The following is a 50,766-nucleotide window of genomic DNA, read 5'->3' as shown; positions in this document are numbered from 1 at the left end:
TTTTTTGGTCATGTATTAGAAATGGGTTATTAAGCTATAATTTATTTTTGTCAACTTCAATTTTTTTCTGATGGGCTATGGTAGCACGTAGATGACGATGTGGGGAGTGAAGGAGGCAATGCAACTGCAGATGAAATTGCAAAAGTGCAAGGATGCATGGCTGAGCCAAACATGGCACGCAATGCAGATTTTCTTCAATACTGGAGGAGCCAATGGACATCTTATCCAAACCTCTTTCAACTGGCTAAGAAATTCTTGTGCATGCTGGCATCGTTGGTTCCATGCGAGTGTGTGTTGTCCACAGCAGGTGAAATTGCTTGTTTAAAAAATAAATAAAAAGGAAACAACTCAATTTTAAACATTAAAAAAAAAAAGAAGATGTTTTTGAATAAAATTTTCTCAGAACAAAAAGTCCACAAGCATGGAATAATGCAAAATGAATGAATGCAAAGACTTAAATGATTTGATTTTACATGCTATGCCATCAATTCAGTGTCAGTCTGTCAAGTGAGTTGCCTGTAGGGTTTTTTTTATGTCCAGCAGGTGTCAGTATTCAATGACAAGGTATCCACACTGTGTCAACACAGTGTGTCACACGCTTCATGAGGTCTCACGGACCCATCACTAGACAAAACAGTCTTGTGCTAAATGGAATATGAAATAATAAAAATGCACTTATTCAGGACGACATGGCAAAATGACTGCATAATGGTCAAAACTGTCGACTTCACCTTTACTGTCGCACCTCCCGAACGATATTTTATGACACCTAAATCGGACTGACGTCATTTCCCTTCCCCGGCTTCGGAGAACGTGAACATACCAAGAGGCGTGAGAGCTAGCCAACACGCTAACCTGAACCGAGTGGCGTTTCAAAGTCTTCGAAGCGGATCATCACACATAACTAGCCCGGATCATTTGACATGACGACTGGGTTGTCGGTTGTCTTCGCCGATCGGCAAACCGCCCGGCGGAGAGCAATTTACAGCTCGTTCCCCTGCAGTTGTTGTGCAGCTAACGTGCAGCTAATGTCCATGAGGAGAGCTTTTTACATGCCTATCAATGATGAAACGTAAGTAGTCCTTTATTGAAAGAAAGTTTGTAGTGTTTACTTTGTAATCGCTCTATTCGCAGCTATTTTTAACACAAAGTTGCACAAATTTCTGATCGGGTGGAAAATTGGACAGAACATCGGGCACCCCAAGAGTGCAAAAGCCGAGTATAGTGCTCGCCCGGCGGGGGGATGTACGACAAGGAGCATGTCAGCCACAAAATGCAAGCCACCTCCGTATTAAAATGATCCCAGTATTTGACATAATACAAAACAAGATGTTTACTCACTTCCTCGTGTTGTATAGTGAAGAGAACTCCTTCTCCCGTACACATCACAGCGCCCTCTTTCTCAACTCGAAACAGTTGCAGGACGTCACTCATTTTCATGGCGCGGGATTAAAAAAAACTAAATAAATGTAGCGATCGCTTCCACACACATCCAAGCGGTCCATATCATTCAGGAGCATAAAATACTGCGTGTATTATGAGATAAACATGCTATTTCGTGTCACATGCACTTTAAGAGTAAATTGCTATTCGTTCCACTTAAGAGGAGCATAACAGTGAAAGCCAGATGTCGAAAGAAGCCAAATGTCCCCAAATGACCTGATATGACCAGGACGTGTCCCCCAAATGACCTGACATGACCAGGACGTGTCCCCTAAATGACCAGGACGTGTCCCTTAAATGACCTGATATGACCAGGACAGGCCCACCAAATGACCTGTTATGACCTGGACGTGTCCCCCAAATGACCTCAAGTGATCTGTTATGACCAGGCCACGCCCCCAAATGTCCTCAAGTGATCTGTTATGACCAGGCCACGCCCCCCAAATGACCTGATGTGACCAGGACACGCTCACCAAATGTCCCCATATGATCTGTTATGACCAGGACATGTCCCCCAAATGACCTGTTATGACCTGGACGTGTCCCCCAAATGACCTAATATGACCAGGCACGCTCCCAAGGGTCCCCAAATGACCTGACATGACCAGGACGTGTCCCTCAAACGATCTGTTATGACCTGGACGTGTCTCCCAAATGACCTAATATGACCAGGCACGCCCCCAAATGTCCTCAAATGATCTGTTATGACCAGGCCACGCCCCCAAAGGTCCCCAAATGACCAGGACACGCCCCCCAAATGACCAGATATGACCAGGATACGCCCACCAAATGTCCCCAAATGATCTGTTATGACCAGGACATGTCCCCAAATGACCTGTTATGACCTGGACGTGTACCCCAAATGTCTCTAAATGAACCGGAAGTGACCTGATGATGTGCGCCAACCAATCTGGGCGCAGCTACGATCTGTATTTCCACACAGGAAAGACCCGTAGTAATGTTATGAAGCATTTCATTTCTTTGATATGGGGTGGGAACTAAAGTTCACAGCCGCAAGTTGACAGTGGTCGCTATTAAGCGTGCAGACAACTCGTCGATACCTCTGCTTAAGGGCAACAAGAAAAAAGAGTGCTTGCATTGACGAATTGAAGCTGAACTCATTTCCTCTGGAGTAAAAGCGACCAATGAGGTAATTTAGTTTGTGTTATTTGACTTAGTAAATCAGTTAGTTTCTATTAGTTGCTGTAGTTACGTGGACATGTTGTGTTTTCTGTCTCTGTGTGAAAATGATTAGACTTTGTGCATATATTTATCTGTGTTGTTCAGTTGTTGTTCAGTTCTCACGGCAACTCCATCAAGTTGTGTGATTAAAGCCCATGATATAGCCTCTTGAAGTGGAACCTTCTCAATCTTTCTACTGCCGATTTCCTTCACTTGACCTCTTCGGCAAATAAATTGTCGAAGGCCACGAATACATGAATCGGTGTCCAGAGAATAGGCCACCTGCAGGTGGATGGCACGGCAGTTCAGGCACGTGAATAGGAACCCGATGCCTTTTTCAATTCACCGCGTCCTCTTTTCACTTTGATCGGCTCCAAGTAGTCCATCCCCACATGTGTGACAGGAGGCAGTTCTGGAGTGATGCATTCCAGGGGAAGGCCAGACATTATCTGCTTTTTTTTTTTTTTGTTAATTAAGTTTATTGTCCGCCTGAGGAGGGGAAACTTATCTTACAGCAGGTGAGCACACAGATACACAACAACAGATAACACATACACATAAAATAACGAAAACCACAATTTAAATGCTATGAACAGCTTCGCCTCTCAGTTAGGGCTGGGCGATATGGCCTTAAGTACGTATCACGATAAATTGAGCAGATTTACCTCGATAACGATAAATTTGCCCAAGCGGACTGTTATATAATTTGAAAATTTGAATCAAGGCATGGAATACAAATGAACCGTTTCTCGTTCAATTTCTTTAACCAGCTTTCAATTTAACAATTGCACATGCAGTCTAAACATTAAGTATTAAAAAAAATATTGTAAACAATAAGAAGTCTAATGTGGACATTTATAACAGCTTGTATGACTTGAAAAATGTACAACATTATAAAAAAAAAAAATCAATATGACGACTGTGCAAACATGTCATTCTAACACAAATGACTTGCAGCTTTAACAGTACATGTCAGACAACTTATTGGTAATGGCTGCTGTGAAATAATTATTCAACACAAGTGTTTACGTCAAGGTTTCAGGTTTTCCCCCCCCCCCGAAACATTTTCTAATACATGCACCCCCCACACGGACACAACCAGATTAAAGCTGTATTGCTCTGATGCCAATGAAACATTTAAGGTTTTATGATGTCAGAATAAAGCATATAGGCTTCACTGTTGGATTATACTTTACTACCACTCACACAGAGATGCCAAATAACTCGACATGATGATTGCTACATGAAGTCCGTGCCCAGTCCACTCATTAATTTCAGCCGTTTCGACAAGGTTAGAGCCGCTGTCCGACTTTCATGTTCATTTGTAGCCGTTGTTAGCCGCTAGCGTTAGCCTGTGGCTTGGCTACCAGAAGAAAGCGCTGAAAGCATCCTCTCCTGATATCGTGAGAACCAGGGAGGACAGCGGGTGAAAGCCCGTCTGGAACCCGCCAAGAGTTTACTTAATGTCGGGTGAAAGTTTGGCGAAGCTAACTCAAGCCCGACTCCATCCCGTTTACTTGTAGCGTTAGCCGCTAGCGTTAGCCTACAGGGCTTCTGTTTGATTGGCTTCCTGAAAACCACGTGACTCCATACGTACGCACACTGTCTGCTTTCTTAAAGGGGAATGAACATAGCCAAACAACACAGCGTCAAAGCGGGATAAAAAGACTATATTTTCTTGTTTTATTAAATTAACAAATTTACTGAAATGGTCAACATTACGTCAGTCATCGTGAAGAATTTTGGTCACGGTAAATTTTCGGTTTACCGCCCTGCTCTACTATCAGTGCAAGAATTGTGCAAATTTAGCTGCCTAAGCGCACTTGATAAAAAGGAGTTCTTTGTCCTATTGGACTTAAAACAAGGGGACTCTGAATCTCCTGCCTGAAGGGAGAACCTCAAATGAGCAATGAAGGGGGTGATCTGCACAGTCAAGTATGTCATTTGCCGTCCTCCTAACCTGCCTCTCGTAAATATCAGTTAAGTAGACCTGTGGACAACTTATTATCTTACTAGCCAGAAATGGAGAGCAGTTCGATGTCCGGAGTGCATAACGATTCCCTGACGGTGACGTTGCTGCACCATCTCTGGTTTATGTATACACCCACACCACCACCCTGAGATTTCCCTGTGATTTCTGCATCTCTGTCCAACCTGACATGCGCCCCAAAGCCGCTGATCGATATATCCACGTCCGTGTCTTTAGATGACAGCCATGTTTCCGTGAAGGCCATAATACAGGCATTCCTGTATGCCTGTAAATGGTTTGAATTTGCTTGAAGCTCGTCAATCTTATTCCTTAGCGACCGCGCGTTTGCGAGTATTATTGTAGGGAGAGGAATACGGGGAATTTTTTTGTCGCTTTGACCCAAGTCGAACGCCACCTCTCCTTCCTCGCTTCCTCTCCTTACGAGAGTTTTCGCGATCATTTTTGCAATCACTTCCAGGAGACCTGCGCGTGGAGATCTCTTCTAAAATATCCCCGGTTACAAGTGGATGGAAGTTTATATTTCCCAAACTCAGACTGTTCCATTTCATGAAACATTCCCGAGAGTATGTCCTTACCGGCTCACGTTGCTGCTGGCTACTTCCGCCTTGGACATGGTAGATCCATAAGATGATCACGTAATATATCTCCATGACTACTGCTTTAATGAACAGTCGGTCTAGTCCATTTTCAAAAAAGCAGGAAAACTTTGTCAGCAATTCTGACATACAACGCGCACACTTGCACACCTGCTGCTGGTCGCTACAGCATGAGTAGCGCCCTGCCTCACGAGAGTAGCAATGAGTGCTCCCCTATTTTACCACGCTGACTAAGACAAACGTGACATTGCTGAATTATGGCTCTCGCCAAAGAGTTGGCTTTCAGAATCCAATAGCGAAGTCGAAGCCCGGACAGCATGCGATTCCTCTCTAAGTGTCCGGTCAACGCATTGATGTAGGTGAATATGAGCTTAGACACATGTCCACTTTTGAGTAGGACTGCTGGATGCTTCACCTCGTCAGGCAATGCAGATCTGCTTAGTCTTCCTCCTATCCCTAGCACACCGTTAAAAAGCACAGGGTCAAGTCTCAATTCAGCTGCACTTTGACTGTTGTTCCTTTAAGGTCTGGGCCTATTTTGTCTGATTTTGCATGCCTTTGAAGTTGCCTTTATATTTCAAAGAAAGAATTGTTTACGATGGCCCGGTTTGGTCCCTTTTTTTGTGACACCTTGAACTTCATGTCCAAACTGTTGTTTCCTTCACTGACCAATTATAAATCATCATTTTGGGCCCCAAAAGACCATAAATTCCAAAATCGTTGTCAAAATTTTTAATATTGATGTCCAATTGACAACCAAACATGCGTAACGAACCGTTTTGAAACTTTGTAATATATATTCAACATGTTAGGATGAACATTCAACCAAAAAATTTTAGAATAGTATTTGACAATTCAACATAAACAACAGGTATAGCCATAGGCGTTTTTTGCCTTTATACATGCTCTAGTCAAAACAGGTTATATACAGCAGACCAAACAGTGAAGAACAGTGAAAAACATTTATACCATCTAACACAAAAAGTGTTTAGAGGCCATCTCTTTATGAGTTTAGGTACTGCGGCCCATCACCTGATGAAAACTATGTACACACAATCAAGCTTCTTGAACACACATTTATATACACAAATTGAGAAGACTGATTGTGGGAAAATATATCTATATATAACATTGGAAAAAAAAGTATTTTCAAAAATATTTACAATAAACAAGTTAATTTCTTTTCAGGCATGCCACTCCGAAAAGCAGTTTCATCCTGGAATTAGAGCCCACACTTCCATGGGGTGTCGGTCCTCTTTTCACCCTTCCATTTTCATTTCACTTTACTTTCATTGTCACTATAACTGTACATGAAAAGTCAGTATTTATGAAAATAATAAAGTATAAAATAAAAATATATACAGCAATAAATAATAATGGAAATCTATATGTATGACAATAGAAAGAATACCATAGCTGAATATGTGCTACATCCCTAATCTTCATATAGAAAGAAGAACACCACAAATTATAAATTCTTGCCTGGTATACACACAGTGCACGTACGACTTTGATCTGATATGCACATTTTATTATTATATACACAAACACACACTTATATTGCATGAAAATTAACTTTGTCTTGCAATATCAAAAGAAACTTTCAAAAGAAACTTTTTCAGCATAAAAAAAAAAAAAAAAAAAAGAGTTGGCGTACCTCTGCTCATCGATGGCGTCACCCACGTGTTCAAATCCGTCACTATCTTCACTCGAGGACTCTTCCGAAGACGATGATGACGAATTTGGACCATCCTCTTCCTCAAGTTGATCAAAAAGCACAATTGCTTGCCCTAAATTTAGTTTTCCGTTCATTCTCAAAGTCACACAGTCGCTCGCTCGATTCAAACAGCCGTCGTTTGCCACCTCGCTGCTTCAGAACACTCCTCCCTCTCGTTCGGTGGAACCTCGCACGGCAGTTATATTTATTAAAAAAAAAAAAAAAAACTTCGAAAGGGTTCGTTTGATTTGTGTTTTTTTCATGGAGCTTCCGTTTTGAAAAAGGACAAGAAATGATGGAAATATAGACATAAAGAAATGATCCATGCAGCGTTTTAATGTTTTTTTGAGAGGACAATAACACTATAAAACTTAAATGACAATATCTCACGTTTTAGTTGGTCGATTGACTTCAAATAATAACGAGAGTAAACCGCAACTTCCGCACTTTAAAACGAGACCAACCAACGGCATGTGGGTGACATAATTAAAACATGAGGGCGCTTCAAAGACGATGTGCGCTGAGGACGCGCTGTTCGACTCTCAAGGGTTATTTAATACCGTTATCTCATCAACAACAAAGCTGTAGATCTGTTCAAAGCGCACCACAGCTTGTTCTGCACGCTTTCCGTTGTGTTTTGTCACTATGAGCCACCTGTGCCCGAACTGACTTTTGCCCTCTGGCTATTTCTTGGCACAAGCGATCTTCCCAAATTCCTGCGTCAGACTAGGCCACTGTGCTTCTGGCTGGGAGATGAAGCCTGGCCATTATTTCTTTCTTTTGTGAATTGAAGCAGGCCAGCTGCTCCCTAGCCACGTGAAACATCATCTGCGGGATTGATGCTTTAGCTGATGTCCACTGTGACGACTTGGACATGTCCCTTAATGATGGTAACTGCGTGGGGCCACAAATGTTTGAAATCTTGCAAAGCTATTGTGATATACCTCAGAACAGTTGTACTGTCTGTCCAGAAGACTGAATCTTTGCAGATGAATGGTAGCTCTGGTCTCTGTATCCTGTCCACCTTGACTGCGAGAACTGCAGCAGCAAGTTCCAGTCTCGGTATTGTAATCTGTTGTAGAGGAACCATCCTAGCTTTTCTCAAAGTCGAGTGGACCTCATTGTTCTAGTATGACGGACGAAGCTAAGATACTGTTCCGTATCCAGTTTCACCAATGTCGCAGAAATGCTGTAGCTGTGCATTTTTTTATCTCGCCAAATCCGCTCGGTGTGAAACATCTATCAACAGGAAAGTTGTCCAGCTTCTGCAGCTCAGCCAACCAGTGTCGCTGCAGGTGGCGATTGCCTCTGGGACTTCCTCGTCCCAGTTCAGCTTGATCTTGCACAAGGTTTGCCAAATTCGCTTGCCAATTAGGATGACGGGTGCAAGGAATCTTAGCGGGTCCTACACAGAGTTGACAATTGAAAGTATGCCACGACTGGTTGTTTGCTGTGGCCGGATTGCTACGCTAACTGTAAAAGTGCCCCGTTCAATACTCCATTGAGCTCCAAGAGTTCGCTCCATTGGCGGATGTTCTCTGTCTAAGTCCAATGTTTTTACTCCTTTTGGCTTTTCTTCCTCAGGAATTGAGGCGAGGACGCTGCGCCGATTACTGCTGACCCGCTTGGTCAGCTTGAATCCACCCTTGCAAGGCACACACACCTCTGTATCAGTCAACGGCTCGCTCCTTGGTGTTCACAGCCTAGAGGGCGATCATCCACATTAAAATGATTTCTGATGGCGTCAATCACCTCTAATGTTTAGTGGATTTGATTATCATCGGCAGTTTTAAGCAGGGTGAATGTGCCGCAACTTGGTGAGGACACAGCTCCAAATGGTTAACTGTCAACACGGTGCTCTGTGACCTTTTGGCTGAGGTCCCCGTCTCCATTGAGCACCAAGAGTTTGCTCCATTGGCGGATGTTCTCGGTCCAAGTCCAATGTTTTTACTCCTTTTGGCTTTTCTTCCTCAAGAATTGAGGTGAGGACGCTGCGCAGATTACTGCCGACCCGCTTGGTCAGCTTGAATCCACCCTTGCAAGGCACACACCTCTGTATCGGTCGACAGCTTGCTCCTTGGTTTGATTATCATCTGCAGTTTTGAGCAGGGTGAATGTGACGCAACTTGGTGAGGACACAGCTCTAAAAAGGTGAACTGTCAACAAGGTGCTCTGTGACCTTTTGGCTGAGGTCCCCGTTAACCCGCCTGAGAAAGCGCGGAGTGTCGACATCCTCTTTTGCGGCTTTCACCTGGTGAAACATAGCTTTTTAGATCGGCCATCGGTGTGGTGGGGCCCTGGCGAAACCGCAGAAGAACAGCAAGCAATGTGTTGGTCAGGCTGGGCCCTTGCAGCAGCTCTTGGTTCAAAGATGTTCCACCAAACGTTGCTGCACAGTCAAACACAACACGACTTGTGTGCTTTCTTGGGTGATAAACACTGTGATGTGGTATGTACCACCACACTTTCCCTTTAACACACTCCAGCTGGTCATTGGGTACTTCTTCAGCATATCCTTTCTCTATCACATCATTCATGAACTCCTTGTATTCTTTGATGAATGCTTCGTTCTTTCTAAACTTTTGTTTCAAGAGGTGAGGTGCTCGCTCCTCTGCCACTTGTCAATTGTTAGGCATTTTCAGTTTAATGTGATGATGTCCATCTTTTAATGTTACAGGAGCAGATCAAATGTCAAAAAAATGTTTCTTTTTCACAGACACCTCCTTCTTTGCATCATAAGGCTACTCTGTAAATTCCCGGTTGGACTGCTGAACCAAAATCTCTTCCAAAGTTTGAGTAGAGATTCGATTGGCACTCACGTTCGGACGGCCATGCCTGTCCGTGCTGGTGGCTCTGTTACCGAGTGGACCATTAACCACCCGGCCAAGAAGAGTCTGCACTGCGTAAGATCAGTTGCCTTCGCTTTTTATGATTCGCCATGGTTCAAGTGCTTTTGGAGCATTGACTCTGATCAGCGGTTCCACATCTGCGTCGGTTTTGGTTGCTACAACATCGTTCAGATATGGCCATTTCCTGATTTCACGTTCCTATCTTAAGTTACAGGGATGCTGTTCTGGGTGTAAGTAACTGGCAGATCCAGGAATAGGCTGCTGTTGAGACCAGCAACCTCTTGTCCAAAAATCCCGTAACTGGTAACAGGCATTTCCAGACCCAAGGTTTTGAGTTTTTCCAATTTCTTTCCAGTTGCATTGTGCTTTTTCATCAGTGCTTGAGTGCAAAGGTAGCAGAGACGCCAGGGTCTGAGAAGGCATACGTTTGTATAGTACGGCTTCCTCTTGACAGCTTCACCTGCACAGGAACGACAGCAAGTGTGCACTCTTTGCTGCCGGCCCTGGTAGGTTTGTGCAGTCCTTGAGAAACCGAGGCGCTGCTTACAAAATGACTCGGTAGGAGTTGTACTCAATTAATAGTTTCATCTCCGGCTGAGCTTTCTTATCCAGTTCAATGTGTAAAATACCCAGGTAACTTTGACACTTTGGACGCGTCATACGCTTACGGCAGTCCTTACTCATAGGACCTTTCGACAGACATCCACAGCACAAGCCTCGGACTTTTGAGGAATTCAACTTTCTCCTTGTTGGCTATATGTTTAAACATGCCACATGATTCAATTGTATGATCCCCATTGCAATACAAGCAAGGTTTGTGAAATGCAAAAGATGTGATCCATTTTCAGACCTTTGATTGAGTTATTGGGAAAAGAAAATTCACTTAGCGAAGGGGTCACCGTGGTGGGAAAACTGCTACCTCTGCTGGTCTGTTGTGTTTGCCCATTGATTTCACCCTCCCGTGTCACCCACCTGATCCCCGTCGTCTCGTTACCCCTTGTCTGCGTGTCTATAAACTCCCCGGTTTTGCCGAGTCTTCGTCGCGACAAAGTCCATGTGCACGTCAGCAGCTATTCTCGTCCATTTTCTCCTTCCGAGCCCTCGTATTCCTCTCGTTAGGTTTTTGATTGCCAGCCTTTTGTTAGTAACATGAGTTTTGTTTGCTTCTGTGTTTTTTGGATCTTTATACAGTATTGGTTTGTACTTTGTTTTTTTGTTGGCCTTCATGAAATAATTTTGCACTGCCTGTCTGCCTCACTTCCCTTTCCCTGCATTTGGGTCCAAATCACCGCCCGCGCTCCCCGACAGAATGGCGCCGAGCCCGAAACCGCCTGTACCCACTATCGGGGAGCGTCACGGTCAACGCGACTCCGGACCTTCGCAGGTGAGTACAGATTCGGAGCAAGTGTTGCTTCCCCGATGCCAGCGGGAAGAGTTAACTGAGCTACCAGGACAAATCTGAGCTATGTTGAGCTCCATAATAGCCCAAATAGAACATGTGTTGACCGGGCATTGGGAACAAAAAACTTATCCTTCAGAAATGGGGAGAGAATGCATGGCAGTGTACCACAGTTTGCGTATATTGTATCTAGTAAACTTTCTGAAGAGAAATCCCACATCTCACCAATTGCCGACGACAAATTTGACTCGTCAATTGTTTCTACATCCGACGACGATCTATGACAGCACTGCAGTTTCTTTGTTTTCCCGCAATAAGGATGCACGGTTCCAACAATGTTAGGGCAGGTGGTGAAAAGAAAGGGAAAAAGGTGATGTGAACCGTTACCACCAGTGTTGTCACAGATTACTTATAAAAGCAATTTCATTACTGATTACACCTAAAAAAAAAGTAATCTAGCTACTTTACTGATGACTTTATTATCAAAGTAACTAAGTTACTTTAGAAGTAACTTCTCATTTACTTTTTACCAATTTTTCTCCTTTTGCTGCCTCAACATAAAAATAACAAAATGGCATCGCATGTAATTGAATTTTTCTCATAAGGCTTCATCTTGGAGTTAGCGGGGCTTTAATTAGTCGATGGAGTTGATTTCAAACACCATTGACTCGCGATAGCTTAGCCACTCCGGAGCCCTGAAATTAACAAATAAATGACAAACTGCACAGAATTTGTTCAATCAACTCCAATGACCAAAACCCCCCGCTAACTCCAAGATAAAGCCTAATGTCAAAAATTCTGAACTTCTCCCTTTAAAATAAAGACCTAGCTGTTAAAATATTGTCTGTAAAAGTTGTAAAGCAATAAAACAAACAACAAAAATGAATGAACAAGAATCCCACAACGTATTTCATAATGGGTCCAAATCATTTATCGAGCAGATCATGTGACTAGCACCAAAGAGACCGGCTTTTGCTTTGCTAGGCCCAAAACTGCACCTGTTGAGGAAAGATGGATGTTTAGAATTTCTGTAAACCTAAGCTTTCAAACGCAACCAACAACAACTGAGCTTGAAATATATATATACATACATATACAGTATTGGCCAAAAGTTGGGCAACACCTCAAAGGTGGATACTTCAAAGAATGTAGAATATAAAACCTGTTTTCAGTTATTTCACTTTTTTGCCATTCCACAAGTTCGTTCATAGTTTTGATGTATTCAGAGAGGATTTACAATAGTAGTATAAAATGCAAAAATGATGAGGTGTGTCCAAACATTTGACTTTTGTTTCAGTCATCAACATGCTTTGCCCCCAGCCCCACAACAGTAAAACTCCGCCTAGGGTTACAAACACTAACAATAAAATGTGCATAAAGGCTGGTTCCAAACTGTAGAAGTGCAGGCTGTCTTGGTACCTGTAGGCTTTTGTGGCGGGGCTCTTGCTCCCAAAAATGGCAACCAAAGCAGAATGATGGTTTTTAAGTGTTTTTATTAACGACGTTCCCAACAACTAAACAAGCAGTGTTCTGTGACAAAGTGCAAAAGTGATTATTTACAAAAGTTTAACCAAAATTCACCATACTTACAAAAACATTAATTGCATGACAAATAAAATTAAAAGGTCTGTTACCTGATCTGCACCACTGCGTGACTCCAAATGACTGAGGTAGGAAAGGTAGGTCTGTCCTTATATTTCTCCTGGCCCCTCCCCCTTCATCCAATTAACTCAAAAAGTTTAGTTTTAGTTTTGTTTAATATTAGCTTCACTATAAATGAAAGAAAAATACAATAAACAAAATACTGGTACTACTATACCGAAAAAACATTTCAGAAAGAAAAATAAATTTACGTTGGCCAAAACTCAAGCCGTACGGTGACGTCACATGCTGACGTCCCGGTCGCGACGTCATAAAACCAGGAAGTAAAGGCGCGCTCGGTTTTGACAGTTCAGCACGTGAATGCATGGGCCTAGGTTATTTTTGCTCAATTTCCATTATTGCTTGCTCAGAATAGTGTCAGCAATATAACCCCATACTATGAATGGAGGATGACTACATGTGGAAATGTTTGTTAAGAGTATGGCGTAAGGATGTTGTAGCGGCAGCCTAGTGTGCACCCTAGACCCCCGCGATGCCTAACAAGTTAACAGGTATGGTGTGAGTACGCGCGCACGTGAGTGTCAAATGAATAATATTGAAAACGCCAGGTTGGCCGTGTCTCATGCGTTATATTGAGGACGCAGTGTTTCCCCCGGGATCTGACGGGGCTACTCCGTCACAGCTTTGCTTGGAGTTTTGTTGCGTTGTGCTGTAATTCCAAGCGCTTCCTTGTTGAATTGGATGTCGAGTTTTTAGCGGAAGACCGTCTTTTTCAGCCAGCGCAAAGTTTGCAACGCACGGAGATATTTTTGTCATCTTTACTTGACAGAAATGTGAAGTAATGGCTGTATTTCCAGTGAGCAAAGGCAGCCATTTGCCTTTCACTGTTAGCATTCTGAGGAGCCAGCGAGGCTATGTTGTTAACCGCCGTGGCAGACAGCGCTCAAACAGCATGGTAATACACGTGACCCATTTTTTTTCCCCGATGAGAAAACGTGAGAGGTGATGTCACTCCCAAACTCAAGAGCAATATTTTCTATTCAAATGATCTTTGTACATGACTACATTATTCTTCATTCTACATACATTATGAGGCAAAAACAATATAGTAACGCACAGGCACTAAGAAAACTAACTTTACTCGGATTACTGGCTTGGAAAAATGAACACGTTAGATTGCTCGTTACTGAAAGAAAGTAATCAGATTACAGTAACACGTTACTTAGTTACTTAGTAACGCGTTACTGACAACACTGCTTACCGTTAATGCGACTTCTGATGCTTGATGGTTTTGCTGATGGCTTTGGAGTCTGGTTGATACTTGGTGGTGGTGGTGTGTGTGTGTGTGTGTGGGGGGGGGGGGGTAAGCTTACCTATGCGATTGATAGATAAATAGACACAACGACATGTACAGTGCTGCTCGAAAGTTTGTGAACCCCACAGCGATGGTCAGATTTTTTGTAAAAAAAACTAAAATAACCTTATTAAATGTTAAGTTATACCCAAATCCACAATACTGACATTCCAAATAATGGACTGAAACAAAAGAAATAGTTATATTGTCATTCTTTATTTAACAAAAGTGGTTGATTTAAGAAAAACTCAGATATCATGTGTGCAAAAGTATGTGAACCCCTTCAGTTAATAGGATATTGCGCCTCCTTTTGCAGAGATTACCTCAACCAAACGGTTTCTGTAGTGACTAATCAGCCTCTCACATCTACTTTGGGGGATTTTTGCCCATTCTTCCTTGCAGAACGCAGTCAGTTGAGAGAGGTTTGATGGGCGTCTGGCATGAACTGCTCGCTTCAGGTCCCGCCACAGCATTTCAATGGGATTTAGGTCAGGACTTTGACTGGGCCAGTCCAGAACACAAATCTTCTTCTTTTTCAGCCATTCCTTGGTTGTATTGCTGGAATGCTTTGGATCATTATCATGTTGCATGATCCACCTTCTGCCAAGCTTTAACTTCAAAACAGATGGCGTCAGGTTATGTTCTAGGATTTGACAATATCCCTCAGAATTCATGATTCCCTGGACTATGTGGAGTTGTCCAGGTCCTGAGGATGAAAAGCAAGCCCAGATCTTGACATTCCCACCTCCATGCTTCACTGTTGGGAGAAGGTTCTTTTGGTGGTATGCAGTGTTGACTTTTCGCCAGACATGGCGGTTTTGGTTGTGACCAAACAGTTCAATTTTGGACAATTTTGGAAAAAAACAAAAAAAAACTACTGAATTGATTAAGCTATACCTGTTATTTCATATAAAAAATAACAGTTCTGATTAAATTAGGAAATCAGGTTGAAATAATAGAAAATTCCAAAATGTTGAGGGGGTTCACAAACTTTTGAGCAGCACTGTATGTTTGTTTGTAATCAGATTACTGACAACACTGGTTACCACTGTCATGAAGATAGCTATGATAGAGAAATATGAGCGTTGGGTGCACATCCGTAATATAGCTCGCTCGACAATACAGCTGTAGACGGTCTATGACGATCCTCCTCCGTTTGTCAGTCTTTATAAGTTAAGGTGGCAATTTTTATTGTGGTAACATCGCCAGTTTTGTCAGGTTTCTAGTGGTTTATTCCATCGGCTTTTGCAACACAACACGCCTGGTGCCCCCCGCAGCAGCAAGTGAACAAAAGTGAAACTATAGTCAGCCACGCGGTGCGGTGTGTTCAAGTACAGCAAAAAAAGTCCGCTACATTAGAACCTGATTCGTTACATGATTACAGGTACAGTGATACCTCAGCCCACGAACATAATTGGTTCCCAGAAAGTGTGTGTAAGGCGAAAAGTTCGTCTTCCGAACATTTATTTCCCATAAGAAACCATTAAAATGAGAATAATCCGTTCCCAGGTCCCCATAATACATAATTTTCTACTAAATAAGCCTTAAAACTACACAAAAATATACCTTATTTTATGTATAATTAATGTGCTATTGTATTATAATTAAAGAAATCAACTGTACTGTAGAATAAAGTCGTTTTATTTACCTTTGTGATGGTAGTTGATGGCTTGATGGAATGGAGTGGGAGGAGGAAGGAGGGAGGGAGTTACTGTTTGGAAGGAGAGTGTTACCGGCAAAGTGCGCAGTTAGCATAGACTCCAGTGCTGTGTCCCACACATGCTTTTGGTTGTTAATGAAAGTGCCCACAAAAAGCCATCCGACGCCTCTGGGTGTTTGTATGCACGCCGGCCGCCACCTTTCTGGAGAGGAAATCGGGCGAACCGAAGGCAAGCGACGACAACGAGCCAACGTGACTCGCCGGTCCACTTCTCACTACGGCGGGAAGCTGAAAGCACCGCCAATTACCAGTCGAGGGCGAATTGGTAACACGAGTCACCTTCCATAATGACTGTAGGTAACTCTTTTTCGGTCCCATAATAGCAAAAGTACACTCAATATGGTCCAAAATGTCTATCAAACACAAACCACGTCCGCACTCAACGAAAGGGATGGGACGAACTGGGACGCCGTGAGCGTGCGTCAGCTTCTCGTGGCGCTGTTCGACCGCCTGGTTTGGTTCGTCCGCCAAAAACTCGTTCGTCAGCAGAGACTATATGCTCGCGAATTTAATGATCTTGAGGCGAAAAGTTCGTGAGCTTAAGCGTTCGTGAGCTGAGGTATCACTGTATTATTATCTGGGTCTTTGAAAAAAGACCTAGGTACCGTTCTTCTGTTTTGTTTGTTTTTTTGAATGGGATTTCTTCGGCGCGCCGCACAGCCCGAACCGTTTGACCGATCGCCACTGTTCGAACATCGAAACGACCGGCATTTTTCGAATGACCCTGAAAATTTTTCCGTTTGCCCTTAACCGCTGATTTTTCACTGATTTTTTTGAAAAAAACGAACAAATTTTGAACATGTACCTAGTCCTACAACTTTTCACATAATTTGGGCATCAAAAATTCCGGAACGATGTAGGGCATAAAAGTTGTATACAGAATTTGGGGGAAAAATTGCTGTTCCCCGGAGGTTTGCCAAAAACCTTCCCATTTACTTCCAATGGAATTTACATTAATTTGATGCCATTGATGGCCATGTATGTCAATTCTATTGATGCAAGTGTACTTGGATATCATTGACGCCTATGCAAGTTGATGCCATTGAAGGCCATGATCGTCCAAAAAATTTTCCCATTCATTTTCAATGGCAAAAATAAAAAAAAGTCCCCAAATCAACAGGAAATGACCAGATATTAATAGGATGTGTCCCCCAAAGACCTGATATGAGCAGGCCACGCCCCCCAAATGTCTCTAAATGACCTGATTTGACCAGGCCACCCCCCCAAATGACCTGTATGACCAGACCACGCCCCTTAATTGTCCCCAAATGACCTGTATGACCAGGGCACGCCCCACAAATGTCCCCAAATCAACAAGAAGTGACCTGATATTGTCCCCGAACTATCCCCAAACCATCCTGGGCGGGGCTAAGATCTATATCTCCACACAGCAAAGACCCAGAGTAATTTCTCCAGAAATTGCAGTTTCTAGTTATTATTGCTATTATTATTCTGATTTGTAATTCAGAATTTGTTTTGCTCTTTGCAATTGATATTTGCAATGGTAACATTATCTATTGAGAATTTTGTGTAGGTTTTGGGGCTGTGGAACGAATGAATGGAATTAATCATGTATTCTTATGGGGAAATCCTGCTCAACGTACGACCATTTCAACTTACAAACAAGGTCCTGGAACAAATTAACTTTGTATGTAGAGGTACCACTGTACTATTTCACCAGAGAACTCATTCAAATCACCGTCTGTGTAAGGTATTTCTACCAAGAATACGGTTATATTTAGGCCTGATATGAGGCCGGTGCTTTCTCTGCCGCTAGGAACCTGGTCCGATCGAGGCTGCTTGCACAGATAGTTTCCAAAGCATTGTCCTACTTGCTGCTAAGGAGATGGACAAGAGAATTGAGGACATGTTCAAGCGCGGTAAGTCCTGTAATTGTCCGGAAATGTCAATTTCCTGTAAGCTGTGTGTAGACTATAAACAGGGGTGCACATAAGTGGTCCGCATGCGTACTGGACGTAGACAAATGCGCTGGCCCTCAACGGCTTACATACGCTTTTGCGTACCGATGGCTGACCACTGTATTTGCGGCGGACACGAGAAAATAACTTCTCAAAATGTCGAAGAGGCAGGCCACACTGACTAATTACTTCCGTGTTCCCCCACCCCCGTCAAAAGACAGACAGACGACAGAGACGTCACCGGAGCTACCGAGGAAAAAAAAGGACTTTTGCTGAAAAGTGGCTACAGGAGGTACCATGACTAGAAGCAAATGATGCTCGCACGGAAGTGCGGTACAAAATGTGCCGTGAGAATCCCAATGTCGCCGATAAGAGCAGCGCATTTTATGTAGGGTCAAAGAATTTCAGCCATCCAAACTTTGAAAAGCACGAAAAAAACAGAGAGCATGTGGCAATTAAGCAAACTATCGATGTCAAACAGGACCCCACTCGCCCTATGGACAGGTGGCGGAATAAAGGTAATGAACAGCGACATGCACTGACAAACGTGTTTTTGCTTGCATTTTACAAAGCTAAACATACACGTTCAATGAGGTCTTATGAGGAGGATATCCCACTTTTAAAAAGGCTTGGAGTTAATGTGGGAGCCGCATAATGCCCTTTATTTTGAATTGGTGCTTCTTATTTCTTTACATTTCACTTCAAAGTAATGGCAATTTTGTTGTGCCAGTTGATGTTAATCAAGCATTAATGAATTAAAGTTAATTGGCTCTAAGTAAAGCTTGTCATAAATTTATCGCATCAGGCGGGTCGGCTCTCAAGCTCAATGAGGACCAAGTCACATCTCCAGGTCTTCCTCTGAGAACCTGGGCAAAAAAATTATGTGCACCCCTGACTATAAACCTTTCTGCTTTCTGTTACTTTTCCCCCTCGGAAATACATGTCTGTGTGTATTTTACGTTTATAATAACATATGAATACGCAGTATATACTGTAAATACATCTGTGGAGTAAAGTTGTATGTACAAATTGGGACCAGTGGGCCAAGTATTAGCGAGGTTCCACTTTTGCAGAGGCAGGCAGAACCAACTCAAATAGCTTGAAAAAGACGGACTTTCTTGCAAAATGGGCGTTTCTATTATATTTTCTATTTTCTTGTATTCGATCATATGATGAATACATTGGCGTTGTTGTCACTTTCTTTTCAGGCAAACAAGATGACAGCCAACCATTTTTTGGACCCATGTGTCAGCTGGAGAGTGGCATCAGGCCTAAGATCGAGGCTGAAGTCAGACGTCTGATCCACTTCCAAAAAAAGGATAGACTCGCCTCTTCGGTGTCGGCCATTTTGCTTCACACAGATGGGTACTACGACCTGTAAAGTGCTGAATATCCACATTGAGCAATGTTAAGTCATGTTTGTCTGGCATGCAAACATTCTAATGACAATATTGGAAAGATATCACCAAATTGTACAGGCGATGGTGGCAGGGGAATTTCAGTTTGGTGATTAGGACAATTCGTTATTCACGGAAACCAAATCAAATCTATCGAGGTTCTGGATTAAAGTCATTCCGGAATATCGCTACAAGAGCACTGAAAACCTTGCTACAATTTCCAACATCGCATCTTTGTGAAGCGGGCTTCTTAATTCATGCTTAACGACAAGGTGAAGTTGTGTGCAGCTTACATGGCAGGATGTATCTGAGGAGAACTTTTCTACATGTCCTTCCATGATCAAACCTAAGTTAATATTCCTTTCTTTAAAGAGCATACGACACCAGAAAAAAAGTCTTAAATGGCATTATTATGTGAATTAGAATCATATTTTGAGACGATTCGACCATATACAACAATTTAGCAAAGCGCAGATGACGAGAAATTAGTCTTTTAATCTGCCGGTTAGCCACGCCTACAATTATAGGGCTTTAGCGTCCCCAACAGGTGGATGACGTCAGCGGTAGACTAGGCTCATCGGTTTTACTATTCAGCCCATTGAGGGAGAATTGTTCAGAACGAGGAAAACGAGACGAAGAGAGCTGCAAAATGTCATTGTTTCAGTCTCTCTACTCCCAATATTTTTACAGGATATTCTTTTTATCCAAGTATTTTTCCCCAATAGCTATATAAATGGCCTGAGAAGGACCAGTCAGCCCGTTGAGGGGGAACTATTCACAATGAGGAAAACGCGACGAAGAGAGCGGCAAAATGTCATTGTTTCTGTCTCTTTATTTCAATATTTTTACAGGATATTCTTTTTACCCAAGTACTTTCCCCAATTGCTAAATAAATGGCATGGTCATGACAAATAACTTGTGCTAAATGGAATATAAAATAATAAAAATCCATTTATTCAAGACGACATGGCAAAATTACTCCATAATGGTCAAAACAGTCGACTTTACCTTTACTGTCACACCTCCCGAACGATATTTTATGACACCTAAATCGGACATATGTCATTTCCCTTCCCCGGCTTCGGAGAATGTAAACAGCCCAGAAGGAGTGACAGCTAGCCGACATGCTAACCCGAACCGAGGGATGTTTCAAAGTCTTCGAAGTGGAAAATCACACATAACTAGCCTGGATTATTTGACATGACGACCCGGTTGTCGAGTTTCTTTGCGGATCGGCAAACCGCCCGGCGGAGAGCAATTTACAGTTCGTTCCCCGGAGGAGGGTGGCTGCAGTTGTTGTGCAGCTAACGTGCTAACAGCTAACTGCCAATGTGCGTGAGGATAGCTTTTTACATGCCTATCAATGATCAAACGTAAGTAGTCCTTTATTTAAAGGAATTTTATAGTGTTTACTTTGTAATCACTGTATTCGTATTTGACATAATACAAAACAAGATGTTTACTCACTTCCTTGTAAGTCCAATGGTCCCACAGTAAATATCCACAGTGAATGGGAACCTTTTGAAACTCCAAAAAGGCGCATACGCCTCTACCGCATACAGAATGATTTTTCTGCAGCCGTTTGGCTGGCGTGATGCAAAAAATAAAAGTATTAATCCGCAAAATCAGCTGAATCCTTCGTCCTCATACACAACAGTACACTGTAGCGTGAAGAGGACGTCTTCTACCGTACACGTCACAGCGCCCTCCTCCTCAATGCGAGACCGAAGCCGGAAGTCACTCATTTTCCTGGCGCGGGATTCAAAAAACTAAATAAATATAGCGATCGCTTCCACACACATCCAAGCGGTCCATATCATTCAGGAGCATAAAATACCGCGTGTATTATGAAATAAACATGCTTTTTCGTGTCACAAACACTTTAAAGAACGTTTGTAGTGTTTGGAATGGCTGCATTGGCGGCCATGTTTAACGTGACGCACCTGCGCAGAACTGCATCGTTGCCATTTTTGATGGGTTGCAAAATTTGTCAGAACGCCGGTCCGTGAACAAAAGACCCAAATAACACCGGTCCGTGGTGCAAAAAAGGTTGGGGACCCCTGATCTAGATAAACCGTTCTCTTCCTCTTCAGTTTTCTGCAGGATATTCGACAGTACATAAAGTCTGTTGTTGAAGGTCTTCTCCAAGTTGAGCAGAAGAAGCAGGAGGCACATCAGGCCTACTTGGGAAAGAAAGAGGAACTCCTTCAGCTCTTTCAGCGGAGAGAATATAAGCAGGCTTTGGAGACGGTAACGCACAACATATTTGCTCTTACGTCCACAAAATGGAATGTTTTGGGGCCTATTTGTGATATGGGACACTGTCGTCACACGTTCAAAAATGCACACTTGTATGCCAAGATATTTAGTCACCTGCTGCTGATGTATTTGACATATTTCGCTGTTCCCTGTCAAGTTTTAACACATATTGCATATTTGGCTTCAGGGCAGGGGCGCCTCCAGAAATTGTTCATAGGGGTGGCCAGATGGGGCCACTTCAAATCTTGGGGTGGCACACCAAAACTAAAAGCCATTATTTCAGGTTTTCATTATATTATTGCAGTAAAAAGGTCCGGGGAAAACTATCAGAAAGACTTAAGGACATGGCTACTGATGTACTTTGTGTAATATTTGATGTTACTCATGATTTAATGTGCATAGTCCGTAACTGTCCAGTCAACATTTTGAGTTCCACAACAAAATCTGTTTGTTGCGTAAGGTGTACATTTAACAACAACTAAATAATTACTGGGGGAAAGCAAGTACGGAGGCAATCATATCTTAACTGGATATTTCCCCACACAATGTTAATGTGACACAAAAATAATTATTACTGAATGAACAAAACATAGAAAGCATAAGCGGATTTTTGTGGCCGAAAAGTGTCATTGCATGTAATTGACTTAAGTTGTAAAGCAATAAAACTGCAACAAAAATGAATGAAATGAACAAAAAAGATTTTTTATCATCATGGGTCGAAATTATTTTTCGAGCACCTTAGACGGTTATTTGCTTTGCATATAATTTAAAAAATAAATAAATAAAAAATATATAATATACTGTAGAAGAGGGAAAAAAAAAAGATTTTGTTTTTGATTGAAAATATTTACTTTGATTGTAGCAACTTTTTTGGGGATTGAATGATTTAGACACAAATGTTCTAATCATAATATGGCCCAAACACAAAAAGGATTGCTTCAATCAAAGAAAACATTTTCAATGAAAAGTCAAGTGTTCAAATGCAAAATTTTCAATCTCCAATATTTTTTCGCATTCAAAATCTTTTTTCTGTGATTGAAATTTTTCTTTTTTTTGATTGATTTTTCTTTTTGAAAATCTTTTTTGTTTTGAAGCAACTTATTTTTTGATTGAATAATGAAATGTCGAAGCCGAGTGAAAAATGTCGTAGCCAAAATGTGGCCCAAACACAAATCAACATTACTTGAATCAAAAAAGTTGCTTCTATCAAAAAACTTGACTTCTATAAAAAAAAAATAAAATAAAAATGAATCAAAGAAAAATGGCTTTCACATGCATTTTTTTTTTTTTTTTAGTTTTTTGAGTTTCAAATTTATTTCTGCATTGAAACATTTTTTTGATTGAATAATAAAAGACACAAATCTACTTCCCATGTGGCTCCGCCCAGGGGATACATTTTTTGACTGGGGTAACTACATTGGCACGATACCGGCAGGCGTACCAAATTCAATGGATGACGATCTTGGCGAAAAGTATTGCCTAACCAGCCTGATTTAGAATTCCCGTCAAGAATGATGGGAAACAAAAAACGCTCATTTTCAACTTATTATTATAAATATTCTTGTAAGTTCATTTTATTGCTGACACTGCGTTTCGGGGTCATCAACATGCTGTGCCCCCCCCCCCCCCCCCCCAAAAGTCAAACTCCGCCTATGATAAAAAGTACTTCCCAACGGGGATCAACCGATTACCTGGCTATACCGTATGTGCAACATACTCTTATTGTCACTTAATGTAACACAAAAATAATTATTACTGAATGAACAAAACATAAAAAGTACTTCCCAACGGGGGGACCAACAGATTAGCAGGCTATACCGTATGTGCAACATACACTCACATCGCTGTTTAATGTAACGCAAAAATAATTCATGAAGTGCCTGAACAAAAAACAAAACAAAAAGAACTTGCCAAAAGGGATCAGTATTCTCTGATTTTGATGACCAGGCTATCAGTGTGCTTCAGAACAGTTTTATTCGCCTGTTGCTATGTTTTTTGGCAAACGCATCTACAAAGTCATCAAGATTTATGGCCCTTCGTGATTCAACGCTTAGCACTAGGGTTGTTCCGATCATGTTTTTTTTGCTCCTGATCCGATCCCGATCGTTTTAGTTTGAGTATCTGCCGATCCCGATATTTCCCGATCCGATTGCTTTTTTTTTTTTGTGCTCCCGATTCAATTCCAATCATTCCTGATAATTTTTCCCGATCATATACATTTTGGCAATGCGTTAAGAAAAAAATGAATAAAACTCGGACGAATATATACATTCAACATACAGTACATAAGTACTGTATTTGTTTATTATGGCAATAAATCCTCAAGATGGCATTTACATTATTAACATTCTTGCTGTGAGAGGGATCCACGGATAGAAAGACTTGTAATTCTTAAAGGATAAATGTGACTTTTTATATTGTGACTAAATATTGCCATCTAGTGTATTTGTTGAGCTTTCAGTAAATGTAGCCATTTAACTGTTCTGCCCAAATACATGATGGGAAGTGCAACCTTGACTGTGCGTCGTGGCACCAATTGATATATCTTCTCTGCGTTGGGAAGTAACAGAGAGTGTTAAGAAAAAGATCAACTACTACCTTTCTTCCCCACATTGCTTCCCATGACTTTTCTAATTGTTGAGGGAGGGATTGTAAGGCTGTAACCAATGAAAAAAAGGCTCCAAAGACTGCCAAAATTCACTCTACTCATTTTACGCTTTCTTTTTTTTTTTTTTTTTTTAAACCTGTCCTGTTCAGCTGTTTCACACAGAGAATGGAAGTCTAAGTGCGCAGATTCTGAACAGTTTTAATGTTTCACATTGAGAGTCTGACATACTCCCATTGTGATCATTCAAAATACCTTTTTATTATGACAAAGCAGCGAACAGGAAGGGATTTTGGGGGGTCAGAAGAAAAGAAATACAAGAGAAGAAAGAAAAGAAACACATACACAAACAACAACAAGAAATACACTGAACATCTAAACTAGTTACTAATATGCTGGTGCTATCGTCAGCGAGATGTATTTCCGGTTTACACCATGTGGGGGCCTATTGGCCAGTGAAAGAGGAGAATGGGGGTGGGGGTGTCTATAAGACTATAAGCTAAGTGATTGAAAGGGGTAGAGTGTACACAAATCAGTTCTGTGATCTAGGACCCAGTAATCGTGTAAATCTCTTATGAGTGTAAGCCCGTTGGCGACCAACCCTACGCCGCCGCATCGCCAATCCCCGGCACCGGAACCCCCAACCCGAGCATGCCCTACCACATCCAGCAGCACGCAAGCCCCACCGGGCGCGCGACAGCCACGCAGACGGGCGGAGAAACCGCGCGGGCGCCAACCCAGGGCCACGGCCCCCACCCAGCCAGCCCGGGGAGGGAGGGAGGGAGGGCGGGCGGGCGGGGGGGGCATGCGGATCCCATCCCTCCTCCCGCCGCCCAGCAAAGGAGCCATCGTCCCCCCCCCCCCCCCGGGACCCAGGGTGGTCCCCCGGGCCACCCGCGCGCCCATCAACCGGCCTTCAGGGATGGCAGGAGGGGACGCATCACCAACCCCACGCCTACACCCACCCCCGCCCGCCCACCCGGGCCACGAGCCACAGCCCCCCAACCGGCACGCCACGGGACCCCCAGCGGCCCACCAAGCCCCAGGCAAGGCAGGGCCCCCTGCCGGTGCGGCGCCCAGCCAGCGACCCGCGACGGAGCGCAGGGCGGATGCCCAGCCAGAGAAGAGAGGGGAAGGCGGAGGCAGGAGAACGCCCAGGAACTGCCACGGGGTGATGCAAGATCGGGGACCCGACCCCCCAACCCACTCCCGCAGCCGAGGCAGAGGGGAGGCCAGGTCATTTTACGCTTTCTTTTAGCTCTATATATAGGTAAAACGGTAGGTAAAACGGCGCCATTATAGATGGAACGCGACAACACGTGAGTGGGCATGCAGCGCATGCATTACTTGCGTTAAATATTTTAACGTGATTAATTTCAGAAAATGAATTACCGCCGTTAACGTGAATAATGTGATAGCCCTACTTTAAGACAAAACTAAAGACTGGATGAGTGTAAGACATTTTGTCTGTAACGTTAAAAAAAAAATAAAAAGGCATGCCCGATATTTTTTTGCCGATTCCGATACTTTGAAAATGACGTGAAAGGACCCGATCGATCGGCATCTTAGCACCCCCATCTCCTCCTCCTCACTAAGCCTGTGTTGCTCCCCTGTCGTTTCTGTCCTCCTTTATTCTTCAAAATGTCTGTCGTTTTTGTCTTAGAATCATTAATTGATGTCTAATATTTCGTTTAAACAAAACAAAACAAAACATGTTTTTACTAAAAAGATTTTTAAAAATAGCGAATTTCTGGTAGGATCGGGTTGGATGAGAATACCTGAATTTTCCTAATTCCTCTCCAGGCCCTGTCGAGCGTTGACCACCGATTGCTCGCTGCTGTGTGCTGGGCGGCAAGCGAGCTGGATTTTGAGAATATGCAGCCCAACCCATTGCCCCCATCACTTATGGTGGCCATCGTCCAACGCCTGTCTAAGGACATCAAAAAGCTCAAGGATCCCCAACTGGAGTAAGCCCAAGACACAATACCAAAGCACTTGCAGATAATTTGACTGAAGGTATTCGTTGTGTTTCTTTTCAAACGAATCCAAATATAGCACTTCAAAGATGTCATTTTGAAATTTGGCTAGCCTAATAACATCATTGTGCGAGACATTTTCTCATTTTTTCAGAAGGTACACACACACGAACACACAAACACGAAACGTTTTTCACGTGGCCGGCGAACCACCAAAGGCCATAGCGACCTCGGTCCATTTAATTGAAGATTGAACTATAGCGTTACAAGAATGAATGCTGTTGTATACGGCGTGATTGATCTTTCAAATATTTCTCTGGCTCCATTTGTGCAGATTTTTGTTTTACCTAGTGTACGTGTTGGACAAAATGGCTCTGGACGAGGAAGAGAAGCAGCGCATAGCGGAGCAGCTGAAGGAGTCTAGAACCGTCATCTCTGACTTCAAGGAAAATGCACCCGAAGAAGCCGATCATCTAATGTTGTCACTGATCATTGGTCAGCTGAACGCGTTAATTGGCTGAGAGCCATATAATATGTTTAAAACAAAAAATACAAGTCATTTGTCCATTTTATGTCATTAAAACAGTTTTAAAGACCAACAAGTCTTTGAATTCTTTTTAATAACATTGCTGTTGCTAATCAATGATGAGTATTTCTTACCATTGATGCGACCTCTGGTACTAGATGGTTTTGCTGATGGCTTTGGAGTCTGGTTGATACCTGGTGTTGGGGGGGGGGCTGTTGCAGGAGAGCTACAGCGGTTGGACACAGCAATTCGAGCTAACAAGACTCTTAACATTGCATACCGCTTCAACAGTATTTAGTAGTGATGGTCAAATGAAGCCTCATGAAGCAATGAAGCTTTGCAGCCAATCGGTTTGCACGTGTAGCAAAGCTTCATTGTGCTTCATTTACTCTATGGCGCCATCAAGTGGTCTACAACAGGGGTCCCCAACCTATTCCACTAAGGCCCACTGTGGGTGCAGGATTTCATTCTTACCAAACAAGATGACAACACTTTTTCCCCAATCTGGTGTTTTACAAGTGCAATCAGTTGATTGCAGTCAGGTGTGGCTTGTTTTAGCAAAGCCTCATTGGTTCAACTGTCTCTGCTGGATCAGCTGGAACAAAAACCAGGACCCACAGTGGGCCTTGAGGACTGGGTTGGAGACCCCTGGTCTACAAGCCCAAGTGGTCAACATTGTTAAGAATTCAATGGTTATTTGATTATGACAAAGATATGAATGTGCTTATGTTAGTAATTTAGTATGCGAACAAAATACAACAAGTGCTTAGGATCATTTGTTATTCCTTTTTGTTGAGAAATACAGTGGTACCTCTACATACGATCACTTCGACACACGATCTTTTCGACATCCGACGTAAAATTTGAGCCGCCATTTGTTTCTACATCCGACGAGTTGCTCGAAATACGACGACATGACAGCACTGCAAACGAACGCACGGTGGATTTTCTTGTGTGAGAAATCAACACAGTTTTCAAAACAAGTTGATACAGTTGGAGAAACAAGGAAAAAAGTGATGCTTACCTTTGAAATGAAGATGCAAGTTATAGAAAAATATGAGCTTGGTGTGCGCGTCCCTGAACTGGCTCAACAATACAGCTCCGTGGTCCTCTTCCGACCACCGTTCGCCACTATTTATAAGTTAAGGTGACAATTATTATTGTGGTAACATTGCCAAGGAAATCGCCAGCTTCGTCACGTTTTTATCATTTATTTAAGAACTTATCCAACACAAAACGCCCATTGTCTTAAGCAGTTGACTGCTCTCAAGAAAACGAAAGTATTATCTCTACCGCACCGACCTATCTCACCGTGACGTCAGCTTCGCGGTGCGTTCAGGGACAGTAAAAAGTGTCCGCCATATTAGAATCCAATTCGTTACATTATTTACAGGAATAATTATTAATTATTCTTCTTATTATTATATTATTCTGACTTATTTATTTATAACTTATTTGTTTTTCTATGTTTAATTGCCATTTGTAACAGTGCCAGCAGTATTTATTAAGAATTTAGTGAATGTTTTTAGGCTTTGGAACGAATTAATGGAATTATAATGTATTCCTATGGGAAAATCCTGCTCGACATACGACCATTTCGACTTACAAACAAGGTCCTGGAACGAATTAAATTCGTATGTAGAGGTACCACTGTAATAGCTTTCCCACAGTGGCTGGCTTTAAACGGTTTCTTTTTATGGACAATATTTCACCAGCTTTAGAAAATATTCTTTCACAAGGCACAGATGAAGCTGGTGCAGATAAATGTGAGTGCCAGTTGATATAAATTTGGGTAGGTATTCTTTTGTGCCTCCCAGTACACTAATGGATTGTTCATTCTGTTGATGTTTGGTTCAGATAGGTACACACACTCACATTTATATTAATGTAGTTCTTCTCCCTTACCGTATTGAAAGCAATCAAATGAAAATGTTCCCATACAGGGGAGGGTCGCTTTTTTGCGCAGTTTCCATCGCAAGCAAAGGACAAGGCTCGAAAAAAGATTGCACTGGTTGCACTGTTGCGCACAGATCATGCAACAAGTACAGGAGCCCGAAATGCACAAAATGTGAGATAACAGGCGATCGCCATTGCGTGTTGCAACCAATTTATACCGTAGTCTGTAGCCTACTGTGTTTGCAATACGCGCCGAACGTCGGATCACTTCCGAAGCGTTCATCAGATTCAGCCGGCCAGTGAGGCTTCTCACGACATCATTTCCGGGTTCAGCCGAAATGACGCGCGCCTCGCTGCAAGCTTCGTGGAAACACCCCTCCCATTACTCGACACATGCTTCGGAACCTCGGCCCATTTCGTCCCATCACTTGTATTTAGTTTTTATTCAAATTAATATTTAGTTTTCATTCAAATCAATATTCTGTCCGAACAAGCTTAACAGAGGATCCACACCGTGCCATCACACATCAAGCAGATGAATATGTAACTTTTTCTCCGCAGTGACAAAAACAGCTGACTGTGGCCCAGGTAGGTATGGAACAATGAAATGAATAGTTCACCTGCTGTGGCCTGAACGCAGTCTTGCTCCTGGTGCGCATGGACTTGAATTGCGTGCCCGCTTGTGCAGTCCCTGTTTTTTCACCTCTTTTATCAACAAACACCATCGTCGTTTTGGGGCTTTTTGAAGAAACTTCGGACACTCCGTTGCCTTGACATTTTTCAGAGTCAAGCCAACGACGTCATGCATTAAGAGAGAGAATAGAGTCTACCCACGCACCACGTGTTCGCTGTAGGGTTCCGCCCACTTGTCCGTCAAAACGACTCTGTATTAGCATTGTTTTCAATTGATGGCGCAATTTAAAATGCATTTCATGGAAGACCCGGTGCTTTCTGATGCCGCAAACTCACTGGATCTGTTGCATAAAAGGCGTTATGAGGAAAAGCTTCGTTCTATACAGTCGCCAGATCCATATTTGATGCCCAAATCGATGTTTTTCGACCCACTGTCTTCGCCCTGTCTGCCTGACATCTGCTACGCTGATATTTAAAATGATCTTGTCCACACAAAATCAGCCTATTCTCACGAAAAACTTCAAGAGCTTGGACGCTTATAAATACTTCGTTGCTGGTTGGGTGAAACAGGTCCTCGTTTGGCAGGAATCTATCTTGTGCTTGGAAAGGTGAGTTACGAAATTTTCAATTCGAATTCTTTTGTTATTGCTAACGTCCACTGTCAAGTCTAATGTATTTCATGTCGTTTGTCAATGGAGTTGAGGCTTTTGATGTTTATATGGTTTAGCAGTATAGCACTCACTACATACATACGTGTATGTTGTCGGCGATTAGCCTAGCAATGATCTTAATTGTGGTTAATTGTCAGCCCCGTAGACGAGGACAGTTTCTTTTACTTGGTACCAGCTAAATATTATTCAAAAAATAACAATGGTGGAAGATAGGGAAGTCACAAACATCTTGAATTTGAAACTATGTCGTACTACGTCGTATGATGTCGGCGATTAGCCTAGCAATGATCTTAATTGTGGTTGTCAGGCCAAAACCCTCTAAATATATATTAAATGCATCTTACCGGATATAAAATGACTACTACAGAGTCTGTGGTGATTTTTTGGTGTCCAATTTTCACGTCGAATCGCAGCCGTCCATTTCGCTCTTCTATTTGGATCCCTCGGAATACGGTAAAATTTCAAGTCTCTCCTTCCATCTTCTCTGTTAGTGCAACCAACAGCCACACACGCCTTCACCATTTTGACTGTGATGTTAAGGAGCAGAAAAACACGCCGTAAATAGGAGAAATGTACGTAGCCGTAATAGGTTAACACGATGTTTTGACGGACAAGTGGGCGGAACCCTACAGCGAACACGTGGTGCGTGGGTAGACTCTATAGCTAATTAATATGCCCACGAGGGAGGAGCCAAGATAGCGGCCAGCGAGGCGTGTTTTTGAGGTGCTCCGAGGCTATATAATGTACCCCGTCAACAAAGAAAATCAAACCAGTACTGACAATACCTGCAAACTGGGGCTATTCTAAGGACAAGCTAGGAGGGTGACATTGTGAGTAAGGCGTTTGTTTTCGGCGGGGCTTACTTTGTGAAGCTGCGTGGCGCTACAGCTAAGCTGCAAGTGGCTATAGCTAAGCTACGTTGGGCGCAAAAAGTGCAGCATGGCGAAAAGAGCGAAGGATGTGAAATGCAGTGCTTCACTACTTCTCGAAGAATCCAAGAAACAGCGAGTGAAAGACATGAATAAAAGCGCATCCACTGATGACATATAGAATGCTGTGCTTGAGCTAGCAGCCCGTTTTGATACATTTGATGAAAAACTGTCCAACACTAACAAATTCATTGAAGATGTGCACAACCATCTGAAGACGGTGGAAGTGCAAGTACAATGCAACGAAGATCGGATAAAAACAAACTCGGAGCAAATTGCCAAGATTCAGCAGAAAAGTGACGACGCAGAGCGGTACAGCAGGCGCTGGAACCTGAGGATCCACGGGATGAAGGAAAGGCCGGATGAAAACGTCAGAGCTGAAATAATGTCTGTTTGCCCTTCTTACGCCAGAGGATAAGGAAAAAATGGGTTTTCTTATCGACACGGTGCACAGAGTCGGGGTTTCCCGAGTCGACTCAAACCGGCCCATCATCGTCCAGTTCACCATGAGATCCTACAGAAGCAAGATTTGGAGAATTGCAAAGGACAACGTCGTCTTGAGGGAGAGGAAGCTGTATCTTAAAGAAGATCTGACACATGCTGACAGGATGGAGAGGAATAGACTGTGGCCTTTGATTGAAAAAGGCCAGAAAGCAAGGGAAACGGGCGGGCTCCCGTGGCCCGACGCCTACATTGAAGGAAAGAAGATCATTTAGAGACACTACCTTGAACTCTACAACCAGTAGTAGAATTGCAAGGTAATGTTTCAGGGATGGTTTAGAATGTGATATTGTTATGATGGTACGTATAGTTGAGGTTTAAAGTTAGCTTACTGTTTATGCTGCAACTTGTTTTGCAGACGAGTCTTGTTTTTTTGCAATGTCGTCTTTTATTTTTGAGGCACTAAATTTATGTTCCTTAAATGTTAGAGGTTTACGTGACAGTATTAAGAGGAAAGCTATTTTTTCATTTGCCAGAAATTCCAATGCAGATATTATATTCCTACAAGAAATTCATTCAAATAAGGAGGACGAGAGGTTTTGGAAATCACAATGGGGTGATACTATACTTTTTTTCTCATGGTTCTAACCATTCTGCAGGTGTTGCGATTTTGTTTAATAAGTGTAAAGGCGAAGTTTTGGAAACTGTAACATCAGACGATGGTCGGTGGGTTGTTTTAGTTTTAAGAATGGATAATTTGATCTTCATTATTGGAAATGTTTATGGACCAAATAACGTTACCCACGCAAAACTGATTTTTTTCCAAACTGACTGAAGTTGTTGACACGTTAAAGCTGAAACATAAAGAAGCACTTGTTGTCATGGGAGGGGATTTCAATGATACTTCTGATGATGAAAAAGATAGACACCCACCGAGGTTTTTGAGGACGGGATTTAATTCCACAAGGTTTCTCTCAAATGCATTGTTGCTCACAGACGTGTGGAGGTTTATGTACCCGAATGGTTCTGAGTACACGTGGACAAACTCAACGAGGTCTTTACAATCACGTATAGACATTTGGCTAATGTCTTCTACAGGTTTGCAATTTGTGAAGGAGGTTAGTCATTCCCATGCTCCGTTTTCGGACCATAAATTGATAAGATTAAGATTGAAAGGTCAAATTAGTGATGTAAGTTGTAGAGGTTACTGGAAATTGAATAATACTTTGTTAGATGATGAGTGCTTTAAGAAAAGGGTGGCTTTACTTGTAAGTGAGATATTTGGTAAAACAGGAATGACTCCAATTCAAAAGTGTGAGTTTTTCAAGTTTCAAGTTAGACATACAGCAATATGTAGAAGTAAAGAGTTAAAAAAAGAAAGCTCCTGCAAAATGACCTCTGTATTTAATGAACTTCAGCTGTTAACTACGAAGCAGAACCTATCGAAAGAAGAATCGAAAACTTTCGATACTCTTGAAGAGTCTTTGGATAAAATGTACGTTAACATGGCAAAAGGGGCGTTCGTTAGGTCTAGAGCCAAATGGTTAGAAAATGGAGAGAAAAATTCTAGTTATTTCTTTGCATTAGAAAAAAGAAATCGGAAGAGAAACAATATTACAACTCTCAACATTAATGGTGTGAGAAATTCAGAACCCAAGGTAATCTCTGATTATATTACAGCATTTTACAATGACCTGTACAAATCACAATTTAGTCAGGCCAAATGCGAAATTTTTCTCAGCGAAATTCGAGAATTTACACCTACAATATCAGAGAACTTTAGAAGTGCTTGTGATGCTGAGGTCACCTACGATGAAATATCTGAAGTTGTCCGTTCTATGAGTCCAAGGAAGACTCCCGGAAATGACGGTCTAACTAGTGAGTTCTACCTTTGTTTTTGGGATTTAATAGGAGGACACCTATTGCTTATGTTGAAAGAATGTATAAAAAGAAAAGAGATGACTGCAACAATGAAACAAGGTTTGTTGACCCTAATAGCAAAACCTGGGAAAAACCTTTTGTCAATTGAAAACTGGAGACCCATCTCTCTTCTAAATAATGATTACAAAATAATTGCTCAAGTTTATGCAAGGCGACTGAAAAAATATTTAAAGGAAATAATAAGTGAAAATCAAAATGGCTTCATGGCAGAGCGTCATATTTGTGATAATGTTAGGCTTGTATCGGATCTAGTAGATGATGCTGATTTAATAGAAACTGATGCATTGATGCTTTTTCTTGATTTTTATAAGGCTTTTGATTCAATAGAACATCCTTTTATCCTTCAAACATTGGAAATCTTTGGTTTTGGGAACGAGTTCATTCATATTATTGCCATGTTCCATAATGACATTAACAGCTCTGTTATTTTGTATCCCACGATGCCTAAAAGATTCTCTGTCTCGAGAGGTGTTCGTCAAGGCTGCCCGATTTCTTGTTTTTTATTTATTATTGCTGCGGAACTCCTATTTTTGCACATTACAAAGAATCCAAATGTCCGTGGCCTATGTATATTTGAACAGGAGGTAAAGATTTCACAGCTTGCAGATGACACCGTTTTATTTCTGCGAGACAAATCTCAAATTAGTGCAGCACTGCTGGCAACTCAGGACTTTTCTGACGCCTCAGGTCTTAAGCTTAATATCAATAAATCTGAAATATTGTGTCTGTATGACACTGTTGAGCAATTTATATCTGGTATTCCGGTCAAACAAACCATTAAATACCTAGGTGTTCATATAACCAAAAGCTCTTCTCAGAGACAGCACCTAAATTTTTCCTCTAGAATTCAGAAAGCGAAAACAATTTTCAATTTGTGGTTGCAACCAGACCTTTCGATTTACGGAAGAGTCTTACTATCCAAAGCAGAGGGTGTGACAAGATTTGTGTATCCCGCTCTTTCACTGTTTGTAAATGAAAAATTTTGTAGGGAGATCAATAATTTGTTTGTTCATTTTGTTTGGAAAAATAAACGTCACCTTCTGAAAAAAGAAATTCTTAGGCTAGAAAGGGCAGAAGGTGGTTTGGAAATTTGGGATTTTTTTCATCTCAATTCCACTTTCAAAATTAAATGGCTTAAGAAATGTATGGAAAGACCGAAGTCACTCTGGAATTTTATTCCACACAATGTATTTAGAATTGTGGGTGGTCTAGATTTTCTCTTGAAATGCAATTTTGCTGTGGCAAAGTTACCTGTAAAATTATCCAAATTTTATCAGCAAGCTTTATTAGCTTGGAAATTGTGTCCTGTTCATAACTTCTCACCGCATAAAGCAGGGGTGGGCAAACCGCTCCTCGAGGGCCGCAGTGGGTCCTGGTCTTTGTTCCAACTGACCCAGCACAGATAGTTTAACCAATGCGGTTTCAGCAGAAATGAGAAGCACCTGACTGCAATCGACTGATTGCACTTGTAAAACAGCAGATTGGTGAAAAGGTGTCCTCTTAATGGGTTGCAACAAAAACCCGCACCCACTGCGGCCCTTTGTGGAATTAATTGCCCACCCCTGGCATAAAGAAATAATCTGGAACAATTCAAATATTACTTGATGAATGAATGAGGTGTTGATGTTGGTGAGCTGTTCCATTTTTCCTCCACAAATGACGTTGTGTGGTACTCCCAAACAATTAAACTTTGGTTTCATCCGTCCAAAAAATATTTTGCCAAAACTTCTATGGAGTGTCCCAGTGTCTTTTTGGGAACAGTGGACGCAGCAGTGGCTTCCTCCGTGGAGTCCTCTCATGAACACAATTCTTGGCCATAGTTTTACATGTAGTTGATGTGTGCACAGAGGTATTGGACTGTGCCAGTGATTTCTGTAACTCTTTAGCAGACACTCTAGGGTTCTTTTTTTACCTCTCTGAGTATTGTGCGCTGAACTCTGGGCATCGTCTTTGGTGGACGGCCACTCCTTGGGAGAGAAGCAACCGTGCCAAACTCTCTCCATTTGTAGACAAGTTCTCCGACTGTCGATTGATGAACATCCAGACTTTAAGAGATGGTTTTGTATCCTTTCCCAGCTTTGTACAAATCAACAATCCTTCAGACGGCTCTTTTGACCGAGCCATGATGCACATCAGACAATTCTTCTCATCAAGACATTTCTTACCAGGTGTGTGTTTTATAGTGGGCGAGGCAGCTTTAAACCACACAGCAGTGATTGGGCACACACCTGACTTAGAATGTTTGGTAAAAATTGGTTTCAATTGCTCTTTAAGTCTCCTTAGGCAGAGGGTTCATTTAATTATTTTCTCCCTCCTGTCTTGGTTTGCATGCTATCCTCTTTAAAATATGAAAACATATACTGTACATGTTTGGGTGGTTTTAGTTAAAGCAGTCACTGTATTTTCATCTGTGTGATTTTGACAAAGATCAGATCACATTTGATGATTTTATGCAGATATGTGAGAAATTCCAAAAGGTTCAGATACTTTTTCATACCATTGTACGTTAGAGGTGCAACAATCGATTAATCGACAACTAATCGATTCGCAAATTAATCTACAACTAATTTATTGTTAAGCACCTTCTTCTAAATTCTTCTTGTCTAAATTCTTGAAATTATAACATATATATATATATATATATTAGGGCTGTCAAAATTAATTGTTAATTTTTTTAATTAATCACGTTAAAATATTTGACCCAATTAACGCAGATGCCCCGCTCAGATTTAAATGACAGTACAGTGAAACGCTCACTTGTTGTGTTTTATGGAGTTTTGCCGCCCTCTGCTGGCGCTTGGGTGCGACTGATTTTATAGGCTTCAGCACCCATGAGCATTGTGTAAGTAATTATTGACATCAACAATGGCGGGCTGCACTAGCTACTAGTTTATTTTTTGATTGAAAATTGTATTAAAACGAAAACATTAAGAGGGGTTTTAATATAAAAGTTCTATAACTTGTACTAACATTTTTCCTTTAAGAACTACAAGTCTTTCTATCCATGGATCGCTTTAACAGAATGTTAATAATGTTAATGCCATCTTGTTGATTTATTGTTATTATAAAACAAATATAGTCCTTATGTAGCGTATGTTGAATGTATATATCCATCTTGTGTCTTATCTTTCCATTCCAACAATAATTTACTGAAAAATATGGCATATTTTATAGATGGTTTGAATTGCGATTAATTACGATTAATTAATTTTTAAGCTGTAATTAACTCGATTAAAAATTTGACAGCCCTAATATATATATATATATATATATATATATATATATATATATATATATATATAAAACATCTCAGTTGTAATTGTATACAATTGTATTTTTAAGTCAAAAGTAGCACAGGAAAAAAAACTGCTTTTACTTTGGAAAACAAATTATATTTTGCCAATTTTCAGACATCTTGCTATCTAAACTAGCTTCTTAATGAGGCTGCAACCACTAATCGATTAACAAATAAGTTATATGAAGACCTATACATGTTTGGGTGGTTTTAGTTAAAGCAGACACTGTGTTTTCATCTGTGTGATTTTGACAAAGATCAGATCACATTTGATGGTGATTTAATGCAGAAATGTGAGAAATTCCAAAAGGTTCAGATACTTTTTCATACCATTGTACCTATAAACTCAATTTGGAATGCATAAAAAACTTATTAGCTGAAACAAAAACTGACCTTATGTTGGTCTTAACAGGGAGTAGCAGGATTCAGCCATGTTAAATGAGTTATGTCATAGTCACTGTTCCCACTAGAGGGCTGTGTATCCACCTAAATCAATAAAATGAAATGCAAACACTTTCAAAACAAAGCGTGACAACGCCATTCTAATAAAACGAATACTCAAAGCAGCAAAATTCGATTCCAAGCTTTTTTCTAATCGAATTACTTGAGTTACTCGATTAATCGTTGCAGCACAAGTTACATGTATCACTATTAAAGCATCCAGCGGATGGACATGGACAATAGAATTAACAACGGGTACCGGTTTGATATTGGCATCGGATTTTTGGAGATGGACAATATGGGCACATTGGTTAAAAAGCCATTATCGGACAACTCTAGTTACAAGAACCAGAAGTGTTTTAATTTCCTGACAGTTTTTTTTCATATAATTGTTCTTTTCTCACCTTTGTATTCAAGATGAAATGTCAGCTTTTGTTTTTTATAAATTTTAGAGTCCTGACCAGCCGGACAGTGTATACAAGCCGCTCCTGAACGAAGGCGTGGAGGCCTAAATATTCCTCTCTTCCTTCCTCCAATTGCACCTTATATGCACTTTTGCATCTTGAATTTATATCAAACTAAAAACAGCAACAAAAGTTATTTTCCATTTCAGTACATTTGATTTATTATTGTGTTTATGTTACATTTTGGTATAAGTAATCACTAATTGTGTTTTTTGTTTTTTTACAATGCTATCACTTTTGCTTGTCAAGACATAGTCACAAATAAAATCTTTTTTCCCCCCCTCTGTTTTAGTAAAAAATAAATTATGTTTACTGTTATTTACTTTTACAATGTATGACAATATGTACTGTTGTTTATATTTAATCTTAAATGTAAACACAAATATTCAAAAATAACAAAAATCATATGGACTGTTAAATTCCTGATATCTTCCTGTTTTAAAAATACTGAAAAGAATTGCACAAATACAGTGACACTATTCTTATGCATTGAGGTCGCCACTAGAGGGAGACAGTGCTTTGTGTCTTTATTATTGAATCAATTTTAAAAAAAGTCGCCTCAATCAAAATATATATTTCCAATCAAAAAAAATGTGTTTGAATGCAAAAATAAATTTGAAACTCAAAAAATTGATTTGAAAACTTTTTTTCTTTGATTTAATTTCATTTAATTTTTTTATTGAAACAACTTTTTTTTGAATGAAATAATGTTGTTTTGCGTTGCAGCCACATTTTAGCGAGGACATTTGTGTCTTTATTATTCCATCAAAAAAATTAGTTGCTTCAAACAAAAAAAAATATTTTCAAGAGAAAAATCACTTCATTAAAAAAAAAAAAAAAATCAGTCATAAAATTAAAAAGAAAAAGGTTTTGAATGCAAAAAATTATTTGCAACTCAAAAATTTGCATTTGAACACTTAATTTTTCATTGAAAATGTTTGGGCCATATTATGGGTAGGTCATGTGTCACTGTGATTGGTCTTTTTTTTTTTTTTATTGAAGTGTCACTGTTTTTTGAAGTGCAAAAAGTTTTGAACTAACTTTTAATTGAAGAGGAAAAAGTTTTGAACTACTTTTTTTTGATTGAAGAGGAAAAAGTTTTGAAGGCACTTTTTATTTTATTGATTGAATCATTTTGACACAAATGTTCACTTTGCGCAATTGGTCAGATGTGTTTGAGTGACAAATGACTGCGCCAATGGCGTAAGCATGATAAGGCAAATATTTTTTCGCATTCAACTCCTTTTTTTTCAGTGATTGAAAATTTTCGTTTATAAATTTCAAACTCATAGTTTTCAAATGCATTTTTTTTTCTTCTTTGATTTATTTATTTATTTTTTGATTGAAACAACTTTTTTAATTGAATTAATGTTCTTTTGCGTTTGGGCCACATTTTGGATAGGAAAACGAAATGTATTTTGAAAATAATACTTTTATCTGAAATTATTGTTTTTTTTACTCATGCGTCACTTTTTTATAAGTGTAAAAGTTTTGAAACTACCTTTTTTTTGATTGAAGAAGTTTTGAAGACACTATTTTTTCTGGGATTGAATCATTTTGACACCATTTTTTTTAATTGAATCATTTTGACACAAATGTCAATATTTGTATTATAAACGCAAAACAGCATTACTTCAATCAAAAACAAAAAGCAAAGAAAAATCATTTTCAAATGGGTTTTTTTTTTTTAGTTTCAAATTTATTTTTCCCTTCACTTTTTTTTAAATAAAAAAAATATATTTTGATTGAAGCAACTTTTTTTTAAATTGAATAATAAAGACACAAATTTACCCTCCATACACAAATCCCATGTATACATCCATGTATATGTGTAGCGGTATAATATTAGGTGTGGTCGCTAGATGGCGACAAAATCGCCTATTTTTTGTGATTGCTTTGGAATGAGGTTCTTGCCGGGAACTAGTCAAAACTCAGCCAAGGGCGGACGCCACAACTTGACTGGAATTGAAGTCCACTGATTTTGAATCCACACAAAGAGGTATGTAGGAAACATTTTTTTGTAGTTTATATATAATACACAGTAGTAGAAGTAGTACAGTAACAGTAGTGTTGTCGTTTCGGAAAGTAAAACCATGGCGCAACGTGTCTTTCTAGTTCACTAACGAGAGGGGGACTTAAATATTTACCTCATATTTAGAGGTACTGACTAGACTAGTACTTGATTATATTTGAAGTTTTAGTACAGTTAAATGCTTAAAAAAAAGCCTGCAATACTTCTGAATTTCCATCTGTGGCAGCTAATGTTAACACTGCCTTCAAGTGGTGTCGTAATTATGGAATACGTCAACTGTCCAATTGAAAATTAAAAAGTGAAAGAAGATTTATTGTTAATGTGACCGTAGTTTTGACGCCTGCATAATAACGGAGCGTTCACAGTTATACAATTCTTATTTTCCAAGCAAGTATTAGCATAAATGTTTAGTTACAAACAAAAACTGACGCGTTCTCTTGCTGTTGTCGTAGTACATCTACTAAAATAGTTTTGCCTATGCAACAAACCAAAATGAAGTCCATATTTGCTTTTTTTTTTTTATTGTTATAACAAAAGCACATGAACAGAAAGTATAACAATTAGAAAGTGATATCATATTTTCCAAAGCAAGTAAAGCCAGCACAAGAATGCTAAGCCTAATTTAGAAAACCTGTTATTTGTAATATGATTAAAATAAACGATTTAATTTCATTAACTTGAGACTCGTCACACTTTAAACTTACAGGTTCAGTCGTTGTTTAAATATTTAGAAGCGTTAAATACTTTTAAAAGGAACCTTATTATAATTTTTTTGTTAATATACAAAACCAGAAGTGGCAGCACTTTGTTTGCTAACCCTCCGAGTTCAAGTAAATAAAACACGTGAAGGAATTTAGTCCTCCCAGCCCAAACTGCACGGGGAGGCCGGCAACAGAACGGAAATGTGCTCCGTCGCTGACTCCCCCGAGGAGCCAGGCTAAGGAGGAAGCTAAACTCCGCGCGTTCCTGTGTTAACCCTTTGCACACTGACTCCATGTTTCAAAAGCTTGAAGAACACTCGCCGAAAACAGGTTGACAATTTATTCGTCGACAATGGTCAAAAACAAGGCAAAAAACAGACGACGGAGGGACAATTCTGGATCCAAAACAAGGCTACATGTTTCCGAGTAGAAGAAAATCTGTCTTATCTCAGTGTCCAGTCTTTTTGAAGTCTTTGCTGACGCGGGTCTCGTCGAAGGCGTTTCTGGGCGTTGCTTTGGGGCCGCCCCCGCTGTGGCCGGTTTTGGGCGGTTTAGGTTCGTGCGCGGATTGGGACGCCCGCTATCAACTTTGCTGTCCGGGCTGGTGGTGCTTGTTTTAGGACAAAGCGCTTTGTCCTTGGAGTTTGCTGAGACCAGATTCCCCGAGTATGTGCGTCACTCTTGTGATAAGACGGCATTGTGTATCTCTATTTCTTCTCATTAAACTATGGTGTGCTATTTATTTTATATTAGTAGTGTAGTCCTACCGTAAATATGAAAATGATACACATTTCCTGATTAATTATATTACGTGTGTTAGCCTAATGCAAACAGTTAGACGGTGCCCACGAAAACCTGTACCATATGTATGTGTTAGACTATATATGTGTTAGACTAATGCAAACAGTTATATGGTGTGTGCGATGACGCTATCGTTTCCCCTTCATTCCCCCTCTCGAGCCCCGACAGGGGATCGAAAAAACATGGATGTGGCCTTAGAACTTAGCTTTGTCAAGTGGTGGAAGAAATGTAGCAATTGATGAACAGTTTAAACAGGGATGTGCGAAATTTGTCCCCCTCAGGACTCCTGTTAAGTACTCTTTAAAACAATATGATACCGCCTCAAAGGGTTAATCCTTGGTTGTCTTCGGTCCCGTGGCTATAGGCATCAGCTCACAGTGCCCTCTTTGTACAGGTGCATTGAGACCGATTTTTCATGATCAAATAGACGGGCTACCCATCAAGTTATTCCTGTCGCTAGGAAAAATGAGATATACATTCAGTTAAATTAAATTAAATTAAAATAAATAAAAATAAAGTTAATCTTTAGTTAAGAAAAATGAGAGACACACTAAGCTAAATTTGGTCCATTGAATAACAACCTTTAAATCAGGAAAAGTGAGAACCGTACTGAGTTAAATTTTGGTCCAGTAAATTAAAATTTAAGTGCCCCTCTTTTCACTTCCGTAACGTTAGGGTCAACCACCCCCTGTAGTAAGAGGGAACTGTGCGCAGCCCTGAAGAAAAAGGAATGCAACAGTGTGTCAAACATCTCAGAACAGCTTTTAAATGAAGAAAAAGAACAGCACTGACAAACTACTACATCTAAAAACATAACACAGCAAAAACATTCCCCCATTGACTAGAGAATGGTGAAAAAGCGGTATTGTACAAAAGCGGAATGTTGCAATACAGAAAAACTTGGACACCATGAACTCGAAACTCGAAATAAACGTCTTCACCCCTTACCAGTTGTTGAAAATGATGGACACAGATGCCTGTAGGCAAACTTTATTCCACCCCAATTAAAGAAAAACTTTATTCCGCCCCATTGACCAAAAAATGAATAAATATCCTAATCAAAAGTATATAAAAATAATAAAAGTTATATTCTCCACCCCAAATGACAAATATGGCTAAAGGCTAAAGAATAAAACTGGGACTTAAAAATGGCACAAATCTACCGAGTACTATGATTTAGAACCTAACGAAAAAATAGTAGTCTTTGAACAAAAATCCCAAGAACGAAAATGAATCTATGGTGATTGTGGAGATGTAAAACAATCCAGTGATATGACATGTGTCGAGGAATTACAAAACCCAAATGTGACTGCAAAAGATCGAAAAAATGTGACGGAAAAAATAAACCCCACTACATAAACAATGTGTATTCCCACCACTTACCAACAACGTCAGGGGCACCTTTCCACACCACATCTCTAACAGCAACATCCGCATGTGAAATCAATAAAAGGGAAAAAGGAAAGAAAATCCAAACCTTTTAGCGAAAAATAATATTAAAAAAGAACAAATAAACAAGAGCACTATAGCGACAGGGACCATGACGCTAAACCTATTTATTTCCATAATCAATTGTCGCTTCCTAGGACATGGGTCGTATGGGAATTTGTTTATTTTCTCCCAGTCCGGATCCGTCATGGTTGCCCCCCACCCTAGTGGATCCTAGTGTAGCTGTAATCTGTTCAACTCAAAAGAATACAGAGCCTCCAACATATTTTAAAACACTCCCTAATTAAAGCATAGAACGACTTTGCCTTTGTGTAGAACACAAACAATGAGCTTAAGGTGTCTAAAATATAATGCGGTACCTACAGGAAAGTTAATCATTAGAAAGTGAAAATAAAATAATAAAAGTAAAGAATCTTAATCAAATACATCTGGGACTATGTGGTGTACTTAAAATATGCCACGTACTCACATGTTTTAGTTTTTTTCCTAATGCTTGTCGAGACGTCTGAGGCACGGTAATCTCTCTAACATTTAAATACTTTCTCAAATTCAAAAAGACCGGAAAACATTCACCCCGACGAAACACAGCATCGTCAGCTGGGGTGAGTATAAAACCGTGGGGACAGTCGTGACGGCTGTCCCTTGGCGATGAACCATTATTTTGTGAGCACCTGTTCTCACACAGCCACCAGCTCACGGCTCGTGCGGTACCGCGGTCACAGCCCTGAGGGAATAGGTGGGGTCTGGAATCAAACCTTTGATCCTCCAACCATTGGCGATCCCTTCTCCCACCCGCGCAACCGGTGGTCCGTGTGCCGGTGCGATGGCTCCGCTTGTCACACCCAGTTCCAGCCCTGCTAGCGTTCAGGGCGAATGTCCTCCCATCCTGTCAACATACACATCTGGTGTTTCAGGGGATCGATAAACAGAAATAAGGATAAACTTAAGAATAGACAATTTGTCATACTTACTTATCATAACTGGGCCTATTTGTAACCTTACCACCTGAAACGTCCCAACCGCACCAGTCTCAAAACTCCAACATGTGATGTGGCAGATTATTATCCTTAAACCTTGAAATCTTTTGGGAAACAATGTGGTCAGGGAAAACTTTAGATCGTTGTAATGGCCTCTGCGTGCTCCTAAAATATGTCGTGCTATTAAAGCTAAGTGAGATTATGAATAGTATTATGTTTATAATAATTTACTGTTTGTTGGGCCTAAGAACTGTATGTTTAGAGTTGAACAGACTGTACAAGTCAATAAAAATTTACAGTTGTCCGCATCCATATTAACTTTCAGTAATAATGTTGGTGTTATCTTGGCCCACTTAACCCCCTCTAGCCATGCCCACAATTGCAATTGTAAGCATGGCTATATCACTCATAGCTACTACTCAAAGTGCATTATGAATACCCAGTACATGTTATCATTCCCAAGTTACATCAGCTTGTGTGATACCCCAATTATCTAGACCAAATCAAAAACTATCCCCTATGGTGGTCTAAATGCCATCATTTGAGATTCTACTCCTTTTTTTTTTTTTTTTTTTTTTTTTTTTACCAATAAGCTTAATAATATTGATCGTCAACAACCCTAGTCACAAGGAATCATTTTGTCAAAGGATGGGAGTTGTACATTCATTTCTACGGTGTGTGGTTGTCTACTACACGTTTAAACTGTTCAATGGTTACCATTGCAACAATCAACACAAAAACATTTATATGTCTTATTATTTCCAGTTTACAAACCCCTCATGTCCAATTCAGATCCCAAACAAAGCCACTCAGCAATAATTAAAATATTTATGTCTTGGAAAGTGATGCCTTTTCCTTTGTTCCTTATGTCATTCAAAATATGTATCTTTCTCCCCTTTTGTGAAACAATTAGGTCCCCCGAAAATAATTGCAAAATAACAAACCAGTGAATAGGATCAATAGAATAAATGCAAGTCAACCAGTTTGACTTTTTATAAAAAATGGAAAAGAATAGAAATAGATGAATAGAATTTTTAGAAAAAATTCTAAAAAAATATGAAAAATACAGTTAGCACAGACATGGAACTAAACAACACTTTCTCCACTCCTCCTTTTTTTGTTTGTTTTTTTCAAATATTATTCAAGTCCTTAAAAATAAAAATCTGTTCCATAAAGGTGTCCAAAGGAATGGAAAAATATCACATGAGAGTAATTCATCAAAAGATCAAGAACAAAAATCCAAAATGAAAACATAAAAATTGTCTTATACTGGGGAAATTGTATTTATAGGCAGTAGACTTGGAAAGGTATTCTGAAATTAAATTAACTCATCTCTAGATTCTGTCTCATTATCGTTGTATCGTTCGAGTATTATTCTTAACTTTTAACATAAGCAACTTCCCCAGCATAATAAATTGCATTTGGCACGATGCCCGTGTTTGTTTACGTTCTCAAATTTAATTCCTCCCCTCTTATGTAATTTGTTAATTCGATTCCTACTGTGGTCTTTCTCTTAAAAAATTGGTTGCTAATTTCCCCTATAATTTCAAAGCACAAAATTTACCTACATTGGTCTTGTCTTTTCATCCCAGATCATGAAATTGGTGAAAATGTCTTATTCCCCTTTTTTATTTTATTTTATTCATTTCTTGATTTATTTTTTGCAAGGATAGCCCAATTCTATCCGCAGGTGACCCAAAAGATTATATTTTAGTGAAATCTGGCATTTTCAAGTCTTTTTAAAAACCTAAATCCACTTTTACATTGTCCCGTATATCAAAATTAACACATATAGGAGATTCTCCCTCCGCATTCTTCCGGGAGTCAATAGTGGCTAGGGAAGGACTGTCTTATCTATTGTTTTACCAAAACAACCAGAGACTAGAGCTTGAGATGACCCACTTTAAAACTTTGCTCTTTCCTAAACTTTAACCCTTTAGGCAAGGCATCTCAAACTTAAATTAGCTTCTATAGACTCCAAATTAAACGGAACTACAAAATAACTCCAAAATCAGTTTTACGAAAGTGCAAAAGGAAAAGAAAATATACTAAATGAAATTATTTCCTTCAAGTGTCAACAATGAAAAGAAAATATCCAAGTTAAGATAAAAATAAAAACTAATAAGACTTACTATTTATCTCATTCTGGGAACGTTATCTCCGATGTAAATTTGGAATCGTGATAAGTGTTATGAAAGAACCATTTGCTTTTTTTTTTTTTTTCAAAGATGTTCTAGTTACTTTAAGGGGTGTTATGAATGTCAATTAGCTCAAATATTTACAATTCTTATATTGCATTGTTACATGTTTTATTGTGGCCCCCTATTTGATAATTTGTCAATTAACTTTGGTCATGGCCTGTCTCGACAAAGTTGGCCACTTATTTCCTACTCTATTTTCATAACAGCAAAAATTAGTTCAATTTTAATTGTCTTCTTATATCAAAACTAAAATCAATAAAGTTATCCTGTTGTTCTTTGGATCCCAGCTGAATTCACGACAGCCAATTCTATCAACATGTGATCCAAAAGTGACACTTTCCCCATATTCATCATGCTTGAATCCCCTAAAAATTACATTTCAAACTATTCGTCATACTAGAAGCGAGCCATGATATCAATTCCCCGTTACTAATTTTAAGGTGTTCTTTGCTGGTTCGGTTTGCATGTTTGTTATTCTAATAATTGTAAGTTCGTGGTTGAACGCATCACTTTAATATTCTTTTGTTTCTCTACATTCTTTTGTGAGTAAAAATCTTCTTGTTAGAAAAAGCTTTTTTTTTTTTTTTTTTTTTTTAAATCTATAACTTTACCAAACATCCAGGGACTTCAGCCCTCCTTGCTCTGCTTGGCCTGAACAAGAGCAAGAGGGGCCTCCCGCCCATCGGCCCGCGCACCTCATTTTGAACACTGTGTTCCTTTTCTAATCAGATCTACTGATTTTTTAGAATTTTTTACATATTGTCCCTTTTTTGGCTCTCAATTTTATCTTAAAATGTTAAACAAGGACTGGAAAATTCCCAGCTTCAATTCTAGCCTCCCCTTATAATCAATTTTGGCAAACAACCCAGCGGATGCCGTCGAGGACCCCATGTTGCAAATAGGGGCCACCGACGGCCCGCCCTCCTTATTTTGAACACAGTGTTCTTTTCTAATCAGATAGCCCAACTCCAGGCGCCATGCCAACGGCTGTCTCCCAGAACGTTAACAGGGGCGCTTCCTATTTTTTCGGCTTCATTTCGAACAACACTAAGCAAAACAAAACGTCCACTTACTTTAACAAGAGACTACACGACACAACAACTCGTCTAATTTCTTCCCTGTACCCTCACAGCCCTCCTTAGCGCATTCATATAGCCATTTGTCACGGGTCCCTGACCTAAATCTCCGCTGGGCGAATGTGTTCATGGCCATGTTTATTGTTCTGCTTACCGCAAGCAGCGAGGCCCTCTTTGCTGTTGGGCGTCACTTCCAACAGCGGGCTTAATACCTTTATTCTTTTTTAAGGGGGGACCACTTCCTAGGGCCTCCACAACCCAGCTCTCAAACCTCCGACTCGTCAGCCCTGAGGTGCGGAACCGCTACGTTCCAGTCCCGGTGGCTTTGGCCCGGCCTGACGCTGCCCGCCAGCCAAACCACCACAACCTTCAGGACAAGTATATGTCTATCCAAATTTATATGTATACCTCTAAATATACATATAAATGCATACACATATTGCGCGTAACAGACCCCTCATCTAACTTAAAAAGTGGGTCGTCGCATCTACTCTATACTCAAATATACATGCCCATATCTATCCCATACACATATCTTTGTATGTATATGCATACATGCGCATGTATATATTACGTATGTCCCACCACATCAAATCGGGAAACAACAACCTGTTGTCTAGGAGCCAACCAGCCTGAGCGGGAGGGAAACGCTGTGTCCCAACCTGTGGTTGGGAAGCGCGAGTGGGGAGGGTGAAGTTGATAAAGGGGTGGGGGTCTGGTGTTCACGGAAGATTGGTGTTTAAGTATTTTCTAAATTATTGTTCTTTTATTTAATATTTAGGAATGAGTAGCCAGTAACTGGCTAATGGTTTTTTAGTTTTTAGTCTTAGAGTGTTTTTTTTTTTTTTTTTTTTTTTTTTTTTTTTTTTTTTTAGTATTTTCTAAATTATTGTTCTTTTATTTTTTATTTTAGCAGGATCCTCTTACATATTTATTTTAGCATTTTATTTAGTATTTGTGATATAATTATAGTATTTTAGTATGTAGGAAAGGAATGGAGAGGGTCGCGCGGTTGCGAGCGCACATAGACGTGCGCGCGCAAGTGCGCGCGACAGGCGCAGGCAGCGGCTCACAACCTCTTTTGTGTTGTTAAGTTTCTCGCAATTTAATGAGGCTCCGGGGACACCGCTTCCTAATAACCTAAGCTTGTCCTGTTTTTTCTTTTTTTTTTTTTTTTTTTTTTTTTTTTTTTTTTTTTTTTTTTTTTTCTTCGCCCAGCCTAAACTACGCGACGCATGGCGTATATGTTGCACTCTTTCTGAATCTACCCCTCTAGTGCTAAGACTAATGAAGACTGATGTTACACTACACTTGTTTCCCCTTATTCCTTCAACCGAATGCACAAATCACAGTTAGACAAAACACAAAATGGTCGAAGGTCGCTTCAAGCCAACTTTCACCCGCCTTAAATTATGACAAAACGTCTTTTTACCTTTTCGGCTTTTAGCGGTGCACCTAAAAGGGCTCCAGTTGACTCTTCCGCAGCCGTTCGTCCATCCCCTCCGTCGTCTGGGCCTATCACGTCGTCAAACCATCACGTCGGGTCGCCAACTGAAGGAATTTAGTCCTCCCAGCCCAAACCGCACGGGGAGGCCGGCAACAGAACGGAAATGTGCTCCGCCACTCGACGCCCCCGAGCGGAGCCAGGCCAGGAGGAAGCTAAACTCCGCGCGTTCCTGTGTTAACCCTTTGCACACTGACTCCATGTTTCAAAAGCTTGAAGAACACTCGCCGAAAACAGGTTGACAATTTATTCGTCGACAATGGTCAAAGACAAGGCAAAAACAGACGACGGAGGGACAATTCTGGATCCAAAACAAGGCTACATGTTTCCGAGCAGAAGAAAATCTGTCTTATCTCAGTGTCCAGTCTTTTTGAAGTCTTTGCTGACGCGGGTCTCGTCGAAGGCGTTTCTGGGCGTTGCTTTGGGGCCGCCCCCGCTGTGGCCGGTTTTGGGCGGTTTAGGTTCGTGCGCGGATTGGGACGCCCGCTATCAACTTTGCTGTCCGGGCTGGTGGTGCTTGTTTTAGGACAAAGCGCTTTGTCCTTGGAGTTTGCTGAGAGCAGATTCCCCGAGTATGTGCGTCACTCTTGTGATAAGACGGCATTGTGTATCTCTATTTCTTCTCATTAAACTATGGTGTGCTATTTATTTTATATTAGTAGTGTAGTCCTACCGTAAATATGAAAATGATACACATTTCCTGATTAATTATATTACGTGTGTTAGCCTAATGCAAACAGTTAGACGGTGCCTACGAAAACCTGTACCATATGTATGTGTTAGACTATATATGTGTTAGACTAATGCAAACAGTTATATGGTGTGTGCGATGACGATATCGTTTCCCCTTCACCCTACCTTGGCTTTGTCAGAAAATCAAGCAGACGACATTTTTACATATTCCTGTATGTGGAATGAGGTGGAATTTTACGAAACCACATCTCTTTTACTCTCTACTTACTTACTTCCTCTATTTTACACTATAAATCTATAGCTTCATGTACTGATCATTATGTTTTAGTTTTTGTTAACTGCTCAGTATGGTTGTCTAATGTGATCGAATTTTGGCCGTTTTGACAAAATTAGGAAGATAGAAAAAAACAGCTCAGAGTCCCAACTCAGCTGAAGGTTGATCTCCTCTCCATCTCAGTCACATGGGTGGACTTCATTCAGGATCATTTCCACCAGCTCTTGGCCACAGAATTCCTCAGGGCACTAACGTACGTAAGTAGGAAACTGCAGCTAAGAGAGTCCTGCATTTGCAAATATTCAAATGCTAATTGCAACTATAAAGAGCACCCCCCCATTCACACTGAGGCAACGACCCCTCTGCTTGATTGCTTGTTTGAGTGTTCTATTGTTTGTCAAAGCCAAGTTAGTCCTGCATTTGCAAACATTCAGATGCTAATTGTACCTATCCACCTGAGTTTGGTATAGGGGTCATCTAATGACTTTCTGGTCTTTCTTTATAGGCAAAAACACAATCCCCCGGCACTTCTAGTGTTTTAAATATAATCACTTTTCGTTGGGATAACCTTTTGGGCTACAGACTATCGCGATATATCACCTTTTCTATATATTGTCACACCTCTAGACGACATGCAGGATGCTTGTTTAGCCTCTTCAACTATGAGAGATAGATTGACATTCCGAAACACTGAAGGACTAGACCTTTTACACACTACTACACTACTTACAACACTACTAGCTCACTTGTTTTCTGATTGAATTAGAAGCAATTTTCCCAACATTTATTGTAATCCAGTAGAGAATGTTATCCTCTGCCATTGACATCCCTAGTCGATTACACACGCATAATATAAATGCAATTTTAGTTTTGTTTAAAACAAAAGTACACAATGATGATCGACAGGAGCAAATTTTTGGCTAAGTTGTTGCCTCATCAGGACAACAGATAGATAAAATCTTTTTGGTCTCCTGTATTGCTCAGCTCGGTCTGGTGTACGGATTTACCATGCAATTGTTCATACTGTGTTTTTTTTTTTTTTGTGACAATGAAATATAGGACATATCTACTGTACCACAGTCTACTCCAGTGAAGGGCACTCCATCAACATCAGGTCAGCTGAGGGCAATACAACCACAAGTAAGAGAGTTATCCCAAATAATTCATTGCAGTATATTCAGTTAGACAAATGGTTGGATTTGATTCAAGGTTGTCTACATATATTGTGACACACTAATATTAGTTTAATCAGGCATAGACATCTCCATTCCATTTATACATGGCCAATATATTTGCACTTTTATGATTTCAAAGGATACAAGAACAGTAGCAGAAGATGAAGAACTGGACATGAGTTTTTGCTCAGTCGTTGGCTTATCAGGACACCTGATGGATGAAAGCTTTATTCCACTGTCCAGCACCTCAAGCACTTCTGCTTCCTCTTGTCCTGATATACCGTCACAGATGAAAGATGCAGATTGGAAAGAACCAAAATGGATTGTCAATGAGTCCAAGCTAATGGAGTTGTTCAAAACATGCCATCAGTGTGGGGTTTTCATAGAAGAGCAGGACAAGAAAGTGACAACTTCCGGAACCCGCATACACATCAAGTGGAGCTGTCCAAATAATCACAACGGAGATTGGGAATCATGCCCCCAAGTACGTGGGATGCCAGAAAACAACTTGTTGGTTGCCTCCTCAATCCTTTTTGTTGGATCAACCTTCACAGAAATATCAGATTGGGCTGATCTTATAAATCTTCAAATCCCCAGAAAAAACAATTTTTACTCACTACAATCCACATACCTCATAC

At 40.5% G+C, this 50,766-nt stretch overlaps 1 protein-coding gene across 5 annotated transcripts; it reads left to right on the top strand.

Moving 5' to 3' along the window:
• The first annotated feature begins 2,333 nt into the window (after positions 1 to 2,333).
• Positions 2,334 to 26,599, top strand: LOC130915235 (enhancer of mRNA-decapping protein 4-like). 5 transcript variants are annotated; one of them, XM_057835122.1, is made up of 7 exons: positions 2,335 to 2,593; positions 11,086 to 11,161; positions 17,630 to 17,732; positions 18,980 to 19,136; positions 21,262 to 21,418; positions 25,836 to 25,999; positions 26,343 to 26,599. In XM_057835122.1, the coding sequence occupies exons 1-7, from the start codon at positions 2,589 to 2,591 to the stop codon at positions 26,527 to 26,529; spliced, it is 849 nt and encodes a 282-aa protein (XP_057691105.1). In that variant the 5' UTR covers positions 2,335 to 2,588; the 3' UTR covers positions 26,530 to 26,599. The 5 variants fall into 5 exon arrangements, with proteins under 5 accessions (XP_057691108.1, XP_057691105.1, XP_057691104.1 ...); XM_057835121.1 differs by lacking the exon at positions 2,335 to 2,593 and adding an exon at positions 2,650 to 3,143; XM_057835123.1 differs by lacking the exon at positions 2,335 to 2,593 and adding an exon at positions 3,685 to 3,916.
• Positions 26,600 to 50,766: the final 24,167 nt, after the last annotated feature.

Source organism: Corythoichthys intestinalis, chromosome 4 (assembly GCF_030265065.1).
Source record: "Corythoichthys intestinalis isolate RoL2023-P3 chromosome 4, ASM3026506v1, whole genome shotgun sequence".
In the NCBI taxonomy this organism is placed as follows: domain Eukaryota; kingdom Metazoa; phylum Chordata; class Actinopteri; order Syngnathiformes; family Syngnathidae; genus Corythoichthys; species Corythoichthys intestinalis.
The sequence above is the reverse complement of the archived record's forward strand: the minus strand, read 5'-3'. Positions and strand labels throughout refer to the sequence as shown.

Excerpts from the sequence above, each read along its gene's own strand:
- LOC130915235 (XM_057835121.1), top strand. The coding sequence starts at position 3,046 with ATGCATTCCAGGGGAAGGCCAGACATTATCTGCTTTTTTTTTTTTTTG. Across the intron at positions 3,144-11,085 it reads GGAAACTTATCTTACAGCAG|AATGGCGCCGAGCCCGAAAC; the intron begins GTGAGCACACAG and ends GCTCCCCGACAG. Across the intron at positions 11,162-17,629 it reads GCGACTCCGGACCTTCGCAG|GAACCTGGTCCGATCGAGGC; the intron begins GTGAGTACAGAT and ends CTCTGCCGCTAG.